The following is a 56,900-nucleotide window of genomic DNA, read 5'->3' as shown; positions in this document are numbered from 1 at the left end:
TCAACCCAGCTCCATTGAACGGAGTGGCACTATCCTGATGTGCACTGAATGAGGCTCTGTCCCCATCGCTCTCTCTGTCTATCAGCGCCTGCTTCCGGCTAGTTATGGCCTGTGCCCTTCTCCCATGTGAGGTAACTTGCACTCAAAGCCAGACCAAGGCAAGCCAGGCTCCTGGGCACACTGCGGTGGGGCCTGTGGTGCATGGCCCTGCCCGCTACTTGGTGTTGTCGTGGCGGGTTTCTCCCTCCTAAAGGGGGGGCATGGCATGGCCCCCTTCTGCAGGCACAGCAGCAAGGGTTCCCCCAACTCTGGAGAGGCAGGGTTGGCAGCAGGGGGCCCCTAGGAGTTACTTCAGTGGATGGGGTGTGTCTATTTGGGAGGGAGTGGGTTTGGACCACTACACTCTTCTCCTGCCCCACACAAACAGTCCTCAGCTGGGGTGGTGTTGGCTGGGCCCTCCAGAGCAGTGGGGCTGGGTGTTAACACTCCACTGAGATGCAGAGGGCAGTTCACCCTATGGTTTCAGACTGTCTGCAGGCTCAGGCAGACACCATGGCATTGGTTGACCTCAGGTTACATTTCCAAGCTTTTCTCCACAACCATGAGGACTAGAAACTTTTTTTTTTTAAAGAATGACAAGATTCTCACATCATCAAATGACTCCAAGACCTGGTGCCCTAGGCATGGGCCTATTGTATCTATGAATTAATCCAGTCTGGCTTGCATGGTGTCACCTGACTGCTGCTCACTAATCTCTCCACCAGGACTATTTCTGTTTCAGCAGGTTCAAACAGGCACCATTTCTGATCAGCACAGACTGCCCTTTCATGTGGAATGTCCTCCTTCAAATGATCTGTCTGATAGGCAACATTCAGGCCTGAACCTATGACATGTTGGCAGCCTGATGTTTTGTAACTGGCCCGGATTAGGAAGTTATAACGCAGGCTGTAGAGTCCGAATGGAGTAGCACTGAGATCTTCCCTTTGTGTTGAGCCCTGCTACGTTGCCAGGGGTTGGACCTTAAATCGTGATTTAGAGAAAAGATATTTAGGGTCACTTTTAGGGGTGTGTTACTCCTTGTCCCCTTCTGAGCCCTGTGTACCTGCTCTGGATAACTAAGGCACTGGATACAATAAATAGCAGGCAGATTGATACAATAAATAGTGCCAGAAAATGTTTTTAAATTCTCCAAATTGCTCCTAAACATAGTCTGGTTGTGACACACGCAGCATACAGGCTAGTGCTGGTTGAAAAAGTTCAGTTGAACAGATTTCCACCAGAAAATGCAGTTTAATTGAAACTGAACCATGTGCGGGGACCCTGTCAATTTTAATGAAATTTTCAGAGGGCAGTGTGCTGAAATGGTCCATTTTGCCTTTCTTCTTTCAATCATGTCACAAGGATTTTTGTCTTGATATGGGTTAAAAAACGTTTTGTTTCAACTTTATAGTTTTTATTTTGTGTTGCCTTTTATAATACTAATTTTAACATATGTTATGATAATGCTTCAGTGTTATTGAATGGAAATGTTTTAATCTTATTGAAATGAAGCTTTTCAATAGTTTTGAATAGACATTTTCTGGAATTTCCAATCTGTGGGAAATTTTGACTTGTTTTTCCCCTCCGATTTGGAATGGGGGAAAATCAAATGTTAGAATTTCCCGTGGGATGGGAATTCTATTTTCTGACCAGATCTAATATGCAGACTACATAGGGCAGGGAGGGGTTGGAAGGTTTTATCAGCGCTCGTTTGGCACAATCCACATCCCTCACTCGAGTCTTCGGGCTAAGATGCCAATCGATAAAACCTTTCTATCACCCCATCATGGACTCTCATTTTGTATGGATTGGCCCTTTATCCACTCATGCGTAATGCTGCTTTGACAGCTCATTCTGGTGCACGTAGCTGACTTTGTGCAGTGAGATGGGATGGCTCTGTCTCATTCTAGACATGCAGGTTGCTCCCGTGTACTATACCCCATATGATAGCTTACCTAGTGTTCTCACTGCTGCACATTAATGCTTTGTGTCTCTTTATGTTTCACTCTTCTGAATGCATGAGCTGCACTCATACATTGATATATGATGCCTCTGTGCGTGTGTAGCTCTGCATACGGGACACGCTATGAAGCTGCATGTGTCTCTGTCTCATTAGACTCACTGTACAGACACCTCCATCCTGCAGCCTTCTCTTTATATTACTGCTGTGTGTCTCTGCAGGTCTCATCCGTCTGCTCTCCCCATACGTGCACATGCGGTAGATGTCTCTGTATCTGTGTCAGAGGCGTGCAGACTCAGGGATTTTCAGGTCCGAAGGGATCGTTACGATAATCTAGTCTGATCGCCTGCACCACACGGGTCTCAGAATTTCACCAGTGATTCCTGCACCAAGCCCATGAACCTGCAGGAGAGCTACAGCATATTTTTGTGAGACAGACAGACAGACAGACAGACAATCTCTCTCTCTATCTCCGTCCGCCCCCTGCATCCACCCACCCACATACACCAGCTCTCTATCTCCATCCACCCACCCACCCACCCACATACACCAGCTCTCCCTCTATCTCCATCCACCCACCCACCCATCCACGTACACCAGCTCTCTCTGTCTCCATCCACCCCCTGCATCCATCCACCCACCCACCCACGTACACCAGCGCTCTCTCTATCTCCATCCACCCACCCACCCATCCACATACACCAGCTCTCCATCTCCATCCACCCATCGACATACACCAGCTCTCTCTCTGTCTCCATCCACCCACCCACCCACCCATCCACATACACCAGCGCTCTCTCTATCTCCATCCACCCACCCACCCACCCACGTACACCAGCTCTCTCTGTCGCCATCCACCCCCTGCATCCATCCACCTCCCCACCCATCCACATACACCATCATCTAATCTAATCTATCTATCCAATCACCACCCACCCTCTGCATCCATCCCGGTCCACCCCCCATCCATCCATCCAACCTCTGGGCAGGGGCGCTGGAACAAGGTATATAGTGGGGATGCGCAGAGCCCTTGAACCAAACCGGGAACCCTGAATATGATGGAAACCCCTTCCAGCCAGCGCCCCCCACCTCTGTCTCCCCGTGCTTGTGCCCCGGCCTTGTTCTCTCTCTGGGTCCGATGCGCCCCAAGCAGGGTGAGCCCTGTCCCCCCTGGCGGAGGCTGGGCAGTGCCCTCTGCCTGGAGCTTTCGGGTCCGGTTCTCCCCCCGCCCCCGGTGGGGTGTCTGGGCAGAGCTCCCCCCTCACCCGCGGACAGCAGAGGCGGGTGCAGACAGACAGACTGACGCAGACAGACCCCCCCCCAGTGCCCGGGGAGCGGGCCCGGGGCAGCCGGAGGCCCGGGGGGGCGGGGGATCTGCAGCCCGCATGGATCAGGGCGGGGAAGGGGGAGGCAGGGGCCGTGCCGGCCGCATCCCCCTCTCCCCGCCCCGCCAGCCGCCCACCGGGCGTCAGCATTTACAGGCGGGCGCCGGGAGCCCGGGGCGGCGCAGCGGGCTGGGCTCCGCCAGTGCAGCCGGGCGCCGGAGCAGGGCAAGGCGGGGAGCCGCCGGCCGCCCCCACGCCCCCAGCCAGCGCCGGGCCATGCGGCTGCAGCGCGTCGGGGGCTGAGCCAGGCGCCGTCGGGGCGGGCGGAGCAGCGGCAGCGGCGAGCCGGGCGGCGGCGGCGGCGGCGGCGGGGGGGGGGCGATTTCGCCAATGCCACAATGGGCAGCGCTGCCGGTGCCGCCGGGGGTCCCCGCCGGAGACCTGCCCTGCTGCTGGCTCTCGCCCTGCTCCTCGCGGCCAGCCCGGGGGCCGCTCCCGGTAGGTCCCCGCGGGGGGGCTGGGGGGGGGTGCGTTTCCTTTCGCGGGGATCCCGCCCCCCCTTCCCCGTCCTCAGCTTCGCTCCGTGCAGGGATGCCGCACAGCCACGCTGAGCTGGGGGGGGGGATTGAAAACAGAGGGGGGGTCCGCCGGTGGGGAGCCCCCAGACATGGAGAGGAGATTGCAAACGTCAATGTTTTGTATTGTAAAAATGGGGGGGGTGAAAGAATGTGGGGGGCATCCCCTTTCCCCCCTGGCCATGATGGGGGGGTCCCTCCCCACTCGTCCATGATGCGTGTGTGTGTTTGTAAGAATGTGGGGGGGTCCCTCCCCCCTCAGCCATGATGTGGGGGGGGAAGAATGTGGGGGGCACCCCCCCTGGCCATGATGGGGGGTCCCTCCCCTCTCTGGCATGATACCTGTGTGTGGAAGAATGTGGGGGCTCCCCCCTCTCGGCCATGGTGTATGTGTGACCTGTAGGATGTGGTGTGTGTGGGGGGGGAATGCAATGCGGTGGAGGGAAATTGGGTCTGTACTGGGATGCATTTATGTCCTGAAGCCCCTCTTACCTTCTCCCCCTGTCCCCCCCCCCCCCAAAAAAAAAAAAAAAGAATCAGGGCCGTGGTTTATTTCGGAGGGATATTTTTTTTCTTTTTAAGCGCAGCAAGACACTCAATCAGAGCCCCATCCCAGCGGAGCCATTTCCCCAGGGTCATGGTGGAGCCTCCATCACCCACGATGGGATGTTTTTTTCCTCGAAGAGGGGCTCTAGGACTGATCTGGGGGAAGTTCTGTGGCCGGCACTATGTTGCGGTCAGGGGGGTGGGCTGGATGATCAAAGTGGTCCCTTCTGGCTTTAGAATCTGTGAGACAGCTCATGTCTCCGTGACCAGGGCCATTCGGTTGCAGGGGCGCTTCAGCCTTGGGAAATAATAAGAAAGCCCCTTCTGTTCCCTCCCCCCAGTGAAAACGAAGTGAGGAAAACCATCATAATTGTATATTTTTCAGTAGTGGCTGCATAAAAGGCATGAATGGTCCCTATGATGACCACGGACTAGATAACAGCCAGGCTGGCAGAGATTAGACTGCTGCCTGCTTTCACCCGTCCTGCAAAGGTTCACATGCTGGGGTAACCCCACCAACATACACCCACTCCCCCAGTTCCTATCAGCTGCATGTGCAGAGAGAGGATCTCCCGTTCAGCAAGGTTAGAGGGAGACCGGCAGGGATTTGGATTAGACGGGGGGGAACGCCCAGACAAGAATGGAATAATGAAGCCAGAGCCAGGAGGGGATGGAAATGGGGACAAACTTTCCCGTTTTATTCCCTGCAGCTGATGCTGCTTTACTACGCTTGAAATGTGTGTGTGGGGGGAAACCATGAATCAAAGAGAGAGAGAGTGTGTGTGTGAGTGGGGAGTGTAGGAGAGAGACTGAGCGCAGACGAGGGCTTAATTTAGCAAATGCAAACACTATTTTTACCGGGGTGTCTGTTGTTATGAAAACAATGGTTTGTTTCAGAATGACGCCATGATCATTTATCTGGGTGGCTGGTGGGCGCCCTTTGGGCATGCAGAGGTGCTGGTCCAGAGGTGCGGAGCACAAACACACGCAGAGCGGCGTGTTCCTCCGTGTGATTTGCAGACCTGGCTTTAAAGCACTGACATTTTTTCTTTCCTCTGTAACCTCTAGCGTCCAAAAGGCACCCAGAGCGCCAGAACGCCACGGAGGCGCCGGGGGCTGGCTGGGAGGGCCCCCCGTCACTCCCAGACCATGGAAGGGAACAGGACCCCGAGAGCGGAGAGCTCCTGAGAAATGTCACTGCGGCAGGGGAAAATAGCCACACAGTGGAGCCCTCGGAGGCAGCCAGAGTGAAGGAATCCTGGAGACAGACACCTGCTGATCTCCCAGGGCTGGCAGCAGAAGACGTAGGCACAGCTGCTGCAGCTTCCGCCGACCAAGTCAGCAGCCTTGCTGGAGCAGGGATCTCTGTACGGTATTATCCCGGCGGGATTAGCGAGGAGAACAATGAACCATCGCTCTGTTTGGGATGCCCCGGGGGGGTTGACAGCCAGAGTGCCTGGCCCCCGAAGCCTTTGTTGGCTAAGGACAATGAGGGGGCCATGGAAGCCTCGTCAGCCGTGACTAGTGTGGCTTGGTCTGTTAACGGGGGGGCCATTGTTTTGGCATTAAGTGACACAAAGGGAGCGCCGGAGAGCTCCGCCCCTGTCCCTGAGAGCCAGGAGGAGGCCGGGAGCGGAGACCAGCCTGCCAGGGCCTCTCCAGGTGGCATGTGGAGCCCGGGAGCTTTCGTGGAGCTCACGGTCACCCCGTCCGCCGACCAGGTCCCCATGGAGATGGCGGGTGCAGCCAGCTCATCGGCAGGACCAGGCCTCAGCTCTGACTCAGCCGAGAAGGAGCTGCTGCTGGAGGCCTTCAGGGAAATGGTGCTGCAGCCCCCCACCCCGGATGGCCGTGCCCCTGAGCTGGGCACCCAGACTCTGAGCAGCACAGGGCTAGCACAGGACTCTGCCCAGAAGGAGGAGCCCCTGGAGCTGTGGCTAGTGTCATCCAGCAGCTCCCCAGCCCAGGGGGCTCTGGGCCACACCGATCTAACCTGGCTCACTACCGAGGTATCCCCGGGGCTGCAGTTGGCCATCACACCCCCTGTCGACGCTCTCAAGACCTCTGAGCCTCCCTCGGATCAGTCGGTCTCCGAGATCATTGACATCGACTACTACGACCTCTTTGAAGGGGAGAGCCAAGGCAGGGGTGGGGGCCTGGAGGATTTCCCTGCCAGGGGCCCCGGGGGAGCAGACTCCCCCAAGAGGAAACCGGATGACAAGACGACGTCCTGGGCCATTCACGAGCTCTACGACGACTTCACGCCCTTCGACGAGTCGGACTTCTACCCCACCACCTCCTTCTACACGGACGGGGATGAGGATGGTGAAGATGACGAGCTGGACGAGGAGGAAGAGGAGGAGGATGGGGGTGGTGGGCTGGCCAGGGATCTGGAGGATGAGAATAATTCCAAGCTACCCACCCTGGCCACCCCCAAGATCCAGACCACGGTGCAGGAGGCTGAGTCCACCAGCCGCCGCTATGTCATCCCCCCACTGCAGACCTTCGTTGTCTCTGCGGGTAGCGCCACCTCCAGACCTCGCCCGGCAGAGACCAGCAGGGACCTGAGCCAATCGGCCATGGCAGCGGGACCCGGCGGCGAGAACGGCACCGAGTGCAGGAGTGGCTATGTCAGGCATAACAACTCCTGCAAGTCCGTGTGCGACATCTTCCCCAGCTACTGCCACAACGGGGGCCAGTGCTACCTCGTGGAGGGCCTGGGCGCTTTCTGCAGGTAAGCACCAGGCCTGGGCTGCGAGGAGGTGCCTGGGCCAGGCCTGAAAGGGGCTAGTGTGGCGGGAGGTCCGAAACTTGCCATGCAACTGTATTCCCTGGGGAGGCTCTCCCACGCAAACCGCGTTCCCTGAATGCCCCCAGAATCAGCTTGGGCAGCGGCAGATCATGCAGTCAGGTTATGATCGGGGAGGGTGTGTGTTTAAAAGACCAAGCTCGGGAAGAATGGAAGTGTTTTCAGCTGAGATTTGAAGGGAGGTGGGGAGAGATGGGAAGAGGCAGTTCTAGGTGTGCAGAGGAGAAGAGATTGGTGTCTCCAATTCTCTAGATTTTGGACCAAAATGCATGACATAGTTCAAGACATGCTGGACCAAACTGGGAGGCTGCATGGGCAGTTTTCGCCCTACTATATCTTAAGTATGCAGAGCTCCGGTTTATGAAATTATAGCAAGTGTTTCCCCCAGAAGCAAGCTCCCGTCGATTGCCATTACCCTCCTGCGATCTCAGAGAGGTAGATCTTGTTGGGAGGCTTGAACCCACAGCCCTGGCTTAAACAGGTCGATCAAAAGTTGAGAGAGGGAAGAGGCCCCAGCAAAAATGAGGCCTGATTGGGACCGGCATGGCACCCTCCAGTTAATATTCTCTCCGAGGAACGTAGCGACCATGGCATAGAAAGGCAGGTGGCATTTGATGGGAGAAAATATGTGAAAGGTTTTAATTCCTGTTGTTATCTGAGCATGCTTGAGCCTCCTTCTGCTCGCTACCTAAGGTAGCCATTAGCAGCGTGCCTGAACATCTCCCAGTCTCACAACCCCCCCTGCGAGGTAGGGCCGTGCTGTTACCCCCAATGTACAGATGGGAAACTGAGACACAGAGTGGTTAAGTGCCTTGTCCAAGGAGACACTGGAAAGCTGTTTCAGAGCAGGGAATGGAATGCCAGTTTCTCAAGTCTTAGACTAGGGTCCTAACCACTGGGCCATCCTTCCCCTTAGGGACTCTCGTGTAAATCTGGAGTAACTCCATTGCCTTTGACCACACAAGTGCAACTTGTGAGATCTGAACCCCACCGCCTGCGTATGTTGATATGTTCCCATTGTGATGGAAGTTCTGACCCTCTGAGGCTGGAGTGTGGAGATTAGGGTAGAGGGGGGCAAAGAGAAGGGAGATGTAATCACTGCGGTGAGAGGACGGGAGGGCAGGGGTGTGGATGTCCTCTGAGGTGCAGCCATTGCAGGGGACCTGCAGGGACAAAGTTGCAGATGATTTATTTAATTTCCAGTGAGTTTTTACATTTGATTTGTTCTTGCTGAATGCACCGTGCCTCCCATCTCATGTGTGCAATGCAATGAAGCGCTGTGTGCTACCCCGTTGGGTGGTGATGAATGCACTGGGAGCTGCCATTACAGGCCCCTCCCAGGGCGGGAGCTAGCATGGTTCTGCTCCCTGCAGGAGGGGAGCTTAGGTGACAGAACAGCCCAGTGGAAGTGCTCTTGTGTTACATTTCTATTGGGCTCTGCGTGGAGTGGGTTGTCCGGGGGGTCCATGGGTGGGCAGAGTCATGAGTTAGCGGGGCTGCTGTCCCAGCTCACTGGTGGTGTTAGATAGGGGCTTCCTTTGAGGGAAGTCTCAGGTGTCTTCTTTTCTCTTCCTTATTCCACGTTCAGCGCCCCAGCCTCTGAGCTCTTTCCAGTGGGGCAGTAAGCAACGTGACCAACCTCTGTCCGACGCGGCGAGCTGTAGCTCACGAACGCTCATGCTCAAATAAGTTGGTTAGTCTCTAGGTGCCCCAAGTTTTTGCGAATACAGACTAACACGGCTGCTACTCCGAAACCTGTCCTGTGTGGTTTGCTCTCTCTCATCCCCTCCTGCGGCAGAGAATTGTGTGTGCCGTGGAGTGTTTTGGCAGGGTGGTGTCACGCTGCTCTGGGTCTATATAGAGAAGGACTGGTCAGAGCGCGGCGGCTGGCTGCTCACCTTGCTGCGAGAAGGTTTGTGGTGGCCCTTAGTTGGTTCCATATGCTTGGCCGAGCCCTGGCATGAGCTCTGTCTCTCACACAGATGATCTGAGCCCATTAGGTGCCTGAGGAGCAGAGCTGTTGATCATGGCCTGAAAGCCCGGTGCTTTAGGCTCTTTTAGATATGCTGGGCCCAGGCAAGGGAGCTCTTTGAAGATAAGGATCAAGACTTTGATCTAGGCTCAAGGTTCTGTGGGGAGCCAGTATGGTGTGTGGGGGACAGGTTCATAGATTCATGCATTCCAAGGCCAAAAGGAACTACTGTGATCATTGAGTCTGACCTCCTGTATGCTACAGGCCAGCGAACTCCCCCAGAATAATTCCTAGAGCAGATCTTTAGAAAACCCTCCAGTCTTGATTTAAAAACTGCTTTTACTTCCCCTCTATGTCAGGTCGGCTTTTTAGCCAATATGGCTTTCGTCCTCCGTTGTGGGCTTGTGGCTTTTTGGGCATCTCGTAAAGTGTTCTCAAACCATTCCCAATTATCGTTCACACTTTGCTGATTACATTCTTCCTCCCAGCTGATATGGCTCATGATTGTTTTCGGCGTTGTGACATTGGCCCTTTTGAAGCCCCACGTGTGTATATGTCACTGGTTTGGACTTTATTCTGTTTGCGCATTATAAATGTGATCAAGTTTTGATCACTTGTACCTAAGCCACCATGAATTTTTAGTTCTGTGATCTGTTCCTCTTTATCTGTCAAGATGAGGTCTAATATCGAATTTTCCTGTGTTGGACGCAACTCTTTTTGAGTTAGGGAATTGTCATCTATAATATTAAGACATTCCAAGGATGTTTTGCACTCAACACAGCCTGTTGCACTCAAATTGAAGTCCCCCTTGATCACACAGCTAGCTCAGTGGTTTGAGCATTGGCCTGCTAAACCCAGGGTTGTGAGTTCAATCCTTGAGGGGGCCATTTAGGGATCTGGGGCAAAAATTGGGGATTGGTCCTGCTTTGAGCAGGGGGTTGGACTAGATGACCTCCAGAGGTCCCTTCCAACCCTGATATTCTGATTCTGATTTTTTTCTGATTGTTCTCATTAGACCGGTGTTTACAGATCCGGTCATCCTGTTCCCTGCTATGATTTGATGGTCTGTAGCCGACACTAATACCCCACCTTGAGCGTGATTTGTTAGGATGTTGAGCCATAAACATTCAAGATAATTTCTTCCTAGTTGTCAGTGACTTGGAAACCGGTAATGCCGTTTTTAACATAGAGTGCCACTCTCCCTCCCCTTCTGCCCACTCGATCCTTCCAAAATAGGGTATAACCATTGATTTTAACATTCCAGTCATGTGAATCTTCCCACCAGGTTTCAGCGTTACCAACTGGATCAAATTGATGCTCATAAATGAGCAATTCCAATTCCTAGTGTTCGTTAGCAGGCTCCTAGCATTGGTGTACAGGCAATTCAGGAATTTTGTCTTCTTTGCTCCTTGATTAATTTTGTTCTCACCATCTCCATTTGGTGCTGAGTGCCCAGATCTTCCCTCTTCTTCCCCTCCCCTTTTGTTATGAGTTTAACCCTCTCCTGACTACTCAAGCCAGCCTGTCCCCCAGGAGATTGGTTCCCCTTCTATTGTGGGGAGGCCTCCAAACTATGCAGCCCCCTTTCCCAATAGAAGGTCGACCAATGTTCCCCCAAGCCCACCACCCTATCCCACTTGCCTAGCCTAGCCTGGGTGTGATGTGCTCGCAGGAGCGCAGGCTGCTGAGGAGATGCACTGCAGTGCGCTGTGCCCGGGTTGCAGAGTGCATGGTACAGTTATAGCTGCTGGAAGATCCCAATTAATAGACCATCCAGCCCCGCTCCCTGGTGCCAATACAGGACCATTCCCACCACTCTCTTCTCCCATGTTATGTCCTGTCCTGTCTGAAAGGACTCGAGTGATGGGGCTTCTCCTGCTCCCCTGCAGAGGCTCCTCCACAGCTGGGTGTGAGGTGATTTTTATTTCCCTTTGATTCCTGTCTCCCCTTATTGACTCCTAGTTATATCAATAGGGTTACATGTCTATCCCAGGACTGCCCTTGAGAGCCACCTGGACAGTGGAGCCAGAGTACAATTCAGCTGGCATCCTGCTCAATCGGGTGGCCCCCCAGCCAGCACACAACACCCAGGCTCTGGTTGCGTGCCGACCACCAGCTCAGTCATGGCTCCATCTGCAGGGCTGGCTTTTGTCTCTAAACTCGGAGATGGGGCTGGGCCCAAATTCTGGATCTAGACCCCCCCCCCGAGCCCTGGGGGATTTCAGACCTGGCGCTGACCTTTGTGCCCATCTTGATTTTCGAGTGAACTGTGTGGGACCTGCTTATCTGAGAAACTCTCTCTTCCCAACTGTCCTGCAGAGAGGCTGAGCTGGGCAGGGCTCTTTCTGTCAGATCCTGCTGGGTCTAAACTCCCTAGGACAGGGACTGCATGTGCTCTGGCCGGTGGGCAAGATGGAGGTTCCCTGGCTGCCTCTGCCCAGCTAGGGGGTTTATTGCTTAGTTCGGAGTCCTCGTGAGACGTCCAGTGGTGGGCACCCCAGAGAAATTCCCTATTGGACCACCTTGAGCCCCTCTCTCTCTCTGCCCCAGACATGGGGAGCCTGAATCCACAATGGTGTTTGCATTGGGCTCTCTGGGTAGAAGCACGCTGGCCCCCTGGTGTCTCTGGATGTAGCAGATCATCTGTCATAATCCTGGGAAGAAATATGGAGGTGTCTTTGAGTGGTGTGTGTGTGGGGGGGTGATAAAGCCTCCTAGCCACAGGATCGGGGTGACCCAGGACCCCTGAGGGGCAGAGCCACATCCCGACCTCATGAACAGTATCACAGCCCGCTGCACTGCCCTGTTTGCTAGTTACCCCTCTTTGGGCATTTTGCTCACAGCCAGGCCAATCTCTGCCTTCAAAAGCGGGTTAGTTACAGCAGCTACCATGGGGCTGCCACAGCAGCAGGTGCTTAGTGGATGTGCCTGAGTGCAGGGAAAATTGGGTTTCTGTCCGGGCTTCGGGAATATCCAGGAGGAATTTGTATTGTGCCATGTAAACCCTATCGGTCTGTCTGTCCGTCCGTCTGCCCAGCCCCTTCCACTCTGTCTGTCCTTTTTGTATTAGCACCAATCACTGTGTTATCTGAGCACCACAGATCTAGGGCAAAAGCTAATGAAGCTGTCAATAATAATCCTTAACAGCACTCATTTAGCTCCCTCTATCTCTGTCTCTTTCACTTTCCCCTCCCTTTCTGTCTCTTGCCCTCTTCCTTTCCTTTTTCCCCCTTCCCCTGTCTCAGAGCTTCCCTTTCAGGTCTGGTTTGAAGGGGATCTATTATCTGCAGTCAGCAGCAGAATGACAATTAGTGTTTTCCGGGCGTACCCGTTGCAGACGTTCTGCAGCACCTGGCTGGGAGGAATTTCCTTTCCCTTCCCTGCTTGGCTCCTGGCCTTCCGGAGTCACCCATGTGGGCAGGAATCTCCCCGAGTCTCTCCGGGTGAGCCACTGGAGGTCTGCCAGCCTGTGGCTTGGTGGGGCTGGCCAGCGAGCGGTGGTGCCGGAGGCAGCAGGGCTGTTCGGGGTGACATGCTACCTGCAGACAGCTCCTGACCTCTCAGAGCAGGGTGTGTGGCTGCTCCGGGTCCCCTCACATCCGATAACCACACGACTCCCTCTTTCCCCAACCTCATGACTGCTGATATCCACCCAGCTCTGCTAGCCGGCTCCTGGGGGTTCCTTCTCCCTGTTCCCCACCCTATCTTTGCTTCTCCGTGGCCTCTGCAGTCCCATTCCTCCGGGGACCTGAGTGTATGGCCGGGGGATGGGGCAGAAGAAGGCCACTCTCCCCCATCAGGCTGCATCAGCCGGAAGGAGCAGCAATGGAAGGAGATACGCCTGCTGGCGACTGCCCTTTTCTGCCCCCTCAGGCTCCCTGCTCAGGCCCCAGGGACGCTCGCTTGGGGCCTGAGCTGAACTCGGGGTGACGCCAGGGAGGAGCTGGCGAGTACCAAGCCCCAGAGTTCCTCTGCTCCCTTTGCCGCTCCCACAGCAGCCCTCCAGGAGCGTGGATCCTGGCCCAGCCCCCTGTGGCTGGGGCAGCCGGGTCTGTTGTTGCCTGGGTGCCATTAGTAATCAAGAGGGCAGGCCAGGTCCCTGAGTGCCGGCAGGGCAAGGATGGCGAGGGGAAAGGGTTTTCCCATTCCTCCCTGCCCCCACAGCACTGCCTGGGCTTAGCGGGGCAGGAATTAGGTCAGTGCTGCTCTGTTGAGACGCACACTGCGATGCTCCCGTGTCGCTAATCGGCACTGGCAGATTGTGCTGCAGGAAAGCCAGGGCTGGCTGTTAATGGGCCACTGCCATATTCCCTGTGTGCACAGGAGGAGACCATGCATGTAATATACGACATGTACCCCATGTGCACAGGGGGAGGCCACGTGTGTAATGTATGCCATGTACCCCATGTGCACAGGGGGAGGCCACGTGTGTAATGTATGCCATGTACCCCGTGTGCACAGGGGACGGCCACGCATGGAATGTATGCCATGTGCACCGGGGGCAGCCACGTGTGTAATGTATGCCATGTACCCCATGTGCACAGGGGGAGGCCACGTGTGTAACGTATGCCATGTACCCCGTGTGCACAGGGGGAGGCCACGTGTGTAATGTATGCCATGTACCCCGTGTGCACAGGGGACGGCCACGCATGGAATGTATGCCATGTGCACCGGGGGCAGCCACGTGTGTAATGTATGCCATGTACCCCATGTGCACAGGGGGAGGCCACGTGTGTAACGTATGCCATGTACCCCGTGTGCACAGGGGACGGCCACGCATGGAATGTATGCCATGTGCACCGGGGGCAGCCACGTGTGTAATGTATGCCATGTGCACAGCCACATATGTAACATATGGCATATGTCCCGTGTGCTAAGGGGGAGACCATGTGTGTAACGTTCAGTATGTACCCCATGTGCCCAAGGGAAGGCCACATATACAAATGGCACGTACCTCATGTGCACTAGGGGGAGGGCAAGCGTGTGTTGTATGATGCACACAATGTACATGTACCCTGTGTGCAGACGTGAGAGGCCCCATTGTATATGAATTTAGAGACAAGGAGAATGGAACCTTATCTGCTGAATGTGAGTGGACCCTGTCCTGGGCAGAAGTGCTGGGTCACTGCCCTGGGTGGACGTGATTGGACCCTGTCCCGACGTGATTGGCCCCTGTCCCGGGCTCACGTGTCTGTCACTGCCCTGGGTGGACGTGGTTGGACCCCAGCCTGGGCTGGCGTGCTGGGTCACTGCCTGACTGCACATGCAGCCTCTGCCTTAGGGGTTTGTGATTTATCAGGGGTTGGCCTCAGGGAGAGGCCGGGCATGCCCTCATCCAGCATAGCGCTCTCCGAGGCGGAAGGACGGCCTAGTGGATTGGGAGCCAGACGGGGCCTGGGGAGCCAGGGTTCAATTCCTGATTCAGCCAGAGACTCCCTGCATGACCTTGGTCAAGTCACTTCCTGGGCCTGAGCTCCATGTGAAGTGGGGATGATGCTCCCCTCCTTCCCTAGGGGCTGTGAGGAAAAAATTCACTAACGAGCAAGAGGGGCTCGGCTGCTACCAATGAGGGCCAGACGAGGCCCTGGACAGATAGCGCCATGTACCTGGGGCGTGGCAGGGGCATCCCTGCCGGGGAAAGCTTCCCCCAGCACCAGATCAGAGGCGAGTCCGATTGGTCCCCGTGCGGCTGAGCGGGAAGAGGTTTGCCGCAGTGTGACCTGGGGCGTACAAGCATGGAGCCCAGCAGAGCTGATCTCCCAACAGCCACGGGGAGGTGTTTGACGCGTGTGGGGAGACATGTAATGCAGGAGGAAGTTGCCTAGGCTCCAGCCACAGGCTGTGCCCACAGCATAGCCCAGCCCTATCTGTGGCAACCCTGGCTGGGCAATGCATTTTTTCAGCCCAGGTTGGTGTCATGTTATAACTGCAGGTAGAAACCTGCTACCTCAAACTCCAAAGCCACTGCATTGTGTTCCCAAACCTGGCTGTTTACCTATATAGTTGCCGTCAACCTTCCTAGCATCAGTGCCGTAATTCACAGAAAAGCTGCCCCATGTGAAACACGGTGCTGAGGCCGATAACAGAACACCTCTGATCTTGTCGCCTGTGAGAGCACGCGAGGGGTTATTACAGTAGAGGAACGAAAAGGCCTCCGGACTGATCCTGACACCAGCACATGGCTCAGCCACGCTCTGTTTGGTTTATTGAAGGCACAAGGCACCAAATCTCAGTCAAGCTCCCTTGTCCCCTGTAGATTCGTTAGAATCCAGTGTGGGAAGCAGCCTCTGGGTCCTATGTACTGACTCCAGAACTAACGCAAAAAACCCTCCAGCTACTCTGAGCCCAAACAGTGTTCTCCATATTGGTGGGACACACCATAAACGCAATGGGCAGAAATCCCTTTTCCGCCCAGCGCAAGCAGAGAGCTCACTGGTGCCCTCTGCAGGGGTGTGCGTGTACATGCTGGAGCACATGGCGGGCCCCACAGGCTTAAGCAGAAAATGAGCTGGAAGAGCTCAGGGGCCCGTGTAGAGGGGTTTGTTTCGCTTAAGCAGAGGAGCCAAACTGATTCCAGTTCCAGGTGAGAGCGAAGGGGAGAAACCGCGTGACCAAGGCCAGACTCCATAGGGGATGGAGAGCGGCTGCAGATCCATAGCAGAACCGACCTGGAGGCTCATGTACCAGAGCGGCTTCTCTCGTCTAGAACAATGGTCTAGGATCCTACAGGTCTGGCCCCAGACACTGCAGCTTGCAAGGAGGGTCACACAGAGCCTAGGACTATTACTGTAGGATCCTATAGTATGTCGTCATTAGCAGGGGTCTTCCCTGTTGTGATCAAAGAGTGGGTGTGTGTGTGGATGCCAGGGTGGTAGTTTGTTTAGGAGCATAGGACTGGACAGGATCTCCTGGGTCTCTGAGTCCAGTTATTTGCTTTCACAGGACACCTAGTCATACGGTCCTGTTCATGAATGTATCCATTTCAATAGCCCCACCAGTTCACGTGCAGATGACTGGATTTGGACTTAGTCCACGAGTAGCCCCATTGAAGTCAATGGGACTTAAGAACATAAGAACAGCCATCCTGGGTCAGACCAAAGGTCCATCTAGTCTTCTGACAGTGGCCAGTGCTAGGTACTTCAGAGGGAATGAACAGAATAGGGCAATTTCGAGTGATCCATCCCCTGCTGTCCAGTCTCAGCTTCTGGCAGTCAGAGGTTTAGGGATGCCCAGAACATGGAGTTGTGTCCCTGACCATCTTGGCTAACAGCCATTGGTGGACCTGTCCTCTGTTCTCTGTCCTTTGTCCAGTTCTAATATGGTCTTTTTTGAGATGGGGCAACCAGAACTGTATGCAGTATTCAAAGTGTGGGTGTACCATGGATTTATATAGGGGCATTATATTTTCTGTTTTATTATCTATCCCTGTCCTAATGGTTCCTAACATTCTGTTAGCTTTTTTTGACTACCGCAGCACACTGAACAGATGTTTTCAGAGAACTATCCACAATGACTCCAAGATCTCTTTGTTGAATGGTAACAGATAATTCAGACCCCATCATTTTATATGTATAGTTGGGATTATATTTTCCAATGTGCATTACTTTGTATTTATCAACATTCAATTTCATCTGCCATTTTCTTGCCAAATCACCCAGTTTTGTGAGATCCCTTTGTAATTCTTTGCAGTCAGATTTGGACTTAACTATCTTGAGTAATTTTGTATCATCTCCAAATTTTGCCACCTCATTCTTTACCCCTTTTTCCAGATCATTTATGAATATGTTGAACAGCCCTGACCCCACTATAGACTACTGGGGGACACCACTATTTACCTCTCTCCATTTATAACTGACCATTTATTCCTGCCCTTTGTTTCCTACCTTTTAACTAGTTATTTATTAATGAGAGGACCTTCCCTCTTACCCCATGACTCCTTACTTTGCTTAAGAGCCTTTGATGAGGGGCTTTGCCAAAGGCTTTCTAAAGATCAAGTACACTATATCCACTGGATCCCCCTTGTTCACATGTTTGTTGACCCTCTCCAAAAATTCCAATACCCATGAGTGAGGCATGATTTCCCTTTATGAAAACCATGCTGACTCTTCCTCAACATATGGTGTTCATCTATGTGTCTGATACTAGTTTCAGTCAATTTGTCTGGTATTGAAGTTAGGCTTATGAGCCTGTAATTGCCAGGATCGCCTCTGGAGCTTGTTTTAAAACTCAGCATCACATTAGCTATCCTCCAGTCTCCAATACAGAAGCTGATTTAAGCAATAGGTTACATACCACGGTTACAGAGTAACAGCCGTGTTAGTCTGTATTCGCAAAAAGAAAAGGAGGACTTGTGGCACCTTAGAGACTAACCAATTTATTAGAGCATAAGCTTTCGTGAGCTACAGCTCACTTCTTCTACCACGGTTAGTAGTTCTGCAATTTCATAGTTGAGTTCCTTCAGAACCCTTGGGTGAATACCATCTGGTCCTGGTGACTTATTACTGTTTAATTTATCAATTTGTTCCAGAATCTCCTCTACTGACATCTCAATCTGGGACAGTCCTCAGATTTGTCACCTAAATAGAATGGTTGCGGTACATTTAGGTACCAATGACATGGGGAAGGAGAGAAGAGAGGTCCTGGAGGCCAAATAGAATGGCTCAGGTGAGGGAATCTCCCTCACCTCCTCTGCAGTGAAGACTGTTGCAAAGAATTCATTTTGCTTCTCTACAGCTGCCTTGTCTTCCCTGAGTGCTCCTTCAGCACCTTGAGTGTCCAGGGGTACCACTGATCGTCTGGCAGGCTTCCTGCTTCTGATATCCTTTTTTTTTTTTTTTTTGCAGCTAGTTTTTGTGTTTTCTGTTAGTTGCTCTTCAAATAAATTTTTTCTTTGCCCTGCCAAATTATACTTTTACACTTGACTTGCCAGAGTTGTGCTCTTTTCTATTTTCCTGACTGGGATTTGGCATCCAATTTTTAAAGGGTGTGTTTCTGTCTCTGAGCACCTCTTTTCCTGTGTTGTTTAGCCATGGTGGCATTTTTTTGGTCCTCCTCCTTTTCTTTTAAATTTGGGTACACATTTCATTTGAGCCTCAATTATGGTGTTTTTAAAACGTTTCCATGCAGCTTGCAGGCATTTCACTCTTTTGACTGTTCCTTTTAATTTTCATTTAACTAGCTTCTTCATTTTTGTGCAGTTCCCCTTTTTGAAGTTAAATGCTACTGTGGTGGGGTTCTTTGGTATTTTTCCCAAATAAGGGGAAATTTAATTAAGGATGATTTAACGTTTAAGGATGTTAACTTTAATTATATTATGGTCACTGTTACTGAGTGGTTCAGTTATCATCACCCCTTGGATTAGATCCTGTGCGCCACTTAGGACTAAATCAAGAATTGGCTCTCCCATTGTGGGTTCCAGAATTAGCTCCAAGAAGCAGTCATTAATGGTGTCTAGACATTTTATCTCTGCATCCCGTCCTGAGGTGACATGTACCCAGTCAATATGGGTGCAGTTGAAATCCCCCATTATTATTGAGATTTCTGTTTTTGCAGCCTCTCTGACCTCCCTGAGCATTTCCTAATCACCATCCTAGTCAGATGGTTGGTAGTATATTCCTAGTGCTATACTCTTATTATTCAAGCATAGAATTTCTGTCCATAGAGATTCTATGGTACAGTTCAATTCAGTTAAGATTTTTACTATATTTTACTCTATTCTTTCTTTAACACATAGTGCCATAGTTCCTACATATTGTGTATCCTGGTATTACCATGTCCCATTGATTATCATCATTCCACCAAGTTTCTGTGATGCCTATTATATCAATATCTTCATTTAATGCCAGGCACTCTAGTTCGCCCATTTTAGCACTTACACTTCATAAGTGCTTGTAGAAGACTATCAATATTTTGTGGGCTGCCTTCCTGTGATGTATTTCAATAGGACTCTCTTTCGTTGACTGTTTCTCTTCAGTTGCCACTTGCACGTTATCAACTTCCTTCCTCTCCTCTTTACTAGGATATAGGGAATCCCCATTAATAGATCCTCCCCTAAGGGATGTCTCTGTCCGAACCATGTGCTCCTCCACACCTGTTGGCTTTTCCCCAGCCCTTAGTTTAAAAATTCCTTTGTGACCTTTTTAATTTTACATGCCAGCAGTCTGGTTCCATTTAGATGGAGTCCACTTTCCCTATACAGACTCCTCCTTTCCCAAAAGGTTCCCCAGTTCCTAATAAACCTAAATCCCTCTGCCGAATACCATCACCTCATGTACGCATTGAGACCCTGCAGTTCTGCCTGTCTAACTGGCCCTGCACGTGAAACTGGAAGCATTTCAGAGAACGCTACCATGGAGATCCTGGTCTTTGATCTCTTACCTAGCAGCCTAAATTTGGCCTCCGGGACCTCTCTCCTCTCCTTCCCCATGTCATTGGTACCTAAATGTACCGCAACCACCGGCTGCTCCCCTGCACTGCAGATAAGTCTATCTAGATGTCTTAAGAGGTCTGCAATCTTCGCACCCTGCAGGCAGTTCACCATGCGGTTCTCCCGGTCATCACAAACCCAATTCTTTACATTTCTAATAATCAAATCCCCCTAGTAACTGGGGTCCCCTCCCCCAGGGGGGTATCCAAGTGTGAGAGGACACCATGATGTCAGCTGGAAGGAGAGTTCCAACTATGGGCTCATTTTCCTCCGCTCCAGGTGGTTGATCTCCTTCCCCAGGACTTTCATCCTCCTCAGCAGCACAGAGGTTGTCGGACAGGGGGGAACCACTCTGCTGTGCCCTGGAAAGTCTCCTCTGCGTACTTCTTTGTCTCCCTTAGCTACTCCGGTTCAGCTGCTCCGGGCTCAAGAGCCCGTCCTCGGTCTCTGAGGGCCATGAACTGCTAGTACGGTAGGCCCACATACGCCACCTGCCCACAAGGCAGGTAAATGTATGTGCTGCATTCAGTGCACTCAACTGGATACCGCCCTCTCTGCTGCCGGACTCTGCCTGCATTATTTTTATTCTTGCAGGGGTTTGTTTGGTTTATTTGTTTCTTTTTGGGGCGGGGGGTGGAGGGGTATGACTAGTCCAAGTTTAGAGACTATTTGTTAGGTGTATCTGGCTCTCCCGCTCCCTGTCTAAACTCCCTTGCAAACCTCCCCTTTTCGCTAGCTCCTCTGGTCGCCTACCAGCTGGCTTTTGAAACCCCTGACAGAACGAGGAGCAATGGTCTCAAGTTGCAGCGGGGGAGGTCTAGGTTGGATATTAGGAAAAAACTTTTTCACTGGGAGGGTGGTGAAGCACTGGAATGGGTTACCTAGGGCCATGGTGGAATGTCCTTCCTTAGAGGTTTTCAAGGTCAGGCTTGACAAAGCCCTGGCTGGGATGATTTAATTGGGGTTAGTCCTGCTTTGAGCAGGGGGTTGGACTCGATGACCTCCTGAGGTCCCTTCCAACCCTGATATTCTATGATTCCGTGTTCTACCGGAGCTAGACCAGTCCCCATAAGCCGTAGAAAGAGACACATTCCCCCTCCCAAGTCACTGATCATCCAACTAGGGCAGAGACACAGGACAGCAGTGTGGGCACATGGAGGATGAGGCTGGGGGCTTGGGGCCGGGAGATGGAAGCCATGCAGCTCTGGGTGGGAGGAGAGCAAGGGAGTGGTAAGGGAGGAAGGTAAGGCTACAGGACAAGGAAGCGCGTAGGGGTAGGGAGGTAAAAGTGAGCAGCGGGAGAGGTCAGGATTATGGCAGGACCTTGAAGGGGCGGACAAGGAGCTTGGTTAGCTGCTGGGAGAGGCACGGAGGGGTTCACATGGCTGGAGCAGTGGCGTGCTGGACAGACTGGGGGTGGGATGTGGCGGGGATAGACAGGAGAGGGTTACAGGAGTTGAGGTGGCCAGCCTGGGGGTCTGAAAGCCAGAGCCTGTTTGTATGGGGCTGGCGCGTGTAGTGCTCAGAGCTCACCGGTCCAGGGATGGTGAGGGGAGGGCCCATCTGAGGCACACTGTCTCTGGTAGATCGGACCCCACGGGTGGCCCTAGCAACCTACACGTGGCGCTTTAGCCCAGATGCTCACAACACAGGCAGATGGTTTCCAGAACAGGTGAGAGCCCATGTCCAGGAGCGTGGGGGCCCTCCGGTGGGGTGGGGATACGCTGCTCTTGGGTGCACTCTGGTGTCCTGGCTGAGCCCCTCACTTTAGCCCCCTGGCCGGCATGATGTTCCTGTGCTGTTAGACATTTATCTTTCACCAGTCAGTGGGGCTGCTTTTCCCCTTTGTCCAGAATAGGTTTGGGGCCCTGTACCCAAAGGAATCAGGGCAGAAATTCCCACCCATCACTGCCGGGATTCTGGGGGGTGCTCCTTAGATGGGGAGAGCTTGTGTCGCCCTTGGATGTTGCCTTCCCCACGCCCCAAGGAGACGTGACCGGCTCTAGTGACTGACTGGCTTTCTCAAAGGGAACCTATGAGGCAGCTGAGGGCTTGGGCCAGCCAGGGCTTGAGATTGCCGGAGACAGCTGGGCACAGAGCAGGCGAGCATGGAGCAGGCTGCTCTGTGACCAGCCCAGCACATCCTCTTTCTGATACAGCACCACAAGTCCTCAGACAGCCCCTGTCCCCCTGCCTGCTCGGCTGTTGCCTTGTTAAGGTTCACACCTCAGTTCTCCCCTATCTGAACCTCCGTCTCCTCTGCTGGCCACTGGATCCGAGGAGACAAGCTAGAGATGGGTCCCCTAGAGCAGGGATGGGTAAACCACAGGCCACGTCTGGCCCATCAGACCTTGTAATCTGGCCCTCAAGCTCCCACCGGGCTCGGGGGCTTGCCTCATTCCACATGTGCCGTGGCTCCACGCAGAACCGCTTGGCCGCGCCTCTGCGTAGGAGCTGGAGGATGGACATGCTGCTGCTTCTGGGAGTTGCTTGAGGTAAGCACCACCTAGAGCCTGCACCCCGACCCCCTCCCGTGCCCCAACCTCCTGCCCCAGCCCAGATCCCCCTCCAGCCCACCGAACCCCAGGCTGGAGCATCCTCCTGCACCCCAACCCCCTCATCCCCAGCCCCAACCCTGAGTCTGCACTCCCAGCCGGAGCCTCACCCCCCACTGCACCCCAACCCCCTGCTCCAGCCCAGAGACCCCACCCGCACTCTCAGCCCCGCAGCCCCAGCCTGAAGCCCCCTCCCCCGCACCCCAATCTCCTTCCCCAGTCCAGAGCCCCCTCCTGCACTCTGAACCCCTCATTTCTGGCCCCACCCCAGAGCCCGCACCCCCAGCCAGAGCCCTCATCCCCTCCCATAGCTTAACCCCCAATTTTGTGAGCATTCATGGCCCACCATACAATTTCTGTATCCCGATATGGCCCACAGTCAAAAATGTTTGCCCACCCCTGCCCTAGACCATCTCCCTTGACCGGTGCAGGAGCACCCCCTGCAGTCCATTCTCCAGGCCTGTCCTTGATCTCTTGCCCCAGAGCTCCCTTTTGCCCCCACTGCTCACAGCTTTCCCAGCTCGTTGGGCCCCGACGTGTGCAGCAAGCATGTACAGAAGAGCGCTGTCCCCCGCCCCTCTCCGGGGGAGGCAGGACTGTCTGGGTTCTCTGCTAGGCTCTGGCACAGGCTCGCTGTGTGCCCCGGGGCAAGCCATGCGAATTCTGTGTGCCTCGTTTCCTCTGTTCTGTGTGCAGTTGGGGTGCTAACCTCTCACGGGACGGTGAGCTCAGTTCCTGCAGGTTTGTACAGTGCTGTGAGGTCCTCACAGGGTGCTAGGGGAGGGTACAGTTTTATTTATTATTGCTAAACTCTTCCGCGTCGGCCTCCAGTTTATTCCAGGACCCGGCTCCACCCTGCCCTCCTTGATTCTACATCCTTCCAAGGACTTGCTCCAGCTGATTTCATTGACGTCCCCTCTCTGCTACCCCAGCTCCCTCTGTCAATCTAGTACCAGCTGTGTACCACTCCTGAGCCTTCTCCTCTGCAGCTCAGGCCATCTAGAACAGCCTCCCGGTACCTAGGCTTCATTTGCCAAATCCCTTGCTTGTAGCCCCCCCGGCTGTGTATGGGTTAACCCTGCAATGTTGTCTGGGATCCATTGGGCATGAAAGCTGCTAGGCCGTCGAGCTGCATGCTGAGGTTTATTGCATTGAGCGTTGTGTTTATTAGTTGTCTGGAGTGCCACAAAAGAGCGGCACATCAGTGACTCACAAGGAAAGGCTCCCACTCCAGGAGACTTCAGCCAACAGTTCTCAGACACTGGTAATGTGAGGCATTTTCATCCAGACCCAGGCACGTGGGCTTGGCAACCAGAGCCCCCATTAACTCCAGTGATCAGCTTTCGTTCAGGGACTGAACTGTGGAGGGAGAAGCCTGACTTTAGACACCTGGGTTGGAGCAAGCTGGTCCAGAGACGCCCTGCACCTATGGGGAGGGGGGGGAGAGAGTGGGTGTGGGTGTAGGGGGCATAAGTAAGGGCACAGTGAGGGCAGTGGCTTCAGCAGATGTTACTGAGCATGCTCAGTCTGTGTGAGCATGCTCAATACAAGCCAAACAGTTAAATCCAGGGGGGTGGGGGGGCACATGACTCCCTCCCACCATGCCTCACCTCTGAGCTGGTCTTAGGGGCTATGAAAAGGCGTCTCCCCTGCCCTAGGCAACACTTCTGCAGGCATCCGCCCCGCCCTTAGGAACCATTTCCTCATACTCAGATGCCGTCCCCCTTTTCTTGGTGTAATCCTATTTCCTCCTGGGGAGACCCCCGCGGAGCACCCCGAAGAATCCCTCACCCTCCTTGGCGTTCACAGCCTTCAGCCACTTGTAATCTCTGTGCTTAGCCTAGCCAGCCACGTTGTCTGGCCTGTAAATCCTTCAGCTGCTTGTCTCCGTCTCCCTGGGTGCTGTGGGCTGATGGGACTCTTCCCTCCTGCTTGGTGACCTGGTGCCTAGGGAGCCCCCTGCGGTTTTGGCTTTGACTGCCCCTCGCTTATCCTGCAAATCCCTTTCCTACCCAGCTCTCGGCATGTCCTGCTGGCGTTTGCTGAGCGGGCCCCTAACTGGTGGCATGGGTCCCGTTGCAGGTGCAACACCCAGGATTACATCTGGCACAAGGGGATTCGCTGCGAGTCCATCATCACCGACTTCCAGGTGATGTGCGTGGCCGTGGGCTCGGCAGCACTCGTGGTCCTGCTGCTCTTCATGATGACTGTCTTCTTCGCCAAGAAGCTCTACCTACTCAAGACTGAGAACAACAAGCTGCGCAAGACCAAGTGAGCGGCCTGGGGAGCGGGCAGGGGGCCTGGCGGGGAGGGCAGGGAGAGAGCCGCATGGGGAGAGGGCTGGCAGGATGCGGGAGGTAGTGGGAAGGAGCCCAGCTGGCAGCTCACAGGAGAGGGTCCATGTGCTAATCAGCTTGTACCGTGCCCACCTGGGGCCCCACAGGAGCTGACCTGTCTGCTAGCTTAGAGGGAGTATGCTGGTCGGGAGAGCACATGCAGCTAACCTGGAGAGGGGCATCCACTTGTCTAACCCATGGGGAGTGGGAGGGTACCTGAGCACATGCCAACCGGCCCATGGGATGCCAGTGAAAAATGGAAGGGCACCTACCTGCTGTCCAAGGGGAGTGACTGCCTGCCAACCCCCAGGGGGCATTTCTGTCCCCTGGCCCTGCCAGCTGGGGGGTGACACTGTGGAACAAGAAAGCTGGCTGTTTTTAGGCCATCTCTGCTCCCACCTTTGGCCCAGTTGTCCCCAGTGTCCGTCCTGACCCACAGCGGTGGAGCAAAGGACTGGCATGTGTGCATACGTGCCTTTCATCTAGCAAGGTCCCCACATGCCATGCACCTGCTGTTGAAGTGCAGCCACCTCTGGGGTGGGACACAGCAGTTATAGAGACAGTTATAGAGTCTGAGGCCAGAAGGGACCACCGGATCATCTCATCCGACCCCTGGTATGTCACAGGCCACCAGCACCGCCCTGCACCAGCACACTAAACCCAACCACCAAAGTATGGCAGCCCTAAGGACACGCCGCATGTGCCACAGGGGGACAACTGGCAAGCCGGAGGCGAGGTTGGACAGGGCACAGCAATACTGTGCTGCAGATTAGGACAGGAATGACACTGTCCTGTTGAAATGTCCGGGGCAAAATGTGAGGTTTGAATGTGGCCAGAGCCCTGTGGCTGGACTCCCCTAGAACAGCCTGCAGCCAGCCAGTGTTTGGGCTGCATTGGAAACTCTTGGGGTGTTGGTACTTTCCGTGCTCCTGGGAACCCCTTTCCTAGCGAGGGATCAGTGTGAGCAGAGAGCAAGGCACTGCCCTGCGTCTGGCTTTCACAGCGTGTGCTGACTAAGCCCAGCTAAGGGGGTGCTTGAGCTGGGAAAGCCTAATTTGTGTTATAAGAAGCACACGGGGTCTTGTATAAGAGAGAAGGCAAATACGCCATAATTATTAAAAATACAACAGTTAGCCTATGCTTTTTCACTCACACACACATACACAACGTGCACACAGTCCTGCCAGTTGATGTTTTTATAGTTACCAGTCTGTTGTAGCTCGAGTCAATCTAATGGCCAGTTAGATTGAACATGAGTGAGGAGCTGGGCTCTGTCGGTCGCGATCCGATACTCCGAGGTTTTGGCAGGACTGAACCCAGAGTTCCATGGCAAAACACCCCATCTTTATAGTTGTAAATTCCCATTTGAGTCCACACATTTTGCAATGTCATACTGTAATCATTAGTCTTTAAGTGGTGTTAATCTTGGGGTTTTCTGCTGTTATCATTTGATGGTTATTGTCGGGCTTCCCATCGTTATCTCCTATTTGTTGTCTTGCCTTCGGGGGTGCCTGCCTCACCTCTGAGGTTGTCAATGCTGCTAACATGTTTAGCATCGGATACAATGGATGTTTTCTGATTGTCTCCTGGTGTTTCCAAGTCTCTCACTTTTCTTGACCATCTGGACATTTGTAATGGCTTTCATACCTTATCTTTTCCTGATGCATGCATTCCTCATTCACACAAACAATCTCTCACAGAGAAGACAGCAGTATTTTATATTCAGCAGAATACATTGTAAATTAAACTTCACTAAATCTTGTGGTCAAAGTGTCGTCGCACAGCAGGGTGTAGGGAGCGTCTCAGTGCCCCAGTCCCATCAGGAGTCTATCGGGAATGGTGTCGCACAGCAGGGTGTAGGGAGGTCCCCAGTGCCCCAGTCCCATCAGGAGTCTATCGGGAATGGTGTCGCACAGCAGGGTGTAGGGAACGTCCCAGTGCCCCAGTCCCATCAGGAGTCTATCGGGAATGGTGTTGCACAGCAGGGTGTAGGGAGCGTCCCCAGAGCCCCAGTCCAATCAGGAGTCTATCGAGAATGGTGTCACACAGCAGGGTGTAGGGAACGTCCCAGAGCCCCAGTCCGATCAGGAGTCTATCGGGAATGGTGTCGCACAGCAGGGTGTAGGGAGCGTCCCAGAGTCCCAGTCCCATCAGGAGTCTATCGGGAATGGTGTCACACAGCAGGGTGTAGGGTGGTCCCCAGTGCCCCAGTCCCATCAGGAGTCTATCAGGAATGGTGTCACACAGCAGGGTGTAGGGAGGTCCCCAGTGCCCCAGTCCCATCAGGAGTCTATCAGGAATGGTGTCACACAGCAGGGTGTAGGGAGGTCCCCAGTGCCCCAGTCCCATCAGGAGTCTATCGGGAATGGTGTCGCACAGCAGGGTGTAGGGAGGTCCCCAGTGCCCCAGTCCCATCAGGAGTCTATCGGGAATGGTGTCGCACAGCAGGGTGTAGGGTGGTCCCCAGTGCCCCGATCCCATCAGGAGTCTATCAGGAATGGTGTTGCACAGCAGGGTGTAGGGAGCGTCCCCAGAGCCCCAGTCCCATCAGGAGTCTATCAGGAATGGTGTCACACAGCAGGGTGTAGGGAGGTCCCCAGTGCCCCGATCCCATCAGGAGTCTATCAGGAATGGTGTCACACAGCAGGGTGTAGGGAGCGTCCCAGTGCCCCAGTCCCATCAGGAGTCTATCAGGAATGGTGTCACACAGCAGGGTGTAGGGAGCGTCCCAGTGCCCCAGTCCCATCAGGAGTCTATCAGGAATGGTGTCACACAGCAGGGTGTAGGGAGGTCCCCAGTGCCCCGATCCCATCAGGAGTCTATCAGGAATGGTGTTGCACAGCAGGGTGTAGGGAGCGTCCCCAGAGCCCCAGTCCCATCAGGTGTCTCAGGAATGGTGTCGCACAGCAGGATGTCGGGAGGTCCCCAGAGCCCCAGTCCCATCAGGAGTCTATCGGGAATGGTGTCACACAGCAGGTTGTAGGGAGGTCCCCAGAGCCCCAGTCCCATCAGGAGTCTATCAGGAATGGTGTCGCACAGCAGGGTGTAGGGAGGTCCCCAGTGCCCCGATCCCATCAGGAGTCTATCAGGAATGGTGTCGCACAGCAGGGTGTAGGGAGGTCCCCAGAGCCCCAGTCCCATCAGGAGTCTATCAGGAATGGTGTCACACAGCAGGGTGTAGGGAGCGTCCCCAGAGCCCCAGTCCCATCAGGAGTCTATCAGGAATGGTGTCACACAGCAGGGTGTAGGGAGCGTCCCCAGAGCCCCAGTCCCATCAGGAGTCTATCAGGAATGGTGTCACACAGCAGGGTGTAGGGAGCGTCCCCAGAGCCCCAGTCCCATCAGGTGTCTCAGGAATGGTGTCGCACAGCAGGATGTCGGGAGGTCCCCAGAGCCCCAGTCCCATCAGGAGTCTATCGGGAATGGTGTCGCACAGCAGGTTGTAGGGAGGTCCCCAGTGCTCCGATCCCATCAGGAGTCTATCGGGAAACACAGCAGGGTGTAGGGAACGTCCCAGAACCCCAGTCCCAGCTGCAGGCCCTTGCACTGTTTCCCCATGCAACATGCGTTCATCCACCCACCAAGGCATTCCCCAGGGCGCAGGAGGCAGTGGCTGGGTTGGTAGTGGTGCCGAGTAATGGGACAGCCCCATGAGATGCAGCATTGGGCTCCCGCCCGGCGCAGCTTCACACTCCAGAGCCCTGCGGAATCCCTGCCAGCGCCCGTGACTTATGCAGGGAGCCGGCGCGCTGGGCAGAGGGCTGTGTGGCCGGTGAGCTGGAACAGTTTCGTCCGTCGCTGTTATTCTCATCAGCTCGTAAATTTCCCGGGTGAAATCCCAGACGTGCGTAGCAGTAAGCGAGCCCCAGGAGCAGGCTCTTCCCCCTCACTGTGAACAGCCTCAGCAGGGAGGGCATTGGGATCAGGCAGGAGGCGTCGTGGGGTGTCTCTGAGTCCCTCTGGCTTGGGCTTGTGACCATCTCAGCAGGCTGAGGTCTCTGCTAGTAAACAGAGTCTGGGTGGGAAACCTCCCAGAAAAACCCCAGTGGTGGGGGTGGGTCAAAAGGTGATGCACTTACCGCTGTCAGTACTGAAGCAATGCCCTATCTGGTGCTAGGGGGCGCTATGCTGCAGGAGGTGCCGCCTTTTGAATCAGCCATGAAACAGGTGCTGACAATTTGTGACTATTGAAGATCCCTTGGCATTTTTTGGAAGAGTTGGGGTGTGACCCCCCCAGTGTCCTAGTCGGAGTCCAGTCTAGATAATTAGATTCTGCCTCTCTAAATCCTCTGGCAGTGTTAACTGGAGAAAGTATTCTTCACGTCTCGTCCAGGCTGTTGGATAGTGTTGCTGTGTGCTGTTCATCAGCTGATGCCGCCCACCCCAGAGGTGGCTGCATTTCAGTGAGTGGGCGCTTTTGGAGTCTTGAGCTGCAAGGCTTTATAGAAATGTCATTCATCACTGTTACCCTGCAACATTTTTAATAATTTAACATTCTTTATAAACATTAAGTAATTAATCTTCATGGCCCCCATGGGAGTTGGAAGTTATTAAACTTCTCTGGTCTAAATTATGCAGGAGATGAGATAAAGATGAGCCCGTCCAACCTTAAGATCTATGATTCCCAATGTTAAAGATGGAGAAACTGAGGCACAAGGCAGCAAAGACACTTCTGCAGCAGTTTGTGTCATCACTGGGCTTAGAACCCAGGAGTTCCTGACTCCCATTGTTGGGCTCAGACTTGTAGCCCACACTGCCGCTTGCTACTTGTCTCTTGGGCAAAGGGCTGTGTGCCAAGCCATACATCTGTTAGGGGTGGCTCTCAGCATGTGTTAGCAGGGTAAAGGGATGGGGCAGCCTTACCACTTCCCCAGCCCCAGTGAGTTCTGGAGCGCAGGAAAACAGCCTCCCCAAAAATGATCCCAGCTCCTCAAGAGAGACCCAACTGAGCTTTGCCTTTGCATGCCCAGACTGTAGATGCATGTTACTCTCTGCCCTGAAGAGACTGGAGAGGAACAAACTGAGCCAGCTGCTGGAGTCACCCCCTGATCCCGTGAGCATCCATTTGTTGGCTTTGTCGACCTCTGATTATACCCCCAAGCAGCGCGGTGCTGGAGTGCAAAGGCTCATAGAATCCCCACTGCCCGCGATGGACGAGCTCAGCTAGAAAAAAGAACAGGAGTACTTGTGAAGTGAGCTGTAGCTCCCGAAAGCTTATGCGCTAATAAATCTGTTAGTCTCTAAGGTGCCACAAGTCCTCCTTTTCTTTTTGCGGATACAGACTAACAAGGCTGCTACTCTGAAACCTGAGCTCAGCTAGATTCCCATCCCCCTGGGCCAGGCAGGAGGGCTCCCTAAGGAGTGGTTAATTAATGTTTGTAAAGTGCCTAGTGTCTTTATTAGGAAGTGCTTTGCACTGCCTGGTTTGAATGTCCCAAGTGATGGGGGGGCTCACCTGACTTCCCCCGGGAGCCTATTCCACAGCCCAGTCTCGCCAGTCACGCCTCTCTCCTAACACTCGGCCTCATTTTTTCCCTTTCTTAATTTCATCCCATTGTTCCAGCTGGTGCCCCACAGCCCCTGCAGCCTGTTCATTAGGCCCTCTCCCTCCATGGTGGGTGCACCCCACAGGATCATGCAGGCTCTTCTCGCGCATTCCGCCAGGGCTAGACGTCGTCAGCTCTTCGTCCCAAAGAGCCCAGCAAACTCCGCAGTGCACAGGACATGTTAATTGTTTCAGCCCTCCCAGAAATGCAGCCAGCTCTGGAGTGATGCTGAGTAGCTGTTAACAGCGCAGAGCAACATGGCAGAACAGTGTAGCGCAGGCAGTGAAGTATTCAGCAGCGAGTGAATCACAATCCTTGGCACTTCATTAGCACTCTTCACATCTTCAGAGCACTTCACAGGCAGTAACCATTTTTGTAACCCCCATCACTGAGGTCATTAAAGATTATTCCCATTTTACAGATGGGGAAACTGAGGCATTGAGGGGACATGATTTACCTTAAAGCTATGAAGAGGGTCATTTTCAGAGCAAAGTTTAATCCGCACGATTTCCTAGCTCCGTAGTCTTGTGAGCTAACCCCTCAGCCATGCTGACTCTCGGCTTGAAACACAAGAGGAGATTAAGAGTAGCGGGATATACATTTCTTCCATTTGAATTTAGCCAGGACACTCAGGGTTCTCACCCCAGCCCCTGCACAATGAGACCCAGGGTTATTAATGAGCAGAGATGGCCAGGCCCCTGGGTTTCTGCAACTGTCCACAAAGTAGCCGAAAGGTACGAGCTCACACGTGCTTGCCAGCCTGCACTCGACTCCATGCTTATATGCACCCACCTTCTGTGGCCCTTTGGGATGAGGCCCTGATGCAGAGGTGGGTGGAGGTGGCATAGTGGGGGTGACCCTGGGGAATGGTATCCCCTCTCCCCACTGCAGGGAGCTGGCTGGCTGACTGGTGCCCATTCAGGGCTTGGGATTCTCATTGGGATGAAAGAGGCTCTGTAAATTGGAGTTGCTCCTTTCAGATCTAAATCCAAGCTCTAAGGGAGCCCAGCTGCCGGGATCGGTGCCTAGCTGCTGCCCCTCTGATCCATGCCTGGGCAGCCTGGGAACGCCTTGGACTCTCCCCGCTGAATGACTGGGGGGTCATGAGGCCAGCCTGCGGGTCAGCACATGCTTGCAGCACGTTTCTCTCATTCACCAGCACGAATGCAAATGAGTCAGGCCCCGGGCCCTGCCTGAATGCACAGCCACAAAGCGGGCATCCCTTCCGCCCCTCCTCCGGGGAGGCGAGGAAAAGAGCTTTGCAAAGCCCTCAGCAGCTGCTGCTCTGCATGGGGCTTCTTAGCCTGGCAGCAGCAGATGGTGTTTTGTCCGTTCCCAGGGCCAGGAGCCTCTGGGGGGAACCCGAAGGGACAGATTCCACCAGTCACCATCCCCTGGGCCTCAGGTCACCCGCGGGGGGGAGGAGGGGATGCTGGCCATCAGTCCAGCAGCTTCACCCTGGCTGCTTCGCCTTTCCTGTGTGGACGTGCATGGAGGGGTATGCACCAGAGAGGGGTGTGTGCACGCTTGTGAGGGGTGGCACAGCAGGCGTGGAAAGAGTGTGCTAGTGTCCTGGGGGGGGGGAGGAGTGCACACCAGTGTCCATGGAAGAGTGTGCAGTGGGGGGGTGGGGAGACATATGTCTACATCAGGGCAGCTGCCTGTTGAGTACCCCGCCTTGTGGCCAGAGGCAGTTTTGCAGCAGCCTGCCTCTGTTTCCCCTAAAGATCTCCACAGTCTTTCTCATGGCTCATAGCTCCCCTCCCCTCCCCCCCACAGAAACTATTCAAAACAATTTGCAGGCCACAACACGAAGGGTCACACTCAGCTCTGGCTCTTCTGCCCCAGTCTGCTCCGCACAAAGCGACCCCCCTCCCAGCGCTTTCTAGCCGGAGCTCGGCCTTCCGGCCTTCTCCTGCTGCCCACCACCCGCTGTTCTGAGGGAGAAGGCAGGCAGCAGATCTACTGCCCTTCTGCCGAGACCTCCTTCCAGCTGGCCTGCCCCACCCTGTCCTGGGCCCTGAAAAGGAGGGTGACCTGGGTTTTCCCATCCCACTACTAATTCCCCGGGGCTGCTTCCTCTCCTCCAGCTTCTGCCATTTCCTGAGCCACTGTTCGTTCTATTGTTCCTGGAACGGGTTCTTCTGGGCCTTTCTAGGCTTAAAGGGCCAGTGCGCCCGTTACTGTGCCCACGAGCCGGTACAGGTGCACGCAGGTGCACGCCCGGTCTAATCGGTGGAGCTGTGCGTGCGGCATAGCGTGTGCGGGGACACTAGTGTGTGCAGCGATGCGTTCAAATTAACGTAGGATGGGGGGGGTGAGCAAACGGGCATGCGGGCTGGCTTGGGAGGGTGCCAGGCGAATGAATGTGTGCAAATGGGAATAGAGGTAAGGGTGCGGACGAGTGTGTGTGTGTGAGAGTGTGCGTGCATTTGTCCGTATACCAGTGTAGCTGTGTGCACAGGCCAGCATGTGTGAGTGTGACCGTGGCCAAGGTCCGCGTGGGCAGCGTGTGGGGACGGGACTCCAGGCGATGTCACTAACACGGCCCCATCTCCGGCGCTGCCTGTCCCGCTCCCTGCTGTGAGGGGGCGCATCCCTGCCGTGAGGCGCCTCCTCGCTGGACGGTGCTGTCACTCTGTCCTCGCTAGCGTGCATGAAGCAAAGGCCTCTGGGAAGGTGCTGGGGGTGAGATGGGTGGAGGGCCAGGGCAGGAGGATGTGGGAGTCGGGCGTCGGAGGGGAGGGTTGATTGGCTCGGCATGTGCTCCTCGCTGTGTCGTGACTGTGCTCGTGGGGCCTGTTGACTAATAGCCACTGGCTAGCATGTACATATGTATTATCCTCATAATTCTTCCCACAGTATCTATATCCCAAGCATTTAAATATACATATTGTACTTATGGAGGCCCATTTGGCCTGCCCCTGTGTCATAAGCCTGAACATTGATGCTAAGAATCCCATAATTCTTTGCATTGGCTGAGGTAGGCCTTGGCTTGACTGGATACGCAAACTGTCGGTATCAGGACAGCTGATTATGTCTTCAGAACAACAGGAAAGGAGCTGCCCACACAGACCACAGTGGTGCTTTCATCCCCCATAGCACCTGTAATGTACGTATGCGACACAAAGCTAAGGGTACGTCCCCCCCGGGGTACATGGGGCACACCAGGCTACCAGCACAAACATGGTGAAAGCTGACTAACTGAATGACGGATGCGGTACCTTTTCCTAGTAAACAAGTAGGGTCTGAAAGGCTGGCTTCAGGGCGTGGCTTTGGGCAGCCCGCCTTCGCCGTAAGGTGAATGGAACGTCGCTGCATGGGACGGCTCTTCCGGGGCCTGTATCGCGTAGAACCTTTTCCCTGTACCATACTAATCAGTGTGATATTTGGTCTCTTGAGTATATTTCCTAACTGAAGTGTGGCCAAGCAATTGACTGTACAACTGATCACCAGGCTGCTGACCTCTCTCCGTTTGTGTCTCCTCTCCCCGCTGGCAGGTACCGAACGCCGTCTGAGCTCCACAATGATAACTTTTCCCTGTCCACGATTGCCGAGGGCTCCCATCCAAATGTAAGGAAACTTTGCAACACCCCATGTAACCTCTCCCCTCATGCCCGTGCATTGGCTTACTATGATAACGTTATCTGTCAGGTAACTCGTCTTCTTCATGTCTCCGTCTTCTGCATGCCTCCCCCTCCCCACAGCCTGCGCTGGCCAGGGGCTGCTTCAGAGCGCACATGCAGAGCCATGGCACAGAGATCGGGGGTCCTGCGGCTAGTGGTGCCAATAGGCTGGCACTGGATGGGGCTGTGATGAAACCCCCTTGCCCATCTGCACAGGCCTGGCCCTGGGAGCAGTGCAGAGGGGAGCAGAGGTGTAGGTGACTCCCAGGCCCCTGTGATAGGCTGCCCAGCAGGACGTGGCAACATGGCATGGACTGTAACCCCACCCATGAGTGTTGGGAGCCCGGGCAGGAGCCTGCAAGGCAGGACAGAGGGTGGGAGCCAGGAGGAGTTTCAGGTTTGAGGAGAGGGCATGCAGGGGCTGAAGATGTTCGAGGTTCATGCAGTAAGGAGGGAGCCAGCAACGTGGAGGGGCCGTGGGGAGGGAATGCAGAGTTCAGAGCCCTGCAGGGGCGGGAAAGGGTTTGCCAAGGGTGGTTACTGGCTCCAGGGGGGCTGTCCAGCAGGCCGGGGCCATGGACTCACTCTGGGGACCCTGACACAGACATGGGTCTGAGTGGGGCTGCCACCTGCTGAGGTTTTCCCAGGACTGCCCTGGGCAGTGTGGAAGGGTGCTCAGCACCCACTGCCAGCCAGCCAGCCAGTGTTGTGGGCTTGGGACCATCCCAGATCTCCCGGTACTTCGTACCTCAGAGGTGGCAGCCGTAAGCCCGAGTGAAGCTGCCAGGTGGAATGTCCTGCTCTCCCTCCCGCCTTCTCACTGGCCCCTCTCCTGGGGCAAAACCCAGCACAGCGATGGAGGGAGTGGGGAGAAATCCCCATTTCCCCACCCCTGTTCCCTGACACTGAGCGAGGCCCCTGATCTGCACAGGCTCTGGGAGCTCGCCCTGCTGGAGCGGGACCCCCTGCTCGGCCTGCGCCTCGCACTCTGAAGCAGCCTGTCCAGTCAGCCAGTCCAGTCAGCGTCTCCCCCTGTTGCTCACTTCGGCTTCTTCCCCTGCCCTCCCTCTGTCGTGTCCATGCTCACGTGGGAGGGCTGTGCTGGCCTGGATGGCAGGACGACATGGCTCGTCTGTGTGCGTCTCTGTGTGTCTGTGTGTGTCACTCTCTCCAGCAAAGTGCAGTGGGGCCTGTGAGGGTCTGAGGCTCTGTCTGGGGCAAACCCTATCCCATGTCTCGGGACCTCGCTGGCTGTGTCATGGGGGGTGGACCCTGAGAAAGGGACAAAGTCCCCAAGGCATGGGCGGGGGGGACTCTGAGCCTTGGGTGTTGTACATGGAAACAGGGTCTCAAGCCCTCAAATGGGCAACACAAAGCCCTGAAATAGGAGAGGCTGAGCTGACTCATGACACGGGAGATGCTGTGGGACCCAGCACCCCCAACTGTGGGGCATTGTGGGAACCATGCCCTGAACTGCAAGGCATTGTGGGACCCTCTGTGTGTGGGACACTGTGCCCCCAACCGTAGGACTTTGTGGGACCCTCTGAGTGAGAGATATTGAGGGACCCTGTGTCACCATGGGTGGGACATTGCAGGGTCCTGCCCCTCCATATTTGGGATGATGTGGGTCACTGATCCCTGAAATCCAGGGAGCATTTTGCCCCCACGCCCTTTCTCTGCCCTCCCTCTGGTTCCCTCCCTCTCTCTCCCATTTCCCCGGTGCCCCCTGCTCAGAGCAAGCAGGATGCCTTGGGGAGTGAGTGGTGCTGACGCAGCAGCATGGGAGCAGGAGGCAGCCAGACAGGACACAGCCAAGGGCAGGGTGCCTGAGAGCTCCTGCATGCCCCCCTCCAATTTCCCAGCAAAGGTGTCTTACTTCAGGAGGCCACTCTTGGCCTGTCCACCTGGGCCCAATGGGTTTGCACCCTGCTGTATCCTCCAGAGGCTGTGCTTCCTCTCTGTGCCTGACCAGGGGCACCACTGAGCTCCTTACCCCCTATCAAAAAGGGAGCCAAAGAAGCAAGCTGCAGAGCATGCCCAGCTAAGGGCAAGTACAGGACAGATGCTCACCCAGAGCTTCCCCTTTGCCTCTCGGTAGGAAGGTGTTGTAAGGTTAGGACATGGGTGCGGAGAATGCCACCATTGGGGGCTAAAACTAACCTGTTATCTGTAGGTCTCCTCTTCCCATCCCCTGACTCACACCTGAAAGTGAGCATTGAGACACAAGCCAAAGTCTCTGGAGCCCTGGGCAGCACGGATCGCAGGGGCAGAGTGCGCACCGTGCTTTAGACAAGACTCAGTGAGAGACCGCCGCAGAGAGCGGGTGACAATAAGAGAGGAGGACAAGGGTGAGCTGCAGCGTTTACTGCGATTAATCTAGCTCTTCTAACGATCTGAAGCTTTGGGTAGGACAGAGAATGATGCTCACTCTTCTATAGCTCCCTTCACTGGGGATCTCAAAGCACTTGGCACACACTCCCAAACCACCCCTGAGAAGAAGGGGATGGATATACATGGATCACTTTACCCACCACTGAAATGCAGCCCTTTCTGGGGTGGATCCCAGCACTTGATTGACAGCGCACAGTAACACTGTGCAGTGCAGCTATTTGAGACTAGAAAGTGCAGTGACCCCTCTGCCTGATATTGGAACAGCACTGCTAGATTTCGGTCCATGGGGTTTGCACTTAACCTCCAGAGCTCAAAAGCACTTCCCCACAGTTGGAATGATATTGCCTTATGTTTCAGAGGGGGAAAATCAGAAACAGAGAGAAGCCAAGTGACTTGCCCAAGGTCATGATGGGAGGCCAGTATCAGGGTTGGGACAAGAACCCAACTCTCCTTATCTCTCACCCCTCTCAACCACAACTGGCCTTCGTGGGTCCATAGCCATTAATCTCCCTGTCATTAGGGCTATGTACTAACCCGCTGAGCTGAGTGGTTCACAGGGGGCAGGGAGGAGAGGTCCTGAGGGCTCCCCTAGAGAAATGAAGGAGCCATTCATTTCCCCACTCCAGGGTGGAAGACATTGGCCACATCTTGAGAAATATGAGAGAAACTTAGCAGCACTAATATATGGGCCATTTGGCATCTGGATTTGTGAGGCTGGAGGACTATCAACCATCAGTATAATCAAGTCTTCTGTCTTCCCCACCTCCCCTGGCTGGACCCATTGCTTCCCAGCTCCATCAGCTGCCTAAGTTGGCTGGGTAAGGAGCTGTGAATAGGAGATGGCCCCCTTCTCCTGACTGCTCTGCAGATCAGCATCCTTCCTGGTCACTGTTACATCCCATGGGCTTGCTCCTGCGTGATGGGAGTTTGGCTCAGCGGAGAGGAAGGAGTGCAAGGATCAGACCTGTTCCAGCACCTCCCAGGTGTCTTTTCCAAACCCCCTGCTCTGGCTTTGAGCTGTTCATTTGCTTTCTTTCCCTTCTCACCAACACAAACAAAGCCTTGCAGCAACGGCAGACTGGATGGCTTCAAGGACTGGTTCCAGATGATGGCACCTTCCCCTTCTAGGGCCTGGCTTTGAATCCGGTCTAATGGCCTGTGGGAAGCAGGCTGGGGGGTGTCTGGGTTTCCCCATCTCAGAATCACCACCACAGCTCACCATAGGTTTGAACTGGCCCAGAGTGGGGCTGAGGCAGGCAGACTGGCAAAGTGAGGTGTGTGAGAGGTTAGGGGGCTTGCTGGGTGACAGTCTCTGGCCTGTGTTATATAGGAGGACAGACCAGATTATCACAGTGGTCCCCTCAACCTTAAAATGTATGAATCTTCCACTGAAGCTGTCCAGGCTGTACTTGTCCTGTGCACACAGAGGGGAGTTCAGTCTCCAGGGATATTACCACGCTCAGTTAAATGGGGGAGAAATTGGTAAGGAGAAACTGGCCTAAAGATGAGTATTTTGTGACATGGGAGCTACCACTGGACAGATCTGATCAGGTTGGAGCACTTGGAGTCTCAGAATTTGTATCTCTTCGCCTCTCGTTACACAGCTACATAAACACAGTTACTCAATGTGCAAAGCATCAATGATTGGGATGGAATTTAATTAAGCCTGCTGGTTGAACATGCTACTTTGAGTGTGTCACGTGATTAGCTAACCCTTCTCTGGGGTCTTGGCACTCAGCCAGTTTCTCAGCGTAGCACCCGCTAATAGATACGAATTCATTATTTGTTTTTTTCATCTGCAATATGTTGGATACTAAAATACTGCAAGGAGCCTGCAACTGCCTACACCTTCATTGAGCTGCCTATCATGGCCACACAGAACTTTGCAGCAGCACTGGGGACAGAGCTCCTCCTCCTCCAAAAGCATAGGCTCCAAGGAGAATCTCCTTTACCTGCTAGAAGTATAGCAGCTATGACACACAGCAAAGCAGTACTGATTCCATCCAGTAAAGGGCAGTGCTGCAAATACGGTATTGACCTTTCACAGGGCTGGACTCATGTCAGCCTCTAGTGGCTGGAGGTCTGGAAGCGATGTTAGTTGCTACTAATGGCCTTCTCCCTTTAGTTCAAGTGAGCAGTCCAGAATGCCTTTCGATCCAAAGCTACCAGCTCATGCCTTACTAGAGGCAGATTCCTCCTGATTTCTGGAGTGATTCAGGGCACCATGCTCATGTAGAGGTAGCAACCTTTCCATCAATGGACTTGATTCATTGTCTGTAGAATTATTATTATATGGAGTGTAGACTAATCCCCCAAATCCCCGAGGGAAATGATGGTGCAATGGTTGGGCAGCACAGCAGAGAGGCAGGATGGTAACATGTCAGTGCGGCAGGGTCAGCCGTTAAAATCTCTGTATCCAAGGGAGGCAGGGGGTGGAAAAGCAGAGGCTGTTGCAAATGGGAGTGGAGGTAGCGGGGCAGAGCGGGGCTGAAAGGCTGTGGGAGGCAGGACTGGCACAGCAGGTGGTGCTGTGGGTCAGGAGTGAGGAGCCTCGACAGAGCTGGGGAAGGACCCAGATGTGGAAGAGCAGAAGGGCTGCCGGTTAGGAGCGAGGCGCATGGGCAGAGGTACGAGCTAGCCCAGAGCTGCTGGAGGCTATGCCAGGCCCCAGGGGAAGCCCTCTACAACATTCATGTGATAATGTAGATTTTACAGCCCAGAGGGACTCCCGGTGTGGCAGCAATATGCAAAGGGCATCTGAAGGGGCTTGAGCAAGATGGTTAGGCTCTGCTGTTTGGGGCACCCAGAAAGATCCCCAGGAGCTCTTCATGCTCCCTCCGAAACAGCAGCTCCCTCCCGAACACCCGGCTTACAGCCCGCCAGAAGCCTTGCCTGCACCATCCACAATGCTGGGGCCAAGCCGAAGAAGCTCCCCCAAGACCAAGGGGCTGGTGAGGAACCCTGGCCGGCTCCAATGAGGGTTTGGCATTGGGTGTATTTCTCAGCAGTGATTTTTTTTTTTGAAGAACATAAGAACGGCCAGACTGAGTCAGACCAAAGGTCCGTCTAGCCCAGTCTAGCCCGTCTAGCCCTTGTCTTCTGACAGTGGCCAGGGCCAGGTGCCCCAGAGGGAATGAACAGAACAGCCAATCAAGTGATCCATCCCCTGCCGCTCGTTCCCAGCTTCTGCCAAACAGAGGCTAGGGACACCATCCCTGCCCATCCTGGCTACTAGCCATTGATGGACCTATCCTCCATGAACTCATCTAGTTTTTTTTAACGCTGTTATAGTCTTGGCCTTCACAACATCCTCTGGCAAGGAGTTCCACAGCTTGACTGCGTTGTGTGAAAAAATACTTCCTTTTGTTTCTTTTAAATCTGCTGCCTAGGAATTTCATTGGGTGACCCCTAGTTCGTGTGTTACAAGGAGTAAATAATACTTATTTACTTTCTCCACACGAGTCATGATTTCATAGACCTCTATCATATCCCCCTTTAGTCGTCTCTTTTCCAAGATGAAAAGTCCCAGTATTATTAATCTCTCCTCAAACAGAAGCTGTTCCATACCCCTAATCATTTATGTTGCCCTTTTCTGAACCTTTCCCAATTCCAGTATAAGAAGGGGGTGAAGGATGGTGTACAATGCCGGGGCTGGGAATCAAGGCTTCCAGGTTCTATTCCTGGTTCTGCCGCTGACCTGCTGAGTGACTTTGCCTCAGTGTCCTCATCTGTAAAAGATTAAGGTGATGACACTGGCGACCTGTCTCATCAGAGATTTAATTCCTGTGGCTTACCTAGCAGTACCAATTTGTGCAGGGGCAGATATGTTCATTGTTAGTCCCTCTCCGCACTTCGTAAAGGGCTTTGACATTTGCAGGTGGAAAGGGCTCAGTATGATTGTTCATTCGGGGCTGCAGCATCCTAAAGCTTACCTCCCCCCAAAGGGGGTGTGTGTGTGTGTCGAGGGGGACACAATTCCCCAGTCCTGCCTCTCACCTTCTCGAAACTGAACCCAGCTCGGGCAGTCTCCGTTGCTGTGACAGGATGCATGATGGCAGCGGGCCCCTAAGGCAGGCAGGGTCCTTTGTATATGCTCCGTGGCTTTCAGCGCTGAGAGCAAAGCCATGTCGTAATTCATTGAGAGCAGATTTAAGTCATTGTGGGTTTGTTTCAAAGCTGAGTCACGGGGTCACGTGGTACTACACGTCCGAGAGGATGGCAGGCGGGATGAGCTTGGGTGACAGGCCGGCTGAGAGCCTTCTACAGTAATTCACAGCGAGGGAGCCCCTCTGCTCCAACTTGTGGCGGTGTTACTCCTGTGTGATCACCCCCTGCTTTCTCAGTGCTCTGCTACTAAAGAGGGGCAGGGTTTCTCTGGCCTCCATCAGAGCCCCCTCTGTAACCTCCCTTCTCCCTTCTATTTTCCCCTCCTTCTTTTCTAGGATGACCCCAATGCTCCCCACAAACCGCAGGACTCTCTGAAATCCTGCATGAAAGAAGAGGAATCATTTAATATTCAGAACTCCATGTCACCCAAGCATGATAATGGGAAGGGTGAACAGGATGAGTCCGGTGTGAACTGTCTGCAGAACAACTTGACATGAAGGAAACTGAAAGGAGGAGAGAAAGAGCACACTCCATTTCCTGTTGTACAACTCTCATTTCTAGTAACTGTTTGTCATATTTTTTTCCCCTGGCTCCCTGGCATGCTTTGGTGTATTTTGTACAGAGAAAAAATAATACAAAAGAAGAATCAAAATGCTCTTCTGATGAATTGTGTCCATTGGGTTGTCTGGTATGTGCCCTGTCTGTATATTGCTGGGGTTAGTTCCACGGCTGTGATTTCTAAACCTTTGCTGTTACTCAACTGACATTTTTTGTACTTTTACCCAATTTTTTTTGAAATACGAGTTAAAAACAAAAAAAAGAAAGATCTTGAAATAAAACATTTTTTTAAAGTTAAACCACGTGGTTGCCTCTTGCTGTTGTGTGGGCGCGCCAGATTGTAATCCCTGGTGCAGAGATAGAAAAGGTCAGATAGGTCATTGATAGGCCAAGATCGGCTCCTGTTTCCAAGGGGCTACCCATTTCAGCGCTCAGCACGTTTCGATTGCTCATCACAAGCAACCATTGTAAATGTAGCCCTTGGTGCTATTTGCATATTGACCGTGATAGCTCTGAATATATTTGTAAGTATTCGCCAAATGGATTATGGGTGATAACCCGCACCCATCCATAGATCCAGCAGAAAGTCTGGGCAGCACTGAAGTCCTCAAAGTAGTGGTGCATTGATCTTGAATTGCACCTGATTTGAAAAAACGTTAGTGCATGGATTGGCAGCAAGCTGTTCACTGCATCTAGTTGCTATCCAGTAGTCATGGGCTGTGCTAACCCAGTCAAGTCACATTATATTGTTTCTGCCCCTTACTGGCAGACTGAAGCATGTTAAACAGAATAACAAATAGCAGCTAATGTCCAGCCGGATGGTACTGTCTGACACCCTGCTGGGGTGCTGATTGCTGATTCACACGGAGCAGCCCCCAGTGCAGAATTCCCAACGCAACTTCCTCACGGCGCCTGTGGGGGGCTCCCCACAGCTGGCGAGGATCCTGGAGAAATGTTTTTAGAAGAGGGGTAATTTCCTGAGGTCCTTACTTAGGAAAAGCTCTTGTTGGCTTCAATGGGATTTGGCCTGTTGGGCTTGCTTGGTTTGCCTAGTAGTGCCAGGGTGAAACTGAGTCAGAGCCTCAATTCACTCCATTGCAAGGTGGGGGCCCTACTGCACCTTCACCCCTTTCATCTTGGCTCAGGTTGAGAGTGTGTTTGTGATGGCATTGCGAGCTTTGCCCTTCATAAAGCCTTCCGGATAAGGCATGCGGAGGAGAAGCGCACGCTCTCATACTAACATTGCCATGTCAAGCCATTTCCCATATTTGCCGCTCTCGTCAGCTGCTGGGGTGGGGAGGGGAGAGAAGGCTGGATGAAAAAAGTTACCAGTCCGGTGCTGATGAAACACTGCCAGGAAGGCAATCAGTGCTGCACTTCACTGCGCGCTATGGTCTTGGGCACACCAGGTGCAGCTGAAGAGAAGCAATGGGAAGGGAAATTCAAATGACACAGAGGGCCCTGAGCCTAGTCAGTTCTCTTGCCCCTTCCACAGTGGAGTCAGTCACACAGACGATCACTCCAAAGCCCTAGCTCCAGCAATAACCCCTTCTCCTTCCTCCTGCTGTTGCAGGTAATTAGGCGTAGAGGCCACACCCGGCTGGTCCAAAAAAGCCCCACCAGTGCTATCAAGGTAGGAGAGGTTTCAGAGTAACAGCCGTGTTAGTCTGTATTCGCAAAAAGAAAAGGAGGACTTGTGGCACCTTAGAGACTAACCAGTTTGTTTGAGCATAAGCTTTCGTAAGCTACAGCTCGCTTCATCGGATGAAAGGAAACTTCATGCCCAGGCGCAAGGCCATTCTTAAGCACAGTGAGGGGTGAAGTGTCAGGACAAACTGGCACATTTTAGATGTCTCAGCCTTTGGATGCCCAACTTCAGACACCCACAGGGATTGATTTCAGAAGTGCTGAGCGCTCAGAACTCTCCCTGCAGTCAATGGAAGGTAGACGCTTAGGTAGCCCATGCTGTAGCCATCAAAACGGTTTCTCTCTCGCTCCTGCCACACTCAGTACTTCTCTCATGCTCACCCCATATATTCCTGGGCCCCCATTTGTCTTTTGTGCGGATGCTGTGCTGCCCCCTTACCTACTGGAGGCCTGCAGCCAGCCCTCTGTCTTATTTTGAGGCAGTTCTCTGGCCTGAGTTGTATAGGTGGTCAGACTAGATGATCACAATGATCCCTTCAGGCCTTGGAATCTGAAGCTATGCTGCGGGGGTCCAGTAGCTGTTAGGTGTGCTCAGCGCATGCCTAAAGAATCAGACTCTCTGGCAAGATAGATATTCCTCCGACTAATTTGAGAATTTGGTGGAGGGGTCTTCGCATATGCTAGGAGGCTCAGCGGCTCGTTAGTTGTGGGTGGTGTCAGGATTTAGGCTCTTTTATGGCTGCTGACCAGCGGAAACTTAAGACACCTACAGGACTTAGGTGCCTACGGGGTTAGAAGACTGCTGAATGCCTAAATGGGGGACTTAGGTGCCTAACAAGGTAACGAGACACCTCAATACCTTTGAAGATGTCTCAAGGTGGTCATCTAAAATCAGAGGCTGCTTTCTGTAAATGCCAAGCATAATTAGAATGCTGAATGTGACGCCCTTACTAATTCAGATGAGCACTAGGTAAGCTTTTGGTTTTTTGTGAAGTACTATGTACAGTGAAGATGCCCTGTTACTAGATTTTTTAAATTTTTCAAACTATTATAATAAATTATTATTATTCCCAAATACTTTTCTCTCAAACTAATCTTCAGAGAGAGGGGGAGAGAGAGAGAGAAAAAGTTCATAACTATTTGCCCCAAGCCCACTAGTTCGGTCAATGTCACTGTCTATTCCAGTGACAGGAGTGTTTCCAGACAGCAGCTCACAATCTTCTAACGTTGCCAAACTGTTACGTAAAAAGAAATTTTTTTTAATAACTGGAATTGGTACTGCTGAGTGCCTCATCATTACATTTCAATTATTAATGTCCTAGTTTCCTCCCCCAGATTAAGTCCAGGGCATAAGGCAAAGGTTTGCTCCTGGATTTTTCACCCTGTTGATGCTGAAGGAATTCAATCACTTGAGCAGGATAATGAACCGGCACCATGTTGCCTGGTGTTGAGAAATGGTGATGTACATAATGTCCCTTAGGTGCACAAATAAGGAAGACAAGAGCGTGCAGGCTACATTAGACAGGATGTGACCAGAAGACTGACAGGCCATAGTACGAAGGGGAGAAGAAAGCTGCTGTTGGTGATCACAACAGGACGTAGAAACCAGACTCAGCAATGGGGGACAAAAAGAGAATATTTCCACTGCCTCAAGCTTCTTGCCTGTAAATCCCTTTCCGACTTCCCTTGACCTGCCTAGCTACTCTGTTAATGCCTCCCCACATCAATCACTCACTTTCTCTCTGCCAACATCCCCAGCTGTCACTGTCTGTGGGTCACTTCGCTCTCCAACGGACTAGGGATTTCTTGCATGAGTGGGAAAACCGCTTGCAAAAATCAGCCACACTTCTAAAGCCTTCTCCTTCCAATCCCACCTGTGGCCTCAGTCCTGCCATGTTACCTGCAATGCTTATCATAGACAGGCAGGTGGGGCCGGATCCACTGAAATCAGCGGCAGTCTTTCCATTGAATCCATTGGGCTTTGGATCAGGCCCACGGTGAGCAGAGACCACTGTTCAGCGTACAGTGACTGACTTAGTTTGCCTCATCCTCTCCTGCTCCTTCGTTTGTTTCCGGCACCCGTTATATATTGTCCTAACCTCGTTGCTGAGCTCACTGGGGCAGAGAATACCTTTTTACTGCTGACTATACAGCACCCAGCACAATGGGGCTGAGGGGCTCTTTTCTTTGATTCTCTTAAGTGCTACTGTAATACAATTAAGGAGTAACAATATATTGACCTGGTCGGTGGTGCTTACCGAGACAGTGAGGCTACCCTTCAGCATTTCAGTATGTGACCCCCCCTATAAACAAACCCTCCAAGCCAACTTCTGCTCTCAGTTACAGGGGCGAAGTCACAGGCGTTACTCTGGACTAACACAGTGTAAGCGAAAGCAGGATTTCACCCAATACTTTTTCAATCAGACATTGTTGTCTGATGTATTGTGGTTGCGTTGGTCACACTTCTGTAGTTCAGGTCACATTGAGATTTGCACTTAAATCAGCACTAAAATCAGAGGGTGACACACCTTAATGGTTGAACTTCGACTTCCAAACTGGGCATAATGACTCTTCAGAGGACAGTTGCAATTGGCATTATTCCTTGCTTTGTATGGTTTGCATTGGGGTGATATGCAATGTAACAACCCTAAATCAAAGTTTACACAGGTGGGTTTTTTTGTAGGAGCTGAATAAAAGACGGTCCCAATCCTGCCATTTTGCTCAAGCAGACCTCCTATTAACTTCAGTGACTTTGCACCAGATTCTGTTCTCACTTACATGGGTATAAATCAAGACTAACTCCATTGGTTTCAATAGCATTATTCCAGATTTGTGCTAGAGTTATCGACATCAGAACCTGGCTTTCTGTGTGAGCAGGGATGGCATGATCAAGCGCAACATTTACAAAGATCTTTCTCCGAGCTGTAGGGAAAGCGAAACTATGCCTATTACTCAGTACCGTTCTCCAAGTGAGTGCCCAGATCTCTTGGTTTTCCCTGGAGGAGGAATTCATCCTCAAGCTAAGCCTAATGTATCATTCAGAGAGCGAAAAATAAGCAATTAGCACACCATTAGAAAAATGTCATCTGTTAAGGATGAAAGCCTGCAAGCCAATCCCTCCAAGTCACATAAAAGAAGTAAAACAATATTTCACCATAAAACTTAGAATCGTCCCTGGGAACATAAACAGGGGAGTCTTGAGTCAAATCAGAGAGTTATCTTACCTCTGTATTTGGCACTGGTGCTATTTCTGCCAGAATAGTGTGTCCTGTTTTGATGTCCACAATTCAAGAAGTATGTTGATAAATTGCAGAGTGTTCAGAGCAGAGCCATGAGAATGGGTAACGGATTAGAACCCCTGCCTTATAGTGATAGATTCAAGGAGCTCAATCTATTCAGTTTAACAGAGAAGATTAAGGGGTGACTTGATCACAGTCTGTAAGTACCCACATGGGGCACAAATAGTTGCTAGTGGGCTCTACAGTCGAGCAAACAAAGATCTAACAAGATCCAATGGCTGGAAGTAGAAGCTAGAAAGATTTCATGGTGAGGGTAATTAACCCTTGGAACAATTGACCAAGGGTTGTGGTGGAGTCTCCATCACTGGCAATTTTTAAATAAGAATGGGATATTTTTCTTAAAGACCTGCTTTAATTCAAACAGGAATGAGTTCACGAAAGTTCTCCGGCCTGTGTTATGCAGGAAGTCAGATTAGATGATCACAATGGCCCCTTCTGGCTTTACAACTGCCACTAGTTATTCCATCAGCAAACCACGCCAGGAGGTTAGTGTAGTGCTAAGCCAGGTTACAGACCGGCTGACAGAGACGTTGCATGACTTACCTGAGCCTGCACATCAAGTCAGTGGAAGAGCTGGGTTTGGCCACCAGGATTTCCTGGCCCCTAGCCCTGTGCACAGTATATAGTTCACCATGCTCCCTCTCCAGCTAAACTTGACTGCACTTTCCTGTGATCTCAAACCAGTACCTGGCTAGGCAGGAACTTCCAAAGAACTCTCCCATTTGCCTTTCATGCACTTAAGGGGTTGACAAGGTGTACAGCAGGTACAATGCTAACTGTCCCCTGAGTGTGTGTGAAAGAATCCACCATCTGGCTGTATATATATGTTAAGTGTGCAAGTCCCTCTAGAGCGCATTTGTAACAATAAAAACAACGAGGAGTCCTTGTGGCACCTTAGAGACTAACAAATTTATTTTGGCATAAGCTTTTGTAAGAGTATATACCAGGTAGGTCCAGTGTTATTCACAGCTGACTTATCCTGTCCTTATCTCTCTGCGATCTCTTCTATGCTAGTTCTTACGCCAGGCACATCACCATAGTATTTGAGCACCTGCAATGAGGGTCTTTCAGAAACACAGTCCACCCACTTTGCTGCCACCCACATTTAGGGGAGTTATCAGAGCTAGGTGCTGTGGATTTGGCTACCCATATGATTCAGTTTTGCAGGAGAGGGAAAACTTCCTTTGCAGGGAAAAACCAGTGAGTATAAAGAGCCCCAGTAGCCAGAGGGACCCACTCTGTCCCTGCTTCCCTGGGAAGCCCTAAGCAGATTTCCAGTGCTTGATTTGTGCCAGGGCTTGCAAGGGCTGAACCCTGGCACCTCTAGGCTTGGCATTTCATAGCCCTGGCACCTCTGGGCTTGCCACATCAGTTATGAAAGTAAAAAATTTGCATGAGCCCCGGCACCTCTGTCATGACAAATTAAGCACTGGAAATTTCCCACTTGGTAGCTGGGCTGCCATCACCGTTTGGCTCTGAGAAAGAAGGGAAATTAGCATTTCTGCCTTCGCTTTTTGAATTTGTTTGTTTAGTGGTTGGTCAGCCTTCCAGCAGCCCACTGGCTCAGCCCTCATTAATCGTGGTCTGAGCCATTGCGCTCCTCCCAGACAGCCGCTGCTCTCAGCACCTTTGTGAGACTTCCAGGGCTTCTGGTGGGAAATGAAATGTTTTCAACTGTAATTGACCTTCACATTGGAGACTGCATGACCCATTTTTTATTCCTTGTCCTCTAGCTGCTATCTGGCTGCTCAGAAAGCAGCTCAGGCTATAACAAGCACAGAAAATAGAGCAGATAGCAAAAACCAAACATCCAAAAAAAACCATGCCTCACCACCTGTTTGAGTGCACTGGTGACCGCCTCCGAACCCACGCTGATTCCAGTACACTCCAGAGATTCGATGCAGAGGATATGAGTAAGGGGGTATAAATGGTAGGGAACCCAAGAGCCAAATTCTGTCCATTGTTACACCCATGCATGCCCATGGACTTCAGTGAGTTACATGGGTGTAACTGAGGACAGGAGTCAGGCTGGAGTATATGAGTAAATCTAAGGGAGTCCATGTTCATGTAACCAACGTGTTAAGAGAGCCAGAAGATGTAAATTACTTCAGCTCAGGTTCCCCTGGACAATTCTAGTCTATGCTGTTCAGTTCTATTCTATCTCGGTTCTTATGCTGCCCTCATCACCGTAGTATCTGAGCCACTAAGTTTCCTATTCCATCCAGATACATGGAGTTCAATTGTTTTCCCATAAGAGAGACAATCTTCTTTTGCTAGCATACTCCTTGTATTTGCCTAGACCCAAAGGTGTGGTAATACATGACTGGGAGCCAGGAGTTCCAATCCCATCTTTTGCACACATTCCCTCTGGGGCTTTGGGCAAGTCACTTTGCCGCTCTGTGCCTTGGTTTCCCCACGTGTATAATGAGGTTGATGAAACTTTCCTAGTTGATGCGAGGGCTAATGTTTATAAAGTGCTCTGCTGATTGTTACCTACAAAGTTTTCTATAGCCTCAGGTTTAATGATCCAGTGTATCTGCTATCAATAATGGAGGGAAAAAGTGAGATAACAGCAGATCTTGTAGGGAATGGAGGTAAAGCTAGTCCTCAAAAGGACAGGAGTGACACCCTGGATAAGCAGGTACATTTGAGGGGTCTGGTTCCCATCCAGGGCCTCACTACAATACAGTGGGACACTGAAGCAGGGAATGGGTAAGAGGTGCCACACTGTGTTAAATTGGTCACTTGAATTGATTTCACATTCATGGCAAAGGAATGTGCCTCCCATTCAGCAGAATAACACATGTGCTTTAATAAGATGTTTAATCACTTTTGATTTGAGAGGCTGCAGTCAGCTATTCAATTTAGCTGCTTGGTTAGTTGGCCAGGAGGGGAGACTGTCTTTTGTGACAGGGCAATGGTTGGCATAGGAGAGAGGGTATAAAAGAGAGGGAACTGGCATATAAACCAGGTCTGTCCTTCTCACTCTGTCTCGCTCTTTTCTGTCTTGAACACATGAGTGGATTAGAGCCATGAACCTCCAGACAAGGAGCCTTTCTTCTCTTTGACTAGCTCCGCTTGCTCAGAACAAAATAGCACTGAGTTCTGATTCATCAACTAAAGGCCCAGAGCAAGGGACAGGGGGAAATAATAAAGGAGAGGAAAAGGGGTCAAGGGAGCAGCGTCTCTTCCCTCCATGGTGGGCACTGCTGGCGTTTTGGTATCCCCCTTCCCCCATTAACGGTGCCTGCCCCCTCCATTGCAAGGGAGTGTTAATCATTTCAGACCCAAATTTACCTCTGTCCCTCCCAGATCTGCTGCAGGATTTTTTCCCCCACTGTTTAGAACTGACAATGATTTAATAGATAGAGCTGGCAACCAACACAAGGGTAATCTTTCTACACTGTATGAACAGAACGGATCCTGTGACCTTTCTAGCTTCGCTCCTTTGCTGGGGTGGGGTGGTGACAGCTTTCGTTTTGAGTCTGCAAAATCGCAAGGGCCTCCTGCTGTGACTGTGCAACAGGCTCCGCAACCCTCCTGCCTACACAACCCTCCCGGCAACAGGCTCAGGTATCCGTCTATGTGATGGTAGCTAATTAGGAGGGAGGCCACAAGGACGTCTAGCATCTTCTTTAAGGGTGGCTGCTAGATCTGCTCTACCTTCCTCTACTGTTATCATGTTCCTCTCCCTCTCCCCTTAGTACTCTCAGTTTGCCTACCCTTGCAATGCTACAGTTGCACAGCTGCACTGCTGGAGAGCTTCAATGTAGACATTCCCTTCCGTGACGGGAGGAATTCTCCCATAGGCGCAGGTAATTCACCTCCCCAAGAGGCAGTAGCTAGGTTGACAGAAGAATTCTTCCATCAACTTAGTGCTGTCTAGGAGGGGGTTAGGTTGGCTTAATTACATCACTGACACAACCCTGACAAACGTAACTGATTTGACCTAATTTTATAGAGTAGACCAGGTCTCAGCGTAATCTCTCCTTCCACATCAATCCCTGAGCTCTGATTGTCTGTCTTGCTCTCAGCTTCGTCCAGTTTGTCTTTCAGGTTTTGAGATTCCTAGAAATAAACCCATTACTGCAGACACCCCAGAGCTGTTTAGAGAGGGACCGTTCCTGTCCAGACGTGGGGCATGGTGCCACTATGTATGCAGCACCAAGCTGTCAGCCTTTTTCACTGCCACATTGCACCGAAAACTCATATCTAGCCCTGCTGCCTTCAGGTTCCATCTTCAGCACCTCACAGAATCAGGCCTCACTGTTCTCCGTTATCACCCCCATCTCTCTTTCAGCATTACTACTTCCCAGGACCCAGGGATGGATGAAGAAGGGTCAGGGCTGTGGGACTAGTTCTGATTTCTTTTGATCTATTTGGGTCACCACTGGGAGCTGTTCTGTCTAGCACTACTGCAGGGCTGGCAGAGCAAGAGGAGGATAGTGCATTTCACTGTACATCAGCGTTACTTTCCAGCCCTGGCATTGTGACTTAAAGGAGATGCAGCATTGAAAGATCAGCCTCTGTCTGGAGGAGTCCACTCCCTGTAGTGCAATGAGAGGGAACCGTTGTGAGCATGACATTTTTCTGTCATTGCTGGGTTGCCCTTTGGGCGTGTATGACTCTAAGGGAAATATTTGCCTCTCATTAGTATAATAACCTTTACTATCTGAGACATCCCCTGCCAGGGGGAGGACAGAGCATCCTGATCTAATTGGTATTTCCCATCTCTAACTATTATGATCCTAACACGCTGTCTGACTGTTTGTGCACCAGGGGGCAAAGTGATACTCACCTGAATCTAAAGATGGGCCTAGAGCAAATCCCTCATTCAAACCCTCCCAAACTGGAAAACACTCCAGGTAGACAGGGTGAGCGATGCTCTTTTAACACTGTGCTTGATGGTTGTGGTTAAGCCTTGGAACCAGCCAAGAGGATTTTAAGCATGACAGGTCTTGTCTATGCTATTTTACATCATTGTTAGTTAACACATCTTCTAACATGATGCATCTTCCAAGTGTGAACAAGCCCTGACAGAAGTGAGGCTGGAGCGTAGGTGGCTCTGGCCTGTCCTGATGATAAAGCTCTTTCCTTTACTTCTGCCTTTCCCCTGAAATGCCTGGACTCTGGCATATTGCTCAGATTCTTTCTTTCTTCCTTTCTTTCTTCCTTTCTTTCTTATATGCATGAGGCAGAACCCCATTGTGCTAGGCACTCCACAGACAGAACAAAAAGGTGTTCCCTGCCCCAAAGAGCTGATAATCTAAGCATGAGACAAGAGACAACAGATGGAGACAGGAGAATACAAAGAAACAGTGAGACAATATTGATCAGTACGGTAGGGCAGTGTTTTCAGCACACCTGTAGCCTAACCATTGTCAAGTTTTTTGTAGGCATCATGGCAAAGGAGAGTTTTAAGGCAGAATTTGTAGGAGGATAATGAGGTAGCTTTGCGGATATTTACAGAGAGGCCATCACAAGTGTGAGGGGCAGCATGAGAGAAAGCACAAAGGTGCTTATTTGAAAATTTGATGGAGGCTGACTTGGCCGATCAGAGGCGGGAGTTGACATTTGGTAGTGAATGAGTGCTGGTGGATAGGTGCTGAAGGGCCTTGAAAGTGAAGCTAAGTAGCTTATGTTTGATGCAATAAAGAAGAGGGAGCTAGTGGAGGGATGCAAAAAGAGGGGTAGAAAGAACGAGGAGGACTTGTGGCACCTTAGAGACAAACAAATTTATTTGAGCATAAGCTTTTTGTGGGCTAAAGCCCACTTCATCAGATACATGCAGTGGAAAATACAGTAGGAAGATATAGATATAGATATATATACAGAGAACATGAAAAAATGGGGGTTGCCTTATCAACTCTTAACGAGACCAGTGGATTAAAGTGGGCTATTATCAGCAGGAGAAAAAAAATCTTTTGTAGTGATAATCAGGATGGCCCATTTCAAACAGTTGACAAGAAGGTATGAGTAACAGTAGGGGGAAAATTAGCATGGGGAAATAGTTTTTAGTTAGTGTAATGACTCATCCACTCCCAGTCTTTATTCAAGCCTAATTTAATGGTGTCCAGTTTGCAGATTAATTCCAGTTCTGCTGTTTCTAATTGGAGTCTGTTTTTGAAGTTTTTTTGTTGAATATTTGCAACTTTTAGGTCTGTAATTGAGTGTCCAGGGAGGTTGAAGTGTTCTCCGACTGGTTTTTGAATGTTATAATTCTTGACGTCTGATTTGTGTCCATTTATTCTTTTGTGTAGGACTGTCCGGTTTGGCCAATGTACATGGCAGAGGGGCACTGCTGGCACATGATGGCATATATCACATTGGTAGATGTGCAGGTGAACGAGCCTCTGATAGTGTGGCTGATGTGATTAGGTCCTATGATGGTGTCCCGTTGCCCACTCTGTCCCTATTAGATATGTGGACAGAGTGGGCAATGGGCTTTGTTGCAAGGATAGGTTCCTGGGTTAGTGTTTTGGTTGTGTGGTGTGTGGTTGCTGGTGAGTATTTGCTTCAGGTTTGGGGGCTGTCTGTAAGCAAGGACTGGCTAGTCTCCCAAGATCTGTGAGAGTGATGGGTTGTCCTTCAGGATAGATTGTAAATCTTTGATGATGCGCTGGAGAGGTTTAATTGATGGAGTCAAAGGGTGGTTTAAGATGGGAGCAGCTACAGTATGTTTGTATTGTGAGCAGAAAGCTCCAGAAAAGACTGAGAGATTAAGGGGAGAATAAAGGAGGGGATGAGAGTGGGCACAAGGGAGACCAGGATATGTGATGATGGGGTCACTCACTGCGGGAAGTGGACGTGTTAGAGGAGGAGAGCAGATGAGAAACTTCTGTGACAGGGAACAAGGAGGAGACAGTTTCTTTCTGTGTATGTTGAGTCCCTTTTATCTACAATGGTCCTCAGAGTCTCTCCCATCCTAAGAAACCCCCACTCTGATGACTCTTCCTTTCTGTCTCCTGCTCTTTTTAGCACACTTTCTCACTCCACAGGAATTTTTCAATCTACCCTGGAAGATGGCATGGTGCCCCCTGGTGGCACATTGGCAGGCATCTCAGCTTCCAACCTCAAAAACTAATTTTAAAGGTGACCAGAAGAAGGAGGCAGGAACATTGGATTTGTGGTATTTTTTTCTACTTTATGATGAAAGTCCAAAAGGTTTTCTCCTTTTTTTATCAAAAGTGTCAAGTTTTTGCCTTTCCTGATTTTGCTGGAGGATTTATTGGAAGTCTCAGAAATGAAGTTTATGAGGTTTGTCAGCCCTTCATTGGAGGGAGATGGGATGCTGAATCATAAACACACAGGTAAAATATATCTTTGTTAATCTCATATTTGAATTAAATAGGAGTTATACAAACAAAAAGCAAAGAGTCTGAAAATGACTGAATACAAACCAATGTTCTTCTCAGTTAATCAGCTGTATTTATGTTGTATCTCCGATGTCACAGTACTACTAGGTCTTCATAGAATCTTCCAGGAAAAACAGGGTAGACAGGACCAAAATTTCAAATGTAAAAAACCAGAAAGGAAAACCCCTTTAAAAATAACTTCAGGCCTTCTTTAGCCATCATAAAGAAGTGGAAAAGGCTGCACACTCCATTTTTTCCCCTTTGAATGTCACTTTTAAAGAACGACTCTTAAGTTACCATTACTAGCAGGGTGTTAGATAACACAGACAATGCTCCATCAACAAAGGACTCTCCTGGCCGAGGAGTCCTGAAGTCCACTCAGCCTCCTGCTGGGTTCTAGGGCATTTTCATGTTTCTCTCAGACACTTCAGCAGGGGCTTTCCTTTTCTGTTCCCTGACGCAGCAAAATAGGTGGACTCACTGTGAGCTATTGAGGAGAGAACTGGGGGTCTGCAGGTGCTTGAGAGACTCGGTTTCATCAGCCATGGTATTCCCAACCCTCGTTAAGACAGAGCAGTCAGGATTGTAAGGGATGTTCCCAATCCTTCCTGAGCCTGCTGGGTGGCTGAGCAGGAGTGTCTGTGTTTAGGTTAGCATGGGTCTTGTGACCTCTGATGGAGGGAACAGTGCCATTAACCACGGAGGATGGAAAGAAAGGGAGGTGACAGTGACTGTGAGGGTCCCAGTGGGTACTATCAAAACGACTAACAGTGGGCCCAAGTGATATCTGTGAGAGTGGCTCTTATCAATAGCGACACCATTGGTATCTGTAACCAGGTCAGGTACTTTTGCTCATTTGCCATAGGCAAATTAGAGACAAACAGGGCAATAGGGCAAATGTCCACCCCACCCAACTGACATTCAGACAACAAACAGAAGAAAACAGCTGTTCTGCTTCCCTAGGAAATTGTTTGCTTTGCCTATAGAAAAGAGCTGGCTCTGTTGACACCAAAGGGACATTGCCAGAGGTTATGCCATGGTCAGAGGAAAGAACAGTGTGAGTAATAGAGACACTGACAGAAGCAGGCAGAAGCAGGCTCACTGACAATGGCATTGCACTATTTTCTCTCTAAGTAGTGCAGCTTCCTCTTCCCCATCTGCTGTCACACAGAGACCCACGTGGTTGGAAATTCTGTTGTGTCTTGTTCCCACATTGCTTCAGTGAACTTCAGCACCTGGCAAGCAGGCTCCCTTCCATTATTCCCTCCAGCTGCTTCTTTCTCACGTCACAGTGCTGCTCAAGTATTAAATTTATTTAATTTATCCCCACAACATGAGCTGAGTTAAAGTGTTAATTTGCCTGTTTCTTTTCTTATCCTCAGCACTTGCTATCCTACCTGCTCTGAACTGGTCCCTTGTTAAAATTTCTTAGCCTCACAACACCCATAACCTCCTATGGCTTTAATGTGGCTTTACATAGCAGCCTGGAGGACTGATCAGCAACGACAGAGTAGTAACACTACTGTGCTAATAAGCGATGGTCACATAAACACCACCTTATACTGGAAACCTACTGACTGCTATACTTACCTTCATGCCTCCAGCTTCCATCCAGGACACACCACATGATCCCTTGTCTACAGCCAAGCTCTACGATACAACCACATTTGCTCCAACCCCTCAGACAGAGATAAACACCTACAAGATCTCTATCAAGCACTCTTAAAACTACAGTACCCACCTGCTGAAGTGAAAAAACAGATTGACAGAGCCAGAAAAGTACCCAGAAATCACCTACTACAGAACAGGCCCAACAAAGAAAATAACAGAACGCCACTAGCTGTCACCTTCAGCCCCGAACTAAAACCACTCCAGTGCATCATCAAAGATTTACAACCTATCCTGAAAAATGATCCCTCACTCTCACAGATCTTGGGAGACAGACCAGTCCTCGCTTACAGACAGCCCCCCCAACCTGAAGCAAATACTCACCAGCAACCACACACCACATAACAAAAACAATAACCCAGGAACCTATCTTTGCAACAAAACCCAGTGCCAACTCTGTCCACATATTTATTCAAGTGACACCATCATAGGACCTAATCACATTAGCCACGCCATCCGGGGCTCATTCACCTGCACATCTACCAATGTGATATATGCCATCATGTGCCAGCAATGCCCCTCTGCCATGTACATTGGCCAAACCGGACAGTCTCTATGTCAAAGAATAAATGGACACAAATCTGACATCAGGAATCATAACATTCAAAAACCGGTAGGAGAACAGTTCAACCTCTCTGGCCAGTCAGTAAAAGATTTAAGCATGGCAATTTTGCAACAGAAAAGCTTCAAAAACAGACTCCAGTGAGAAACTGCTGAGCTTGAATTAATTTGCAAACTAGATACCATTAACTTGGGTTTGAATAGAGACTGGGAGTGACTGGGTCATTACACATATTGAATCTATTTCCTTAAGTTAAGTATCCTCACACCTTCTTGTCAACTATCTAAATGGGCCATCTTGATTATCACTACAAAAGTTTTTTTTTCCTGCTGATAATAGCTCTTCTTAACTAATTAGCCTCTCACAATTTGTACAGTAACTTCCAAATTATCTGTATGTATATATATATATCTTACTATATGTTCCATTCTATGCAGCCGATGAAGTGGGCTGTAGCCCATGAAAGCTTATGCTCTAATAAATTTGTTAGTCTCTAAGGTGCCACAAGTACTCCTGTTCTTTTTGAGTTATCTAGTACGAGAAAACCCCTGTATTTGGGATGTGAAGGGGTCTGCTCTGTTTGCAATGACATATTTTTGATTTGTTAATATCCTAGGAGACTGGAATATGTCAGTCAGGCATCTCAATTCCCTGAGCTGGGAAATCCAGGGAGGTAATCTAGGTAATCTACATATGTCTGCTTAGCCCTCCTACATGTACAAGACTTGAAGGAAACCCACGTTTTTAGTTCAGATTCCCTGCCACACTCTTGGGAATTATACTGAAAGCCATGAGATCAAACTGCTTAGTACTGTCATGCATTGCATTTATTCATTGCTTTGTTTTCAAGATAGCAACTTGATTATATGCCGCATCATGACCCTATGGATTCCGTATGTCTCCACTTTTGATACTTATAAGGTTTGATGGGTTGTAAGTATAACAAATAAGATGGAAGTGGAAGGAGGGCTTGGGGCAACCATTTTAATAGTTGTATTTTCATTGGTTTAGCACAGTGACAAACCCCAAAATGTGAGGAGGGAATCTATTAAGAAAGGCAATAGGTACAATAGGTCCAATGCATTATTAAGGATCTACAACCTATCCTGAAGGATGACCCAACACTCTCACAAATCTTGGGACACAGGCCAGTCCTTGCCTACAGACAGCCCCCCAACCTGAAGCAAATACTCACCAGCAACCACATACCACACAACAGAACCACTAACCCAGGAACCTATCCTTGCAACAAAGCCCGTTGCCAACTGTGCCCACATATCTATTCAGGGGACACCATCACAGGGCCTAATAACATCAGCCACACTATCAGAGGCTCGTTCACCTGCACATCCACCAATGTGATATATGCCATCATGTGCCAGCAATGCCCCTCTGCCATGGACAAACTGGACAGTCTCTACGCAAAAGAATAAATGGACACAAATCAGATGTCAAGAATTATAACATTCATAAACCAGTCGGAGAACACTTCAATCTCTCCGGTCATGCAATTACAGACATGAAAGTTGCGATATTACAACAGAAAAACTTCAAAACCAGACTCCAGTGAGAGACTGTTGAATTGGAATTCATTTGCA

At 51.6% G+C, this 56,900-nt stretch overlaps 1 protein-coding gene across 1 annotated transcript; it reads left to right on the top strand.

The window, feature by feature from the left end:
* The first annotated feature begins 3,664 nt into the window (after positions 1 to 3,664).
* CSPG5 (chondroitin sulfate proteoglycan 5) lies at positions 3,665 to 41,070 on the top strand. The gene is made up of 5 exons (XM_073334921.1): positions 3,665 to 3,822; positions 5,514 to 7,179; positions 24,290 to 24,478; positions 33,590 to 33,662; positions 40,549 to 41,070. Exons 1-5 carry the CDS (start codon positions 3,723 to 3,725, stop codon positions 40,708 to 40,710), a joined length of 2,190 nt encoding a protein of 729 aa, XP_073191022.1. The 5' UTR covers positions 3,665 to 3,722; the 3' UTR covers positions 40,711 to 41,070.
* The last annotated feature ends 15,830 nt before the right edge of the window (positions 41,071 to 56,900 follow it).

The sequence above is a fragment of the Lepidochelys kempii genome, chromosome 2, assembly GCF_965140265.1.
Source record: "Lepidochelys kempii isolate rLepKem1 chromosome 2, rLepKem1.hap2, whole genome shotgun sequence".
Taxonomy (NCBI): Eukaryota; Metazoa; Chordata; order Testudines; family Cheloniidae; genus Lepidochelys; species Lepidochelys kempii.
Note: the sequence above shows the minus strand (reverse complement) of the source record. Positions and strands in the feature narration are given on the sequence as shown.

What these genes read in the sequence shown, in the direction of transcription:
- CSPG5 (XM_073334921.1), top strand. Translation starts at nt 3,723, where the DNA reads ATGGGCAGCGCTGCCGGTGCCGCCGGGGGTCCCCGCCGGAGACCTGCC. An exon ending in AACAAGCTGCGCAAGACCAA is followed by an intron (nt 24,479 to 33,589) that starts GTGAGCGGCCTG and finishes CCCCGCTGGCAG; the next exon opens with GTACCGAACGCCGTCTGAGC. An exon ending in CCGAGGGCTCCCATCCAAAT is followed by an intron (nt 33,663 to 40,548) that starts GTAAGGAAACTT and finishes CTTCTTTTCTAG; the next exon opens with GATGACCCCAATGCTCCCCA.